Genomic DNA, 72,089 nt, shown 5'->3' with positions numbered 1-72,089 from the left:
GCAAACTAGTGGTAGTGCTGGTGTGAGTGCTTCCAGTGGTGGTGGGAGGCTTCAGGCCGTCTCCTGCAGCCTCGGACAGCTGCCCACTGGGGATGCTGCTGCTGACAGTTGTTGTAGCAGCGGCGGGGCAGGTGGTGGTGGCGGTGCAAGTGGCGGTGCAAGTGGCGGTGCAAGTGGCGGTGCCTGAGGCGGGGATGCTGGCGGTGCTGTCCGTGGTGCGGGTGCTGGTAGTGAGGCGCCAGCCCGTCTCCTGCAGCCTCAGATGGCTGCCCACTGGGGATGCTGCTGCTGACAGTTGTTGTGGCAGGGGCGGGGCAGGTGGCGGTGCTTGTTGTGGCACAGGTGGTGGGGCTGTCTGTTCTGATGGTGGGCATCTGATGGTTCTCCCATGTGAATGCCAAATATCCTGGCTCTGTGCATGACGCCTTTATCTTGAGGAATAGCAGCATCCCATATGTGATGGGCCAACGCCAGAGGCACCGGATGTGGCTAATAGGTGAGCCAAAGGTCCCCACTCAGTATATGTTGATGTCTGGGTATGGGATTGCCCCTAGGGGTTAGTGTGTGTCTAACAGTTGTCACCCTATATTTACAGGTGACTGGTTACCCCCAACCTCTCATGGCTACTGACCCCAGTGAGGAATGCCAGGACAAGGGCAGAGGAACGTTACAATGAGGCACATGGACGTACAAGGAGGATTATAGAAAGAACCTTTGGCCTCCTGAAGGCCAGGTTCCGGTGCCTCCATCTGACAGGTGGCTCCCTGTACTACTCACCCAAGAACGTGTGCTAAATCATCGTTGCATGCTGCATGTTGCACAACCTGGCCTTGAGACACCAGGTGCCTTTTCTGCAGGAGGATGTGCCTGGAGACGGTCGTCTGGCCGCAGTGGAGCCTGTGGACAGTGAGGAAGAGGAGGCAGAGGAAGAAGATGTTGACAACAGAACAAATATAATACAGCAGTACTTTTTAGTGACACACAGGTAAGACACTGTAACTCCACTTAACAGTTAAATAATCTGTTGCACATTGTACAAAGCAGCCTCTTATCCTATGTCTATGGCCACTGACTGTTCCCTTTGGATTCTCTATCTTCAGATCTCTGTGCCCCATTCTGGTTCCTGCTATATGTGCTGCTGCCCACCAAAGGTCATCCTGTAGTATATTTCACTGTACATATATGTTGCAATGATTTTATAATGTTGTACTAATACATTTGTGAATCATTAGACTGACTCCAGGTTGGTATTTGTTTCAAGGGTGATTATTTAGGTGCTAATAAGTATAGGTGTATGTGCAAGGGGCTGGGGTGATGGTGGAGGGAAGTCCAGGGTAGAGTCCAGTCTCTTGGTATCACAGGTGCATTGTCCAAGGGGGCATGGGAAGGGGAACAACAGCAGTTCAAGGTGGACAGGGTAACAGAGTGGGACAGAAGGGTGACTATCAGGAGAGTCCTATTTCCTGGCGGGGTCTTGGCAATGTTCTCTGTCTTCTGCCTGGACCGCAGGGACCATTTGCGGGGTGGTTCTCCTTCTGCAGGGGGTGGGGTGCTGGTGGCCTGTTGGTCCTGTGGTGGGGCCTCCTGTCCACTAGCGCCAGCGGAGGTGGAAGGCTGTTCCTCGGTTTGGCTAGTGTTAGGCGCCCTTTGTTGTGCCACTGCCTCCCACATGGCCTTGCCCATGTCAGCCAGCACCCCTGCAATGGTGACCAGGATGGTGTATATTTCTGTTAGGTCCTCCCTGATCCCCAGGTACTGTCCCTCCTGCAGCCGCTGGGTCTCCTGCAACTTGGCCAGTATGTGGCCCATGGTCTCCTGGGAATGGTGGTATGCTTGCAGGATGTTTGAGAGTGCCTCGTGGAGAGTGGGTTTCCTGGGCCTGTCCTTCCCCTGTCGCTCAGCAGTCCTCCCAGCTTCCCTGTTGTCCTATGCCTCTGTCCCCCTGAACCGTGTGCCCACTGCCACTGACCCCAGGCCCCTGATCGTCCTGTGTTTGTGGGGTTGCCTGGGGTCCCTGTAGTGGTGGACACACTGCTGATTGACGTGTCCTGGGGACAGTGGCATGGGCCCACTGGGTGGGTGCTGTGCTGGTGTTTCCTGAGGGGGAGGCTCTGTGGTGGGTTGGGACTGTGGCAGGGGAACTGACTGTCCAGAGGCCCATGATGGGCCAGGTTGGTCATCCTGATCCAGGGGTGCAGAGCTGCTGTGGTCAATGTGGGCCTCTTCAGGGGGGGGACTGGATGTAGCTGGCACCTCCTCTCCGGTGACATGGAGTAGGGGTCCTGTTGGGATACAAATGCATTGTTCATGTATCTGCGTGGGCCATATTGTGCATGGGTGTGTTTCCATCTATGATTGTGATTTCCCTGTCGGCTTGGCCTTGTGTGAGTGGTGATTTTGTGGGCTAGGTGAGTCTCTCTACTGCGCATGCTGGGGTGATGGGTGTCCATGCAGGTCTGTGATGGGGGTCCATGCATTGGTGTGGCATGCAGGGCTTGGTATTGGGATGGGTGGGTTGTGATAGTGGGGTATATGGGAGGTGTTGGAGTGATGGGGGTGAGGGTAGGGGTAGGAGTTAGTGATGGGATGCAGGTAGGGTGGGGGGGATGAAGTAGTTCAGATTTGACTTACCAGAGTCCAGTCCTCCTGCTACTCCTGCGAGGCCCTCAGGATGCATGATCGCCAAGACTTGCTCCTCCCATGTTGTTAGTTGTGGGGGAGGAGGTGGGTGTCTGCTGCCAGTCCTCTGTACAGCAATCTGGTGTCTTGCTACCACGGAAAGCACCTTCCCCCGTAGGTCGTTCCACCTCTTCCTGATGTCATCCCTGGTTCTTGGGTGCTGTCCCACGGCGTTGACCCTGTCCACTATTCTCCGCTATAGCTCCATCTTCCTTGCAATGGACGTCTGCTGCACCTGTGATCCGAATAGCTGTGGCTCTACCCAGATGATTTCCTCCACCATTACCCCTAGCTCCTCCTCATAAAACCTGGGGTGTCTTTCGGGTGCCATGGATGTGGTGCGAGTGATATGTGTGAGGATGTGTGGGGTGATGTGTGGGGTGATGTGTTGTGGTGTATGCTGTGATGTGCGTGAATGGTGTATGGGTGATGGTGTTCTGTGCCTCTGATTGAGTGGGTGATCCTTGCTTGTCTCTCCCTGTTCGCAATCTTTTTTTCCATGGAAGGGGTTGTGGTTAATGTGGGTGTGTATTTAATAGTGGTGTGAGTGTGTTAGTGTGTGGGTGTGGTGTGTGTATGTGTGTCAGGTGTGTGTAGTTTGAATTGTCCAATGTGGTGTGGTTTTGTAAGTGTGTGTGTATTTTGAGCATGGCGGTATGTACAGCCAACGGTTTACTGCGATTGAAAGACTGCCGCAGTGATTCGTGGGTCGTGATACTGTGGGCGTATTCCTGTTGCCGTAACAATGTGGGTTTTGCTATCGCCAGTTTATCACTGACCTTTGGGCTGGCGGACTTGTGTGGGTGTCTGTATAGTGGCGGATTTCTATGTGTAGGTCATAATACCTGTGGCGGATTACCGCTGAGGTCACGGTATTTTGGCAGCAGTCAGCATTTACCGCCACAGTTGTAATGACAGCCATAGTGCTCTTTGTGTGCAGTCACTGAGCAATAATTTCCATGGTAAGTGAGGAATGTACAGTTACATGAGTTGGCGAACGTCACTGTTGCCAACAGTATTTGTGTCTGCATGTTGGCATGTGTACCTTTCACTTTAGTAGTATCATTTACACTACTGTTTCCCACATGATCAACCTGTCTTCAGGGCATGATCACATCACATATGTGTGCATGCAAGAATTGATTGGAAAATAGTTGTATGTGCGGGGTACACAGTTCATGTGTTACTAAAAACAGATGTGTGTTAACATTGGTTGGCAGGTTACACATACCCTAATCCATTACTCAATATCATTTGTCATGTCCAATTACAGGAGCAATGAAGGATGTGACGTGGACCTACAACACTAATTCACAATGTGCATTTCCATGCCATTGATGTGGAATTACTAAGCTTAGTGATCTGTACATGTTTATTGGTGAAGGATCATTAACTGATTGTTGACATGTATCTGGAAGTGACATGCAGAAATGTGTGAATCATATGTGAGTGTGTACACTCATTAATACACTGGAATTTATGTTTGCATGAAAATTAGGTACAGTGATGTGCCTTCACATTGTGAAACAGATTAAGCCACCTCTTCAGGTGATGTAGTTTCCCTGAGCCTCAAAAACATTCAATTGATAATTAGTTTTTAATTATGCAGTGTTAGAATGGAGTTCACACCAGTATCACTCGCAACTGGTGATTTGCCTAGGCCTAGCTGATTCATTGTGCTTTGGTTATTTGTAGGCAAATCTCCCAGACATTTTGAGAAGAGTGCCTCCAGTGTATTTTTCATTGCAACATGTGTTATGTTGTGCAGCTGCATTAGTACTTCATTCATGACACTATTTTAACAATGGACATATTAGGAAGTTATCATTGGGAATTTTCTACAGTGTGACACAACTTTTCCATGTCACCTTCTTGCAGCTACTGTACATCTTGCTGCAACATAGCTCTATTTGTTAACCATCCTTTCATCATGGTGTGGTATGAGGTATATGAACATTTCAGATTGCAGGGCCTTGTGTGGATTCAGTAGGAATACATTTTCCATTGTCATACTATTTGATGACAACGGGTTACTGAGGTATGCTACAAGACCCAAACTATTTAAGGTGACCAGGTATCCTATTTGATACTTGGGTACTGTGATTGCACAATTTCACTAATCCAATTGGAGTTGTCTGTGATTCTGACTTTACAGTGGGCAACTGTTTACTGTTCATGTGGCATGCATGCATGTGGCCTTGCAAATGCTGAAGCCTCTTTGGTGGACCTTGTAGCTGGGGTCTACTGTACATTTTAGTAAAGTTCTGTGATCCTTACTGTTGGTAAAGTGTGTTCTGGCACATGCAATAAACCTATTTGTATTTGTCATTTCAGAATAATCTCAGGCATGCAGAGGAGACAAGGCCGACATCAGTGGGGAAGCAGCTGGCCACGGTACCTCAAGTCAGGACACCACAGACATGGAGAGACGCAATGGCCCAGGGGGTAAAGGGAGTGCCATGGAGACCAACTCAACATTGTTGTCATCCGACTCTATCTCCGTGGACACTCCCTAGTGGTGGCGGGACATGCAGGATCAGTTCCTGCACCATCCTTGTCCGCCACCCCACTACCATCTTCACCCTCCCTAAGTCCTTGGCCCTGTTCCCCCTGCTGCCCTAAGTGAGGAGGCTCTTAACCTTCTGAGAAATATCTCTGTGGGTCATACGCACTACTGAATGCCATCCATGGGCAGGACAGCTATCTGCAACAGACTGTGGCCTACCGGGAAGTCATCCACAGTTCTATGTATGCCCTATGGAGATCTTTTCAGGCTTTGGCCTCCTCCCTCATGGCATCCTTCCACCCATCCCATACATCTACCCCACCGCCTGCCTCTTCCCCATCCAATTTCCTTATTCCCATACCTGTCCCAAGCACACTCACACATAAGCATGCACACACGTCAACAGCCCCAAGCAGCACATGTAAACAAAACCACCACAAGACACACTAGCACGTAACCACTCAATAGACACTCACCCCACTCACAACCACCACCACCCCACCATACCTCGACACCACAGCCACACCCACAGACCCATCCACCACCCCCACCATTCCCCCAGTCACTACACACACAACAACAGACACATTCACCACTCCCACCATGCCCCCAGACACCACACCAACAGAGCTAGGTACCACTCCTGCCATACCCCCAGACACCACCCCCACACCAACAGATGCACCCCCCACTCCCAGCATGCCCAGCGCAACCACATCACACATCGCAAAGAAATGCTAACGCCCACACTCACCCAAACAAGAGACACCTACAAAACACAAACATCATACATCAGTCGCACAGACATCAGCACCAACAACACACACACCTAAGACTTCAACTTCATCAACCTCCCGACCCCTGATCCCTCCTGAACACCCTACTCATTTCCCTAAAGAACATCTATTGTATGCCCTTGCCCTTACGCCTGTCAACCCCCCTCCCAAAGCGACCTTGTCCATCCCCAACCCATCCCTTCCAAATCCTCCCCTGTGACTCCTGTCCCCCCCACTGAACCCAGCCATTCCCCTAACAAAGTTTTTTAAAAGGACCACACTCCCAAACCTAGGCCCACCCCTCCCAAAACCAAACAAACTTATCCCAAAACCAATCCTCCCCTCCCAAAGGACCTAATTGATGCGCCTGGACTGCGGACTAGGTGCCCTTTCCTGGTGATGTGCCCATGGCAGTGTTCTGAGAGGCAAGTTAAGTAACACAGTATTGTGCTGGACAATTGAAATTGCTGTTGGACTGGCCATTGGCCTTACGTACATTTGTTTATGTGTTAATGATTAAAAAATGGTTGCTACTTTTCTTACACATTAGTCCTTCCATTACTTTTCGACCATTTTGATGTTCATGGATACTTTGGGATATGTGACTACAGTTGTGTTTGTTTCACCCTGACTGATGATCCATTTGATGTGGTTGGTATGATCTGACCTTGGAACCAGTGCTGGAGTCACCCAGGACAAGGGGAAATGTACAATGGATATAATGGATGGATCTGTGGGATGTAATCTTATTGGAGCTTACATTGCACTGGGTAGTATTTCATATGGTAAGTATTTCATCTTGACTTAACGAACGTCAACATCACATGTGTTCCATTTCTCCCCATGATGGAGGTTGGACATTTGTTTAATATGTGCAAGCTAGGGATTTGTTTGTCCATCCATGTAGGGTGTTCAATTGTCATACCTTTGCATACATTGTAATGGACATGTCCATTTTTATGTGTATACCTTACACCTACTTGTCTGAATGTGTAACCCATGCTGTTACTGCTGTATTTGCTTTCATGACTTTCACTTACACATTTCCCACATTTGCATGGCACTTGCTTATCCTATTGGTTGTGCCTGATATATATCAAGCCTCAGTTCCTGTGCAGATAGTGGTTTTGAGGGATGTGCAAAGGGTCCCCCTGGTAGAGGCATTTCCATTCTGCATGGATTCCTTACATTGTGACCTTTGAACGTTTCTCACACTGAGTATTTGTCATCCCATTAACCTTGCAATATCATGAAATGTTGGTGATATGCGGAAGTCCATAACAGAGGCTTAGCAGAGAAGGTGGGATTCAGTTTCATGACACATCCATACAAATGTATTTTTATATCACAACAGGCCATGGCATGTGAACAATGTGAGGGTGTCACTTAGATGTGTAGGTGTGATATTGATGATGAGTTGGTGTTGTGTAACACAATGGTATGCACACATCACTTTCCCAGCTTATTGGTTGTGCACACATTTGAAATTTGAAAGAGTGTACCTGTGCAGTGTCAGTGACTTGGCCAAAGGGGGATCATAGGGCTGTGATTGGGTCACACGTTGTGCAGTCCTCTGAGCAGAGGCACACAAAATATGTTTGGGCCAAAGACCCCATGCCAGGTCCATGGCAGAGCATCAATTTGCTGTGGAGTTGTTGGTAACTGGTAAGTGTTTGGCTTATCGTTGGCTGTGTCCACAGTGTTGTTTATTTTGGTTGTCATCTAGCAAGTGCGTGTATGATCACCTCCATGGCGGCACCAGATGTGAATAGCTGAGTGCAGGTGAAATTTGGCCTTACATGCCTCCCTTTCTGCCAGCTCAGATGTTGTGGTTGGACTGCCACAGTCAAGTCAGAGGAATGCCACATCGTAACTGGACCGACAGTTGCACTGGTTGTCCGCACTCTGACAGACGCATTTGCCTACCTCAATTCAATGCACAAACCCCACATACAGTGGGACCGTGTCGGTCTTTCGTCTATGTAACCACATTCATCATAATATGGTGGACCAACCGCCAACATTGCGGCAGAGTGACAGTCGCCGCCACTATGGCGGTCCCAGGACCGCCACAGTCGAAATCAGGCCCATAGATTAACACAATAATAATTGTGAGAAACTGGAATACTGACTTATTGTGGTGAGAGCCCTGGTCAAGCAGCAACCACAATCCCTTGCAGGGTGAACCACCAAAAGTCACTGAATTAACATGTGCTTAACCCTAGGTAGCTTGGCACACAAAAAAACAGTCAGGCTTAATTAAGAGGCAAAGTGCAAAGTATTTATGCAGTACACAAACAATAATAAAGTGAAAACACAAAACAAAAAAACAAAAAAAACAATTTAGAAAAACAGAGAAAATTGAAATACATTATTTGACGCCAAAAGAACAAAAATCCAATCAGTAGAACTAGATTAATGAATTTTCAAAGTTTAAGGTTCAAAATAGCATTTCAAAGATTAAAGCGCCAACTGTGAACATCTAATCCTGTGAGACTGGGACAAGTCAAAAGTTAAGATTGACCGAGATGAAGTTCAGTTTGGATATAAGACGTGGATTAGGCCCAGTTAGCCCTTGACTTCGGACTTTGAAAAACTTCTGAAGGAAAGTGTCTGAGAAGGTAAAGTTCAGAGGGGCTAGCCTGCACCCTTGTGTCTGTGGAGGGAGCATCATCGTGGGACTGCCTGGGATTCTCAGCTAGGGTGAACAGTTATACGTTCGGACTAAGGACCTCATTACGAGGCTGGTGGTCTTGAGACCACCAGCCTCGCGGTGGTGGTCGGACCGCCACACTCCTGGTGGTCCAACTGCCAGGGGACTGCTGTCCCCGCCTGGAATATGGTTTCTGACAGTGGTTGAATTTGTGGCACCGCTCTGCTGATCACGAGTCCCCTTTCCACCAGCCTTTTTATGGCGGCTTAACTGCCAGGGAAAGGCAAGTATGGCAGAAAGAAACTGCTGGGGCCAAAGGGTGGCCCCTGAACTGCCCACAACCATAATGTGGGCAGTGCAGGGGCCCCCCTGCCCAGCACCCTCGGAATACACACTGTCTGCTTTGAAGAAAGTGCGCATTCTGAGGATGCAGTTGTGCTATGGAGACCAATACTGTACCACTGTTCCTGCCAGGCTGACTGGTGGAAACATGGTAATACGATGTTCCCACTGATCAGCCCAGTGGGAACATCGTAATATGAATGGGGGAGGTTGCCGGGTTGACGGCGGTCTCATCCCTGAACGTTTGGCTGTCGGAACTCGTAATCAGGCCCTTAGTCACCAAAATGGAAGTCGAAAAACTCCAGCAGGACAAGGCAGAAGGATTTATCAAAAGACAGGTCCACTAGGTCAGCTACCCTTTAGACTAAAAGACACTCAAATTGATTTAGTGCTGCAGTGAAGAACCTAGGGGGAGAAACCACAAAGTTAATCTGACCAACAATGCACCTGGGGCCGATAGGTGAGCAGGTTGGTCCCTGTCTCCTCCTAGGCAGGAAAATGCCAACTTTCTAAAAGTAGCATTTTCAAATTTGTGATGAAAAATCGGACCTTACCATTAAAGAGGGTTCATCATTTCAATTTCATAGGTACCGAACATATCTATGTCCTCTCAATTAGGAATTGAATTTACAGGCCATGGTTATATGGTATACCACTCAAAAGGTGATTTACAAGTGAATTAAATATGCCAGTTAGACATATGCAATCAGACCATGTTTAGGGACATGAGCACAAGTACTTTAGCACTGGTAAAGTGCACAGAGTTCCAAAGCCAACAAAAGCAAAAATCCAACAAAACTGGAGGTAAATTGGCAAAACGTTTGGGGGAAGGCCACTCTAAAGCTTAACAGGTTTAAAAATAATGATTTGTAAGTGAACATCTCTGGACTGGGAAAGAAGATGTTGATTAGTCACAAATGCATTTTGAAGTTCATGCAGTAGTACTCCTGCAGTACTCTTTTACGTACTCTTACATACCTTTGTGAATTTGACCTAAAACATCTAACATGGGAATATGTAACATGGAAATGGAGTAATAATCTATCATTAGTAGAACTATAAACAGAAGAGACTCTGCTTTCTTTGCACTTTTAACAACAAATAGTTGGACATTTCAGAACGATTAATAAATTCATTAAAGAGCATGCCAAAGTGTACTCCTCGAACTCATAAGTGCCTTTGTGGATCGGCTCCCAAATCCTTGAATTAAGGGTCTGATTACAAGTCAGGCAGAGAGCTCTCCCCAGCTGGGATACCTCTCAGCAATAACCAGTACTGGCCCAGTGTTCCTTCATCCATTTTCTCCAGGTGTGGGGACACCAGACCCCACTTCACCAGTCATAAATATCACATGAGACTTTGGCTGCAACAGCAGCCAAGCCTAGTCTCCGGCTCCATCCTGGTGTTTTTTCCCTGGCATGGAATGAATATTCGGTGCTCACATTGACAGAACCAATGTTTCCCTTCTGTCCTTTGCCCCTGTCTCCGCCCCGTTCAATACAGAAGTTGCCACACCCATTTACCGTCTGCTCAGTGGTAAAGGTGTGCTATAAATCTCTTGCAGAAAGGTATACTGTGCAGAATTCGGTACAGTAATTATGTGTCAATACAATTATTCCCCGTTCCAAGAGGCTTAATTTATATTTGCAGGGTACTGGTGGGCTGTTACCGCGTGTTTGCCTAATCGCATCATGTAGCAGCACAATTACCGCATTACAAAGTTCAAGGGGAGTTTCCGAGATTTCCCAGTAAAAGCTCTCTTTCGGTTTTAATTTCCTCCAATCCAACGAGCGATAAAACAGACCAGCAAGGCCTCTGGGGTTAAGATATCGTAGCTGACGCTGCAAACCAGACGGTAGAGATTAGGACTTCCGTTGTAACAGTAGTACAAAAAACATTGTTTTTTGTTATTTTAGTAAAAATGCTGTATTCCTTTCGGGAACTGATACAATGTTCGTAGTTAATGCAGTTCCAAACAAGTGACGCGCATGTTTACATAATTTCTGCTTGCCACTTTTCTCTGAATCCAGAAACGTTTTAATAAAATGTAAATCGGAAAAGAGAAAACTGTTTTACGAGAAGGTTGTGGATTTCTGAAAGAGCACCCAGGCACGAACAGCACGCTCAGTTATTCATAGTTAGCCTGCTGGTGAATTCTGGCTATTCCTTCTCTCTTCCAAACTGAAATTTCCAATTTTTTATAAAGTAATTAGTTGTTGTATTAGCAGGTGCGTGGTCGCCAGCTGTTGTTGCCCAATGTTGCTATTGAAGAGATGATGTCATAAGTCTCGTTATATACTGATAGCTGTAAACAGCGATATCGCCTTGGCAACAATGCGCGAGATCTCCCCTGGCTCTCACCTTGCTTACCTTCCCCGCAGCTCAGTCTCCCCGCGCACTATCTCCATGGCGCCTGCTCGCGCGCTCAGCTTGCCTTGGAGCGGAATGTGGGAGGTAGATGAGATGAACGAGGTCAAGAGGGTACCGGTAGATGAGGTTATGTGCCTCTTGGCCGAGCTGTGTTTTATTATAGGCATGGTAATGCGTCAGGGGCACAAAGGCCCCTGTAGCCGGTGGGGGTGGGGGCGAGCTCCAAGGGCCCCCGAGGGGGCCCCATCGTGTTCTGTGCAGGGGGGCGGGTCTCCCTCTACTTTCCTTACGCCAACGTAAAGCTTGATGTTTGCACAATACATTGTTAGGGTTCACTTCTGCAGCGGGTATTTGCAATTGGTAGGATGGACAGTGAGAGTTTTCACCTGGGAGAATTCCACCAGCCGTGTGTTTGTGGGTTTAGGAGCGTAACACAAGTACCTATAGCCCCTGCGGCGCAGTAGGGCCCCAAACACTTCAGAACCCCCCTCAACCTTTCAGGGGGCCTCCATTCAGCCCAATGCCAGTTTTAATATGCGAGGAGAGACCTGGTAGACTCAGGGGCCAATTAATACGTTCTGCAGAAGGGTTTTGTGGGGGCAGCAATTTGCTTATGCCACTGTACACGACGTTCGTGTAATCCGGATAGAGGAGGTTGAGGGTGGGAATGTCCATTTTTAGGTCTCGCCTATGGACAGCTTTAGCAGTTGCTGTTGGATAACTATTGTGGATAATACCAGTGCTTCAGTGGCTCTTTGAATTTGTGGTCAAACTAATTTGCTTGCATCTAGCTTGATTACTTTACTTCCTCTTCTTGTGTTTTTTCCCTCCCGTGGAGCATAACATTTTTACCATCTTTTTGAATGGCTGACTTGTATCTTTTTTTTTGTCACTTCATGGGAGTTCATGTGTTTTGTTGCTCTCTTCTCTGACTGTAGATTTCCGTTATATCACCCCCCCCCTTCATGCTCTCTATTACTCCCCCACCAAACCCGTCCATGACTTCCCTCACCTGGTATTATTTATTTTTTACCCTTCCCCACCCACAAGTTCCTCCTTTGCTCCCTTGTCCCCGTACTCCACATTACTCCTGCCATGGTGTTGACTTGAAACCACCACCTGCTCCTCCGTTGCTGATCAGCCCATTCTCATCACATTCCTATTTTTTTTATGATTTCTTTACTGTTTTCTGAAGGGCCCGCTCCTTTGTCTTTGACGCGTTTTCACATATCAAAGATACATGATAAAGTTTACCACCCAAGAATGGCGTTTGCGAGCAGTAATGCATGAGCGCAAATATGTCATCATGCTGCAGCAGCTCGTTTTGCTGTTTTTGCCAATGCTGGTATGCACTAGCAAACAAACATGTTTTCTTTTTGCTGATCCGGAACAACTTCAGCAAAACACATTGGCATAGTCAGAACGTCAAGCATAGTAGGAAGTTGGCTGCAGTTTGGCCCTTATTGTGGTGTCTGGTGAGAACATGAAGTTCCTAGAAGTGCTGGAAAAGTAATGAAGTAATCCAATCTCTATAACACACAGAAGACATTTATAAAAACACATACATCACTCCTAGTAAGTCTATTTGTAAAATCACTACTCAACTGCAGTAAGATTACACTACTACTCGTATGTAATAATTTATTGCTGTTCTGTTTCTGCAGTGACGAGGCCTGCTACCAAAGTAAGCACAACTTTGGGAGTAACTCTATGAGCATTGTCTCCTCATTTTTCCCTTTCTCGTCCCCATCCTTACAAGTGAGGAAGCCCAGCATCACTGCAAACAACCATATAGCTATTCCTAAAAATGAGAAGAGCCTACTCTCATTTTACCCCACAAAAGGAGTCCTTAACCATCAATCATCCTAGTAATTTTATCTGTCTAGCGGGCCCTTATATTTAAGGCCCTGAATGAGGAAGGTAAATGAAGAGGTAATGTTTAGAGTACTTGTTGATAATCACATTACTCTGACTTAGAGCCTGATTTATAACTCAGCTAACGTGTTACTCCATCACAATGGTGGTGGATATCCCATCCGCTGAAATCTAAATTTCCATAGGACATAATGGGGTTTAGATTGCGGTAGACGGGATATCCGTCACCCTTGTGATGGAGTAACCTGTCCGCCGAATTCTAAATCTGGCCCTTAGTTCCTCGTCCAAGGGCTCTCTTGCTCCCTTTCTCCCTTCAGTACATGGCTTCAGCCTTGGGCTAGATTAGCTCTATCAGGAAGGTTCTCTGGTACGGAGCCTTTCATAGGGTATTGTGAAAGGAGTGGGCTCTTTTTTTTTTTTTTAAGGAATCACTGTAAGGGTGTCTGCATGGAGACATACATCCTCACATGTAAGACCTGGAATAAGAAAGGAAAAATAAGAGCAGAGTGATTGCCATCGAGTAATCCAAACATGATTGCAGCTGCTAATTCAGCTAACTAGATGACTGGTTACACCGCTCTCAATTCTCAAAGGCAGGATTTTACACATCACATATGTAATTCAGTAGTTTAACTCCTACTCGTTGAGTGGATTACAGACTTGAATTTAATTCACAAAAACCCTAGCTCTTTTTTCAGTAGTGACAGGTGAAAATTAACCCATGCAGCTTTGACTACGGGAAAAATTCACGTGAGCAAACATCATACAATTATGCATTTGCGCAATCATTTTTCTAATTTGGGAGAAAACCTGTGTACCCACAGTCACAGTAAATAGGAGTGTGTTCTCTCGCCCTTGCCAGGGTGGTCCACTTTGAGAAATCACATGCCCTGCCCTTAAATCAAAATTTATGAAGGCTGAAAATCGACCATGTTTATTAGTCACTTCATTATTTTTATAATTATAACTGTAATGGCCCTTATTCACACGTTGGCGGATGTATTAAAGTCAGTCAGGGTGGGGTCCATTACCTTGCCTTTACTGCGCCCTGTGGTGAACTCTATGATTTGTATGAAAGTCCATCACTGCAATTTATACAAAGCCACTTAAAGGTTTGCTGTGTTTTCATCATTAGTGACAGACACTTACATCAACATTTTTAAATGTTTTTACTTTTCCAAAAACAAACTCCCAAAGGGGGAGTTTGTTCTTGTAAAAGCAAAAACTAATGACCCCCAAAAAATGTTCCCATAGAGTGCAGTCCAGCTGAACCACTAGGACACACTCCTCTGATTGGGAAAAAATAACTTTATACTGGTTTTAGCCTTGTAAGGCCTCATCAGTGAGATGCAGCTGGAGTTCAATGACACAGCAAGCTGGGGACATACGTTTGTGGATACCTCTCTCACTGAGGGGGACTCAGATAGTAGAAAAAATGATAAAATACGTATTTCTGCACAGGTAATTACTTGGGCCACGTTTAATTCCATTGTTTTTTTCTTGTGTGTGTCATTATAAATAGGTATCAAACATGTGCAAATAATTATTGACCCTGTTCAAAAAGTAGTCTAGCAAGAACTACAAACCCATGTCCACTATGAATGTGCACACAGGCATCCTTGGACTTGTGATGTCCTTTTCGTGCCTCATCATTGAGGTGCAGTTTGAACCATATTACACAGTGAACTCATCACCCATGTTACAGCACGCTCCTCCCTCTTAAAGAGCAGTATGACTGTATGAAAACATCTGGTCACCTTTGCTCTATCGTGGAACTGGTTGAAAAGAAGCTAGTTTTGAGGTCAAATATGTGAAGTGTGATTATCCTTTATCCTGAGAGTACCAATTATTTTGTTTGTGGCAGTTTGATTTATGAGTGACCTGTCTCTGGACTGAAGACATAACTTTAATGAATGCCTTAAAGTGAAGAGAAAGAACCAGTGGTCAGCACAAAAAGCAGACACTCGCTTTTCTGATCTTTCTGACGTAGAGTACACATAATCACACCCTGTACAACAACCCTCCCTGGCCCCATTACAGCTACAATGTCTGTGACTTTACCATAGCGCCTCAGACACCATCCTATAAAGATCCACAACCCCTAATGAATCATGCCCCACCACCACTGAACATACACAACCTACAATCAATTTTTACCCCTCTGCTTTTTTAACATACCTCACATTTATGCCCTCCCTGCTCCCTAGCTGCAGCCTCCACCTTGCGTTTCTTAAAACTGTGTGTTGGCTTGGGGGAATAAAAGCTAAAAAACAATTTTATTTAATTGCTTTAAACAAGACTAGGGGATAGCCCGCTGATGAAGTATTTGTCCAAACTGGGAGTACCAGTTAACCACTTAGAACAGTGGTTCCCAACCTTTGAGTTCTGTGGACCCCCAATTTATCATTACTGGAACCTTGGGACCCCCACTAAATCATTATTGGAATCTGGGTACCTCCAACTGAGTCATTACTGAAAGCTGGGGACCTAATTTGTCAATATTATTTAACTTTCTAAGCAGTCACGGACCCCCTGAAGAGGCTTCAAGGCCCTCCAGGGGTCCCCGGACCACAGGTTGGGAACTATAATTATGCAGCAGTAGAGGACCAAATTGTGTGGCAGGGTTGACTAAATTATGCAGCAACAAAAAGCAAATTATGCACCACTGCTACACATTTTGTCATAGTATTACTTCATTATTTTGTAATTTGTACAAATGGTAACACTTTCTGGGCAAAGATTGCACCATGTTAGTACTCGTTTAACAGTCAAATACAGGAATAAGCAAGTGACCAGCCAACCTTTAAAAAGGACCTTCCACTACGTGGGAATATATGTTGCCATAATTCAGTAACTTTTGATCCGTTTAATGAAGAAGCAACATTTTATTGTTAGAATATGCAACAGACGATGGATTATGTGGAAAATCCAGAATTATGATGAAAACCCAACGGCTGCAGAATTGCACACTTCCAGTGCCCCTGCAAATAAGCGATTTGAAATACTGCTCTGCTGTGATTACTCCCTTATTCAATTATTTCCATTGTCACAAGCATGAATGTTACAGAGCAGACACCCTTTTCCTGGGTCATGTAATCTGAGGAGTATCTTAATAGAAAAATGACTTCTCTTAATTCCAGACACAACTTAACCACATGTGTGACTTCAGTACCTTTTGTGCTACAGATAGGTATATCACATCTGAATCCGGATTTATCCTACAGGTCTCCCTGGGTGCTCTGTGCAGTAAACTGGGTTCTGGTTGTAGTACCCCCCCCCCACACACACACACTTTTCTGCCCTATGTCAATATGTTTTGGACTGTAATGCACTGAGATCCTGCTAACCAGGACCACAGTGCCAGTGCTCTCACCCATAAATTTGGTTTCTGGTGAACTGGTAAATTGGTGAACTTTACACCCTACAATTGGCATACTGGTGCACCTATGTAAGTCCCTAGTATATGGTACTTAAGGTACCGAGGGCATTGGGACGCCAGGGGTCCCCCATGGGCTGCAGCATGTATTGTGCCACCCATTGTGTCCCATGCAAACTGTGTCTTCAGGTCTGCCATTGCAGCCTGGGTGAAATAATGCATGCACCCTTTCACCACAGATATAAGGCTCATGTCACTGTATTTAGACACTGTAAGTCACCCTCTGGTGGGCCCTTCAGTCCAAGGGCAGGGTGTATGTCCTTAAGTGTGAGAGCCCCTTCAGATCCATGGCTCAATTTCATGGACTCTGTAAGTGCGGGGAAGCCATCTTAAGGTAAGTAGCGGTCAACACAAGTGATCCAATTACATAATGTCTTCTCTGAACCTAAACATGTTTGGTATCAAACATGTTGGAATCATGCAACTACACCGATTCCAATGTTAGTTGCATGATACCATGTACTATGGGGGTTCCTTAGAGGATCCCCCATTTCTGCCTGTGCATCCTTACGGAGGCTATCTGCCATCCCACGCTGCTGCTGACCTCCAACCGTGTTTCCTGCAAGAGAGAGGTGTGACCACCTTCCCCTGTGTATTAAGTGTCTAAGGGCTGGGGTGGGGTGGGGTGGCCTCTGAGCACCACCAGACTCCTTTAAAGGGCACATTTGGTGCCCTCCTTACATAATTCAGTTTGCACCAGTTCAGGAACCCCTGGTTCCCACACTGGCGCGAAATGGCACAAAGGACAGGAGAGTGACCACCCCCTGTCCAGCTCCTTCCCTAGGGAGGTGCACAGAGCCCTGCCAGATAGCCACTTGATTCTGTCATCTTGGACACAAGACAGGCAGAGGCCCCTAAGATCATCTGACTGGTTAGGCCAGGTAGATGATGCTCCTGACCCCCTCTGATAATTGAGTCACTTCAGTGGGAGACCAACCCCCTTTTAGGGTTTCTTAAGGGCTCCCCCATGGGTGGGCCCTCAGATTCGTCCATAAAGACTCTACAAGGAACTCTCTGCAAGACATCTTCTGCTCCTTTGGAACCACTGCTAGCCTGCTTTGGAACTGAAACATGTCTGCGTCTAGTGGGAAGGTTCCCACTGCAACATTGTTTCTCTGGATCCTGCTAGAATTCTGTAACATCCAAGGCTGTCATCCTCCAGGGTAACAAGGACTCTGTTTGCACTTGGAAGCACAAAGGTATCATCCTTGGAGTGAAAGAGCCACCCCCTGCATCCGCAGGCACCTTAAGACAACATTGACTGGCTGGTAGGTTCTGCTGTCCCACGGACGTCGAAAGGTTCTGCTTCACAGGTGGTGGATCTGTGGCTTCTTCTGGGTCCTGCTTCCCTTCTGACCAACTTGGGAGACTGTGGCCCCCTGCTCCTGTTACTGGACTGGAACTCCTGTGCACTGTGACATTTGCTCTTGCCATGGCTTGTTGACTGTTCCTCCAGGAGATCTTCAGGTGCCAAGAAGCCCCGGTATCCAGCACTCTGCAACTTGAAGATCAGCCCCTGCCCTGCCACTCTTGCAACTTGAGACTTCTGTTTTGTTGTGCTGCTGAGGCCTCCTCATGACTGTCTGTGTCCATCACCTGTGAGTGACTCGTGGGGGCTCCAATGACTTCTGCTGGCCTTCCTGTGTGTTGAGGGCCAGACCCGACTCCCCCTAAAGGGTAGAGTCTCCTGGACCTTGCTGGTCCCCAAAACTCTGCAAGTACCTCTTCAGCTTCTGCTTGCATTTGCCAGTGCTTGTTGGTGAATTTGCTGGTCACTGACCCAGCTGTAATATAACGGCCATTGAGGGACAGCTCGTAGGTGACTCCTTGGATTTTCTGCAGCTCCTGGACCCCTCAGCTGGGCTTCTTCCACCGACATGCAGGAACTTCACCTATAGAAGGATGGGCATTGCCACCTTCACCACCTGGGCACCTCAAAGGGTGCTGGACTCAGTCCCCTTCCTTCTCAGATCCTCCACATCCAGAATCCACCCATGGGTTCCACCGTCCTGGTCCACTGGTTGCGATAGCTGCTGGACAATCCAAAGCTTCCACTTCTTCAGAGATAGTCCCTTCTCCCCTTTGTATCTGGGTCCCCTGGTGTACGTACTCTTGTCTTTTGGGTATCCTCGGGTGGGGGTACTCTTCAGCGTTCCTCTTGTCTGTTGGTTTCCTCGGGGTCCACTGGGAAGGGTCCTGAATCACACAAACTCCAACCACTACTCACTCTGTTAGACTATGGGACGACTGGGTAAGTAACTACCTTGCACTGGTCGCTGGGGATACTTACCGTACTTACCTCTGGTGTTTCATCTACCCCTGCCCCAAGCTATCTAACCACACTTGCCTTGGTTGGCTTCACTATTTCACATTCCACTTTCATAGTATGTGATTTGGACCCCCCATAGGGCCCTGTGCATTTTATGCTATTTCTGTTGGTTATTTTGTGTATATGTTGTGTGTCAATATCTCCTAAGGGCGATATACTAATTCTCGTCTAGTAGTAGTGCTGTAAAAAGAAAGCCTTTGTTTTTGCAACACTTGTGTGGTCCTTTCATGTGAGTGAGTGACTGTCTGACTACTGTGGTATTGCAAGTGCTTTACATTCCTCCTGGATAAGTTTCAGCTGCTCGCCTCAGATACCCCCAGAGACCTTTTGCTATCTGGACACCTATTTACTATCACTAAGGGTTGCCTGGACTCAGTACAGGGTGCCATACCATAAACTGAGCCAGCCTCCTACACTATGTATGCAAGTTGTACATTCATGGACATCAGTAATTTAAATAGTGTATTTTGAGACTCTTCCTTAATGTTCAAGGATATACTCCCTCAAAGCATCCTACCCAATTTCCTCACCCAGCAATGTTAGCTAGTATTCCTTTGAAGTGTGGGCACTTTAACAGCTCCCCCAAATTGACCAAGTGAAGCGAGCAAGCCTGACTTCCTCCAAAGAAATCCAGGGCCTACTTTTCCCACAAAATATTTTTAGGGGGGGGGGTGGAGTTCATGGAGTTGTGCTATGCGGAATTCAATGGAGTGCTAAAAAAACTCTGCGAACTCCGCCTCACTCTGCACGAACAGACGGAGTTGTGTCCGACTGCACGTTCGCACTAATTGGTGCAAGTAGCGCGTTCCTCATTGCAATGCAAGTGCGGACAGCACCACACAGTTGCCCATGCGCGCAGCCATCTTGTTTTCCCTTTTCTGTGTATGGTTTTGGGCATACATTTCAATTTATACTATATCTTTGCCATCCTTACTTTATCCTACTTATCCTCCCTTGTTTTCCATTTATTTCCTTAGTGTATGTATTTGTGTTGGTGTATTTTACATTTTTGCCTTTTTTTATTTTCTTTGACTTTTTGTCAATTTTTTTGTTTTCCCCATCTTCCTAATTTCTTCCTCTCTGTTCTTCTCTCTTCTCCAGTTTTTTTTTATTCCCACCCAGCACCTTGGCAGAGTGTGGGAGAGATGGCCCTAGTACAGGGGGGTGCAGTGAACCACACACCTTGCAGGTGCTTCCATGAGGTGCCACCTTTCACCATTTTTAACGAGGAGGAGGTGGCCGCACTTGAATTTTTGGGAAGCGCTACCTCCCCTCCATGCTGGCAGCAGATGGCAAGCCCAGGAGTGGGTACAGCACGCGGGAGCATCAGCTGTTGTGGAGGAGGGTGCGCCTTTGTGTACGCCGACATACTGGGGTTCAGCACACCCAGCAGCAGCTGATGCACCACTGGACCTGTACGACCTGCTGGGCTTCCAGGTTGCAGTAGTAGTACTAGCCTAGTAATTTTTGCTAATTTTGTTGTGTTCTTCAATACTATTTTTTTTCAAATAGCATACTGCTCACACTCAGAGTTAAGTTAATTTCACGTAATGTTACAAATATTATGTGATCCATTTTGAGCAAGCCAGGACCTCAGTGCTACCTAGTGCTGCTTGATGCTCTAGGCGCTCGCTTGGGCTAATTATTTAAGAAGTTATGTAGACTCCTCTGTCTTCCTGTCACCAAGATCTTAGTACAGTGGTAGTAGTAGTAATATAATATCAGTGAGTTAGCGTTCTCTGTATCTTTCTTTTTATGTAGTTCGTACACTCCCAAGCAATCTCTCAGTGATTTGTAGTATGCATCCATGGATTGAAAAAGGAAACTGACTGAGTTGGCCCATTGAAGGGGGTGGCGATTTGCTAAGCAAAGATCATTCATTACAATGCATTAGTATTTCCAAATGTAGTTTAGGAAATTTTGAAGAGGGCCTAGTTAAGGTTTCGGAAATTAGGAATAGGACAATTCAATAATATAGGCAATCTAATTCAGAAAAGTACAGTCTGAATATATTACTGCATTTGTCTGTCAAAATATTTTCCACTAATCTATTTTTGTTATCTTGTTTATTTCTTACATCAGCACCCATGGGCAAGAAGAGGGCATCAGAGGGTCAGGCAGAGGAGGGTGCCACCGCCAATACCTCAGCAGGTGGAAGTTCCACTGCAACCACCAGCGCCACAGCTGAATAGTCTGATGGCCCAGTAAGTTGTCATTAATATTATTAATTTCTCTAACTTTTACCTCTCCCCATTAGAATAATTCTACCTCCTTTCTCTTACACTGTGACTTTTTGTTTTAAATCCTCTTTGTTCTATTTAATGATTATTAATCCTATGCCCCATTGAACAATGCACCTGTGATACCAAGAGAATGGACTCTATCCTGGACTTTCCTCCACCATCACCCCAGCCCTTTGCACATCCCCGTATACTTATGAGCACTTAGATAAACACCCTTGGAACAAATACAAATCTCTGTCCAATGATTCAAATATGTATTAGTTCAACATTATCAAAGCATTGCAAGTCATATGTACAGTAAAATATACTTTGGAATGACCTTTGGTGGGCAGCAGTACACATAGCAGGAGGCAGAGTGGGACACAGATATCTGAAAATAGAGATGCCAAAGGGTACAGTAAGTGGCCATAGACATAGGGAAATCAGGCTGCCATGTACAATGTCCAACATAAAACTGGAAAGTAAATTGAATCCACCGCTGCCAAAAGACCATCTCCAGGCTCATCTTCGTGTAGAAAAGGCACCTGACGTCTCAAGGCCAGGTTGTGCAACATGCAACATGCAACACTGATCTGGCACACCGTCTTGGGTGAGTAGTACAGGGATCCACCTGTCAGATGGAGGCACCGGAACCTGGCCTTCAGGAGGCCGAAGGTCCTTTCAATAATCCTCCTTGTATGCCCATGTGCCTCATTGTAACGTTCCTCTGCCCTTGTCCTGGCATTCCTCACTGGGGTCAGAAGCCATGAGAGGTTGGGGTAATCAGAGTTACCTGCAAATATAGAGGGACCACTGTTAGACACACACTAACCCTTAGGGACAACCCCGTACCCAGACACCTACTTATACTGGGTGGGGACCTTGGGCTCACCTATTAGCCACACCCAGTGCCTCTGGAGTTGGCCCATCACATATGGGATGCTGCTATTCCTCAATCTAAATACGTCATGCACAGAGCCAGGATATTTGGCATTCACATGGGAGATGTACTGGTCCGCCAAACACACCATCTGCACATTCATAGGGTGATAGCTTTTTCTATTCCTGAAAACTTATTCATTTCGCCGGGGGGAGAAAAATGCCACATGTGTACCATCAATGGCACCAATGATGTTGGGGATATGCCCCAGGGCATAAAAGTCAGCTTTCACTGTGGCCAAATGCGCCACCTGGGGGAATGAGATGTAGCTGCGCATGTGTTTCAGCAGGGCTGACAACACTCTGGTCAACACATTGGAGAACATAGGCTGATACATCCCTAATGCCATGGCCACTGTTGTTTGAAAGGAACCACTTGCCAGGAAATGGAGCACTGACAGGACCTGCACTAGAGGGGAGATACCTGTGGGCTGGCGGATAGCTGACATCAGGTTTGGCTCCAATTGGGCACACAGTTCTTGGATTGTGGCCCGATCAAGTCTGTAGGTTATGATAATGTGTCTGTCCTCCATTGTCGCAAGGTCCACCAGAGGTCTGTACACCGGAGGATGTCGGCATCTCATATTCAGCCTCAGCGGTTGAAGCCTATGGAAGAAAACGGTGAGCGGAGGGTCATATTCACACATCTATTGCACTAATGATGATTTTGTTCCTTTACAGAACCAGTATGTGAATCTGACAGTCAGTTGCTGTGCCAGTGTCTGCTGTGACGCAGTTAGGTGCCATGCCTCGTGTCCCCCTGAAATGGCGGCTGCCTGACCTGTCAGGAGGTAAAAACGGAAATGAGGTAATTCTGCTGGCGTTGTGCACCATCGCGGTAGACGATCGAAGACCGCCGCGCAACTTCGCAATGGTTATCATTGGGCCCTATGGGTTCCAGGAGTCAATGGCGATGTACGTCGGCGATGACGGTACGCACCACTGTGGACATGACCGCCATTTTCTATCTGTTCACTCACTTGCTACTACACTGCAAGTGCTGTTGTGACCTGTGTCTGGAAGCGACAATGGCTCATGTGTCTGGGAAAAGGGACCCTTCCTTCACTGCGGAAGAGATGGAGAAACTGGTGGATGGGGTCCTACCCCAGTACACGTTACTCTACGGTCCTCCAGACAAACAGGTGAGTACACTGTTAGCATGATGCGTGGGCCATGAATGTATGGAGTGCTGTGTGTGTAAGCCACATGTAGGGGGGGGCAGAGGGGTCCTGGCCAGAGTTCTGCATGTATGGTGGTCAATGTATGTGCGTAAGGGGATGGGAGGAGGTATATGGTGGGCCATGAGTATGACAGTCCGGATGGTATGACTAATCCTTTATCTGCTGTCTTTTTCCTTCAGGTCAACGCTCACCAGAAAAAGGGTATTTGGCGTGCCATCGCCAAGGAGGTGCGGACCCTGGGGGTCTTTGACAGGCGGAGCACCCACTGACGCAAAAGGTGGGAGGACCTGCGCCGCTGGGCAAAGAAGATTGCGGAGGCCCAGCTGGGACTGGCCTCCCAACGAGGAAGGGGTACCTGTCGCATCATGATCCCCTTGATGTTCTGCATCCTGGTGGTGGCCTATCCGGAGTTGGATGGGCGCTTGAAGGCATCACTGCAGCCTCAGGCCAGGGTGTCCAGAACCCAGGCTAGCACCTCAGCCACCAAGTCGACGTCTGCTGTTGTATCTGCAACTCACAGAGGCTCAGAGGGGGCACCCGTCAGCCCAGCCAGTGTACCATCAACCCCTGCAAAGGACAAAACCATACCGCCACCTGCCAAGGTGAAGAGGGGGACAGCATGCAACAAGGCAAAGGAACACGAACCACCCAGAAAGGCCTCCTCAAAAACTCCAGCTGCCAGAGCCAAGGTCACACCACCATCTGCCAAGGTGAGGAAGGGGCAGAAAACACCAGGCAAGGCACTTCAGCCATTGGAGCCTGCAGGTGAAGGCCTGGTGGCTACCAGCACAACCGCAAGCCCCGCCAGCAGCCCCGCCGCTAGCACCGCCGCCTGCACCGCCACCTGCACTGCTGCTAGCACCACTACTGTCAGCAGCAGCCCCAGTAGGCAGCCGGCCGAGGCTGCAGGAGAAGGGCTGGAGCCTCCCTCCACCACTGGCAGCACCGCCACCTGCACCGCCGCTAGCATTGCCGCAGGCCCCACCGTAAGTACAGCCACCTGCACCGCTGACAGTAGGACCACTACCAGCAGCAGCAACCCCAGTGGGCAGCCGTCCGAGGCTGCAGAAGAAGGGCTGGAGCCTCCCACCACCACTGGCAGCACCGGCACTACCAACAGTTTGCAGCCTTACCTTCCGCAGAATGGAGTCTAGCCCTGCCTCCATGGACTATCATACAACCTGTTCCCTGCAAATCTCGTGCCTCAGACACCAAGGTGAGGGACTGTGAACTGCCACACCCCAAGTGTTGCATCACTGGGCGCAAGGCCCCCTCCTGAACCAGTGGAGAAAGGAGTCCACTCACCTTATCATTGGCAGGATGAAGCACACTGGGCACAAGGCCCCCTCCAGAACCAGTGGAGATATGCATCCACTCACCCTATCCTTGGCAGGATGAAGCGAACTGGGCACAAGCACCCCTCCAGAACCAGTGGAGGTATGCATCCACTTACCCTATCCTTGGCAGGATAAAGCACGCTGGGCACAAGGCCCCCTCCAGAACCAGTGGAGAAAGGCATCCACTCACCCTATGCTTGGCAGGATGAAGCACAATGTGCACAAGGCCCCCTCCAGGACCAGTGGAAGAACCCATTCACTTGAGAGACTGTGGCTTTGCACTCCCCAGGAGCAAGCAATGGGCAAACCACCCACATGGGAGACTTGTGAGACTGTGGCTTCGCACTCCCGAGGACCAATCCGTAGGCAAACCACCCACTTGAGAGACTTGTGAGACTGTGGCTTTGCACTCCCCAGGATAAAGCAGGGGGCAAACCACCCACTTGAGACACGTGAGACTGTGGCTTTGCACTCCCCAGGACCAAGCAGTGGGCAAACCACCCACTTAAGAGACTTGTGAGACTGTGGCCTTGCACTCTCCAGGACCAAGCAGTGGGCATGGAGCCCCCTCGAGGAGCAGTGGTGTTATTCCATCTTCTGGCTGAGGTGCCCACCCTTCCCCATCCCCCTGAGGTGCCTGTGTGTTTTTGACCTGATGCCCCTGGAGTGTTCTCTCCGTATTGAGGCAGGAGCCAAGTATGGGCTTGGCCCATGATTTTTGGCCCACGGACATTTTGAATGGACAATGTACCGTCTTATGTACACATTGTATATTTTTGTAAATACTGTTTTTCTATTTATTACGTATATCTACCTATTTCTAAAATATCACTGTTTATCTCAATTCCTTTTGTCCTTGCGTTCTTCCAGGGGGTTACGGGGTGTTCATGTAATGTTGCTGCATGTGTTTGTGTGTATGGTGTTGTGGATGAGGGTGGGGGTGTTGCCTGTGTGTGTCACTCTCTTCCCCCCCGCCCCTGTGTACTAGGTGCAGTACTCACCGTGGTCGTCGCTGCTGCCTTTCGTATTCCTGGTAGATGGGGAGGTAGACCAGCATGGGCAGGACCTGCAGCTCAGGCTCCATGGCGCCCTGGTTCTTCGTTGAGTGTCGAGAGGTGAGTGGTTCCCCTTCTGTGTCCTGTTTCCGCCATGCTATCGGTGGCATTGGTACCGCCCCGGAAAAGCTGGTGGATTGGCGGGTTGTGATGTGGTGGGCGGTACATTGTCTTTCGCCTGTCTGTTGGCGGTTACCGCCGCAGTGTTTGTTGCTACCGCTATGGCGGTCGGAGTGTTAAAGTGGCTATCTGTGTTGGTGTTTTCCGCCGCGGTCGTGATTCCATTTTTTACCGACGGCCTGTTGGCGGTATTACCGCCGCTTTAACACTGACCGCAAGGCTTGTAATGAGGGCCTAAGTGTTAGAAATATGGTTCTGGTTGGTTAGGGTAGGCGCCTCAGCCAGGCAGAAACCACCACTCTAGTTAGGGCAAGTCAGTTACACACCAAAGATAACTCATGCTCACCCCTGGCAGGCACAGAGCAGCCAGGCTTATCCCCAGATGTCATGTGTAAAGCATTTGCGCCACCCATTGACACCAGTGGCATAAGATAATACACCACAAAGGAGACTCCACACATGATTATATAAAAATAGGCTATATATTGTACACTTCACAGATCCAAGACATCATAGTTCACAATTACTGTGCATATGGTGCAATCACAGAGATAGTACGCATTATCCTGCTAATGAAGGATCAAAATGACAAACAGTATAATATTAGTGAAGGCTTATGGCATGGAATGCAGCAAACAATAAATGAGAATGCATAAGTCATGACAGGTCATCTTAGGCTTCGTAAACACACAAAGTCAGCATAGATTCATCAGCAACAATGGACCCAGATATCAAAAAGACAGTGCACCTGAAACAGTCACTGCCATGGTGCTCAGGATCCTGGACACACATGAATTGGCTGTGGACCTAAAAGGTTGATAGTTATGCTCTCATAGGCCGCTGGGGCCCCTACGCACCTCCTATGTGAGGCATGGCACTCGGAGCGCGGTCGCTATCCCAATCCCCCACCCCCGTGTATGAGGTATCCCCATGCAGCTACGCACAGGCATGTAGGACAACTGCTAAGCTTACAGGGGTTGCGGGCAGAGTGAAGCTTCAGAGACCTCCTCTGGTCTCGCCTGGTGGCTCATGTCAACCCGCTACTGCTGCCAAAGGGGCGCACAGTACCTGAGTTTGGAGAAGGTCCCTAGCGACCCTCGGGAGTCTATTGAGAAGAAAGAGAGGCTCACTGCAGTGCAAGTCCTTAAGCTGTACTTCTCCTGGTGACGGACCTGGGTTAGGAGCTCTCCTCAATGTCAGGCAGCCGGTGGAACAGGCACCGCTATTTCAGAGTCACGTTGGATTACAGTCCCGGGCCAGTGTAGTCCGGTCGATGTTGGTTCCTCCTGCACCGTCCCTGTAGTCGCCCTGAGGGGGTTTCCAACAGGTGGCAAGAGGCATCACGCTCAACACAACGAGCCAGTGTGGCTGAGTGCAGGAGGGTGGGGCTACCCTGAGGGGGATTCTGACAGGCAGCAAAAGGCCCGCGGTCACCATGAAGAGCCAGTGCTGCCAAGCTGCAGGAGCTGGGTGGCCAGCAGCTAATAACAACGCCCTCCCCACGTGCTAGTAGAATAAGTTAATGAAGGAAGGGTGATCTGGTTAGGCCACGCTCAGTGTCTCATGGTCATCTCCAAGAGAACACTTGCAGTTAGGACAAAACAGGTAGGCCAGCACACTATACAGTTCCTCCTGGCAGTCCTCCAAAAATCAGGGAACAGCTGGCAGCAGGGCAACAAGCAGAAAATCAATCCTGATGAGTCCTTTGTGCCACCCAGCAGACACCAGGCAGCAGAGCAACACACAGAAGAACAGTCCAGATGAGTCCTTTAAGCAGTCCAGAAGACCTTCCATCAGAGGCTCAGTCCCAGTTCCAAAAGTGCTCTAAAAACCAGGGGGCTACAGTCTTTCTTCTTAAACTCATAAATGCCTTTGTTCAGGGTGAACTCAAAAGAGCCCTCCTTTCAAGTGAAGCACAACGCCCTTTCAACCCAGCCCTGTCTCCAGACATCAGTAGGAGGTAATCAGTCCATTTTGTGAGAGCAGGGCACAGCCTATTTACATGTAAGTTGTGAAGAACCCTCCTTCTCCCTAGCCCAGGAAGACTATCAGTATGCAGCTGCCTCTTCTTTCACACCCAGCCCCTCCTGTGTGATGGCTGTCTGGAAAGTATGCACCAAGTGGAGCAGTTACTCTGCCCCTGACGTGGATTGGACTCAGGTTGCAAAGCACCAGAGTTATAAGCACAGAGGAATGCTTACTTTCTAAAAGTGGCATTACTACAATGGGAATAAAAAATCTACCTACACCAATAAGCAGTATTTCTCACTACGATTCCAGACATACCACACATGCCCATGCTACTCCTCATAGATCAGAAGATATCACTTAGACATATGTTAGAGTATTTCCAATGTAAACCTATGAGAGGAGCAGCACTCACAGTAGTGAAGAACTAAATAGGCTGTTTGTTACTACTAGGACATGTAACACATAAAGATGTATGTCCTACCTTTTACATACACAGCACCCTGCCCATAGGGCTCTCTAGGGCCTACCTTAGGGGTGACTTAGGTATAGTGAAAAGGGAGTTTAGGCCTTGGCAAGTGGTTTGGCTTGTCAAGGCAGTGTAGTAGTAAAGTGCACACGCAGGCCCTACAGTGGCAGGCTTGAGACAAGTCTGAAAGGCTTCTTCTGTGGTGGCACAATCAACACTGCAGGCCCACTAATAGCATTTAATGTACAGGCCCTGGGTGTATTGTATACCATCTACAAGGGACTTGCAGGTAAATTAGATAAGCCAAACAGGTGTAAGCCAATTATACCAAGTTTTAGGGGTGAGAGCACATGCTCTTTAGCACTGATTAGCACTGGTAAAGTGCCCAGAGTCCTGAAGTCAACAAAAAGAGGGTCAGGTAAATAGGAAGAGAAAGGTAAAAAGTTTGGGGATAACTGCAGAAAGGGCCAATTCTAACACTAAAACAATAGATTAGGTAGTCTACTATGAAGGTTGCAGAGTTTGCAGACCCAAGCAAGCTCTTCTGCGCTTGTTTGTTGAGAAGGCTTTCTATTTCTTGCTCATGCTCAAATGTTGAGAGAGTAGCCGTGGTTATGGTGACCACCCCAGTGCTGTGCTGTATGTATTATTTTTATTCAGTATCCCAGCAGTTTTGATGACAGTGCAGCATGATCGGAAAGCAGTATGAGGACGGCCTCATTGCATTTGCCAACCAAAACCATATATCCCTCATTGACCAATTCATTCTACCCCTTCATTGCACTTCAGATGACTTACAGTCATCATCATATCTATGCCGATCCATTACAGTTGGCTTGACTTCTGGTTTTTCTAACATTGTCAACCAACAAAATGTCCAATTATATTTTAGGGGGGAGAGAAGATACTGCAAACTGAACTGAAGCCATGTATTGTGTTTGTATTTTGTTAAAAAAAAGGGGGAGGCTTATCTGGCATCTACAATGTGTAATGTTTTTTCTAGTTGTATAGACCACCAGTGCCGGGGCCAGCACCAGTGTGCCAGATGATGCAGCAGCTGAAGAAGGAATCTCTGTGGCAGAAGGTATGGGTGATGGTAAGTCACATTGCTTGGTTATTGACAATTACTAATATCCTCACTGTATTTGTTCAATGAGGCAGAACCCACCCAACATCATCCATGACCTCCCTGCCCATGGCACTTTGCGACCCATTGGTCATGATCCTGCCTAACTGCAGCGTGGTTCAGTCTGGCACTGCAGTGTTGGTTGTGCAGTGTGCGTCTGCTTCTGTTAATGTGACATTTACAAAGCTTTCAATGGATTGCAAACCGAAACAAAAACAAGATGCCTTTCCCTTCCCTCCCAGTGCTCACCCAGTCACCTCCTAGTACAGCACTCCTTTAGTCATTCCTATGTTCTGTCCCACACTACCAAAAACATTTAAAAAAAAACATTTTTGGCATGTGCCACATGTTACAGAAAAGCATAAGTTTGAAAAAAAATGTGTTTTTTTTTCTTGTAAAGGGTTTCCTAAGAAATTAAACCACACAGTCACTTTCTGTGGAAAAAAACAAAAATATCTCTGATTAATGATTAAGGCGTCATCCACTATGGAGTACAAGTATTTTATTCTTGTTGTGGTAATGACTGGAAGTGTGCTAGTTGCCGCATTGGGTACAAATTTGCTACTCTTTGCAGTCTGCAGCTGGGGCAGCTGCAATGGACATAAAATTAACTTTGATTCCAATGGCCCTGCTCTTCTCCAAATGCCTTTCAATTCTACCCTGACTCCAAAGAGACAGATGATTAATATGTCACACACATCAGGCATAACATGCGGACAATAGATATTCTGTCTGCCATAAGTAGATGGTGCGAAAACAGATCCACTGCAGTACAGGAAAAGGAACAGGATATATAGATTTTATTGAGCACGTTCATCACAGAGTATCCCATCTGCAAAACACAAAATCACAGACACTTACTACCACTTTACTTCCTGGCCTCACCCTCAAACACAAATTGTTTCAATCAAGCACATTTGCTTGGCAGTAAGGGATGTAAACTTGACTTAGGGCCTGATTTAGAGTTTGGTGGACAGGTTAGTCCGTCATAAACGTAACAGATATCCCATTCACAGTATTATGATCTCAATAGGCTATAAAGGAATCATAATATGGAGGATGGGATATCTGACTTCTTTGTGACGGACTAACCCTCTCCGCCAAACTCCAAACCAGGCCCTGAGTCTGCTGTAGTAGGGTAAAGTACAGGGAAAGGCCAGTAGGTACAGTAGATGTTTTTCTATAGATTAGTTGGGGAGGGGTCACTGATGATGTGGCTAAGCTTAGGCTTAGGGAAACATTTGAACAGGCATAAATACATTATAGAAGCCATGTGAACCAGCTGCCCACTTCCAGCCAGTCACCACTTTTATGTGAGGCATGTTTCGGCAAAATCATTTCCCCGTGACTTTCCTAATCACATAAAAAAATCCGATGGCCCTAGGGGACCAGCAATGTACTTATACTGTATAATTGTTTAAAAACACAAGTGTTTGCATTGTTGCACAGAGCATTCTTTACATCTTTACATTTTTTCCTTTCTTGATATAACTATTCCTGCTGGTCCATCACCACCACCGACCCTGCTCAGGGGTCCAGTTCCACCAGCCCACTGCCTGCGGTTCAGCCTTCAGGCCACGTCAGCGCAGCTGGCAGCTTGGAGATACCTTCCCCAACACCGTACTACCATTGTCATCCCCTTTCAGACCGGCTCGCCATCACCGGGTGCTGCGCGAGCTGGCACATTTGGTCCATAGGATTGTTCACCTTGAGGCCCAGTTTCAGCACATGAAGACCCTCATCAAGAATGCTCTCTACTAGCCCTTTTTTACACTTGTTTTGATGGAAGAGAGTTTTGTTGTGGGTGGAGAGGATGGGAATTTGTGCAAGGGATTTTTCATTATGGACATTTGGGCATTTATCTTTATTTTGGACATTGGTTGGGGACGGGCAAGAGATGTGGGAGAGGGGTGGGCCTGTTGAGGGTGGAGCGACCGGGTTTATTTTATGTTAGTGAAGGGAAAATCTTTCTAATACACTTCATGTCTGAAGATTTATTTGTGAGTTTTATTTAACTTTGCACAGATGCCTTTTGACGCAGCCTGTCTTTTCAGTCGACTTCTCAAAGTATATTCCAGTTAGGAGGGTATGCTGCCATTCCCTATTTTGCCCACAGAAACCTAGATAAACAATTACATATCTCATCTGTAATAGAAGTTAGTTACGTACTAACTAAAGTAATTCACTTCACCCCATACTTCTCTTACTAGGATAGATGAAGTGATGGCTGGTGGCTGTTCCCTCTGTCAATGCTACAACACCTTGCTGGTGGGATTCCCAAGGTGCCTTCTTTATGGTATTGGTAGGGCAGGGAAGGCATCAGAACAAGTGAGGTCCCACTCCCACATAAGAGATCTCCAACTGTAGGATTAATAAAAAGGGTCAGAGGCAACTAAATTGGAAGAAAAACTGAGTTAGTAGGTTATATATATACATTTATTTTATAGCTTTAGAAAGACCGAAGACATACTCCTACCACCATGACCAATCAAACAATACCACATATAATTACAAAAACTAGCTATAGTAAATTATTCTGAACAATGTTAAGCATGGAATTTGAAAACAAAAGTTATGAAATACTCAAGTCCGAAAAAATGTACTCAAAGTTTGTACTCTGTAGTCGTCAAGGTTAAGTATTTATTTATGCATAACAAAGGCCTGAGGGAAGATTTTGACATTGAGGAATGACATTCTTACTTTTGCGTGGTTGGGTAAGTGGGGCTGGTGTGAACTGTTACTCAGGTAATAAAAGATCCTGCAGTGAGTTGGTGTTGCATTTAACCACATGTGCCCCACCAAGATTGTGATCAATTCAGTGTAAATTAAGCCACAGCTCAGTAAATCGCACAGCCCAGGGGAAGAGGGTTTGAGCTTTGATGAATGAATGGAAAACGGGGTTTAGGGAAAGGTGTGGCAAAGACAAGCACAACACATGTACAATATTCATCAGGGTGATGAGCAGCACATCATCATCAATCTGTTGTGGAAGGAAACAAAGTAATGAGTATGACACAGTTTAGTTAAATGCATTGCAAACACTGCTTCTGCCCCAGAGACCCAAGTTATTTTCTGTCCTCTAGGTTTGAAAAAATCAAATTATGGAGGAGTGAACTAAACCTGCCCAGTTTTTAAACATATGATTGCTAAAAGGAAAATGATACTGTATTGCCAAATTGGGTGGTGCATCTGCATTCTCCTCAGGAGTGTCAGTTACTCTTAGGTGCCTGTCTGAACTGGTCCGGTAGGTAAGCAGGAGTGTTGAGCTCAGCTTTGACTTTTTATTCGTGCAGGAGAGGAGAAGGCCTGCTGATTGTAAAAGAGAAACTATATTGTAGAGTCAAGGAGAAGGAAAGAAGGAAGGTAAGCTTCATGAGGAGTGTATTAAGAAGACTCAGAGTGAAACCAAGTGGACTCAGAGTTTCACATTTACCACCACTGCAACACACACTCAGTAGCATTTCCCAAATACACACACCTCTCTCCATGGCCTCAGAGCCATGGTTTCCCTTTGAAGTTGATAGCTTTCTTCTTCTAGCTTTTAAAAACGTCCCAACCTGAGTCCTTCCATCCTTTTCCTGACATCCCAGTCCCATCCCGAGCGATATAGACCTGTAGTGCACTGCTGTTAAAAAACAAGTAGAGAAACAGAATTGCAGTATTTTGTATAAATTTGTGTTTGTTAACTAAATTAACTGGTCTAGTCTCTGAAGAACCAGAAAACAGGAGTCAACCCTACAGGTACATTTGCACTAAGTAAGTTTGTAAAGGCCAATCACTTTCAGGGAAAATGATCACCTATCAGACACCAAACATTGCAATTAATCAAAATCAAGTTTAGTATTAATTGAACACCTTCCCTCACTGTCTGTCACCACATAAATCATCAATCATCACTCAAAATCACTCACTCATTGGTGGAATAATTGTAGTTACCTTTCCAATCCAAGCACTTGTAGGTTAAGTACACAATTGTATCTTTGACACACGTAACACATTAGAATTTGATAATGACACTCTTGTAAATCAGTTATATTCTGGGCAGCCCTGTTAAGTGATGCAAAAAAAGGATAGGCATGTGAGGAAGGTAGGCATTGTCTCCAATGTCATGAAGGAATTGTTGAGGTGTCTTTACTTCACACTGGTCCAACTCCAATCTGGTCATATATGTGAATACAAATGGTGGGGCAGCATACATCTGACACAAACATAATGTTCCACTAGTTACCTTTTTTGCAAAGAAAAAATGTCAACAAGATTTAATTAAAAAGTTCTATGGTGGCACTGGCATAGTCAGTCTGGGAAGTAGAGTTTGTCGTCAAACTCAGGTGGTTAACCAAAAAGTTGTTCAGCTAACACACTTGATTCTGACCAATCATCCTTCTCCTATGCTGTTTCAGGAATGATGTAATTGCATGGTATGAAATGGTGGTTCCAATTTTCCAATTTATTTTTTATTATCATGATTTGGAACTCCAAAGAGACCCACATGTATAATAATACAAAACAATAAAATATATAATAAATTAATACATTTTCTAAAAGTAAACGAGTTCTTTCCAAAATACTTTACACATTTCAAGAACTAGCTATAATTAGCAATATTTAATCTTGAGATGACATGGATTTACCCTCCTTCTACAAACTCAAATTTAAAAAATCCCCGCTCAGTGAAATTAAGGGTCGCGCACCTCCCTCCCGTTTTCCAGGAAATCTCTCTTTATAAACAGGACAACATAAAATTTCATGGGCAGTCGAGAGGCCCCTCCTCCCTCAAAGTCCCTGAAAAATATTTTAAAAGCCACTGCAATCCCTATGGTATTTGATTAAATGGTGGTTCATTTCGATCATGGTCAATCTCTTCATGTTCTGAGGCAAGAGACTGGTCCTTCTCATGGTAACAATTGCACCAGCTGCACTGAACGAATGCACAGGAGACACTCTGGCTACAGGACAAGCCAGATACTTAATTACCAGCCTGCAGAGCTCTGGCCATTGGTGCATCTTCCCATACCAATACACCAATGAGTTTTGATCCACATACACCTATTTCGTGTCATCCAGAGACTCCTACAACATCCTGTAAAGGGTCATTGGTGCTGCCACTTGCTCAACCTCTTTTGCCTTTGCCTCTGCACTGGACGTAAGACCTGCCACTTGAAATTAAGCCAATGCAGAGATTGGGTCTGATTCTTCTGTTGCTGTTGTTGCCGGTGTTCTTGTTGCTAGTGGTAGGTGCTGTGAGACAAGACTGCCCTCTCTTGAAGTTGAAAGCGGCACCCCAGATCTGTGAGTTGGACTCTGAGTTCCAGCTGTTCTTCTTCCAGGTGTCCGACTTGCTCAACAATCCACCTCTTATATTTTGAAACATCCCCTTCAGAAAAAGGAATGAAAGTGGGTAGAATTGTTTGCTCCATGGATCAAGTAGTGTTACAAAGATATACTCTTTCGATGAGATTATGTAATTTTGCAGCCTTGAATTACAACCCAAGCGAAAGATTAAGCTTTCAACCAAGGCATGCCCTTTGGGTTTTCATTCACACCTGTGACTGCGAACCTTTCAGACACCTTCTTTAGCTAGTCCTGTAAGCTGGACCTTTCGTACTGTCCTCCTTGCTAACTTCCTGTGTGAAAACTTCAAAAGGGAATAGCATCTGTGTAAGGCATTTGACTAGGCCCCATTTGTCCGCATCCATGGTTATAGCTTTCCCAATTGCACCCCCTCCTCTTTGAATTACATAGTCATTGATCTGTCTGTACTACTCAAACAGCCATATCGACCAGTTGTCAGGCAACTGTTTACATTTGCATCATATGGCTGTCATCCTTTGGGCCATCTTAAAGCTCTCAGTTGGTAGTGGCACTAAACTGCACAAGCGGAAGAGATTGGAGGACTGATGTCACTGTACAGGCCTTCTGTTTGGCAGTACTGCCTGTGATGTCTCTTCTCTTGTGCACCTAAAAGCAAACAAGCAAGAAAAACATTTAGTGAAACATGGCATTGTTGCAGTTTGAATTAGTACAGACAAAGGCAATATTATTGTGGATGGGTACTTAGGTAATCAACCACTTTAAAGTCAAGCCACATCAATATACCATAAAATGTCATTTCCAATCAGGTTACCACACCATACAGATATAGCTCTTTGCTTTATGTCCATCTATGCTAACGGAGACACCTGTGACATCAAGGAGGTGCATAGGTAAATGGAATTTAAAAAAAAAGAATTAAGGTTAGTGTGCACCAATAGCAGGCAAGGTGGTCCGGGGGAAATGGAATAATCATTAAATAATCCATGCAAGCCTATGGCAAAGGCACACTAGCTGGATGTACAAAATGGCCACAAGCCACATGATCAAACAACAACACAGAGAGCAAGGAGGCATGGGGAACAAAGAACACATGCAAGCCTATGGCAAAGGCACACTGGCTGGATGCACAAAATGGCTGCCAGCCACATGGTCAAACAACAATAGTAAGCAAAGAGGCATGGGGAACAAAGAACACAAGCCTAACGGAAAAACACACTGGCTGGATGCACAAAACAACCTGTCATTCTCTTTGAATGACATAGTCATTGATCTGTCTGTACTGCTCAAACAGATGTTGCAATATATAATATGTTGAGTTCCAATGTGTTGGCACCTCCTGTCTCAAGGCTTTGACTATTACTCTATTAGCACACTGACTAATCCACAAATGCTTCCAGGCTTTACACGAATGGCTGAAAGGAGTGCAGATTCTTCTGCAGGTGGTCAGTATGTTGTTATGTCTTCTTTTTTTAGAAAGTCCTGCACATCTAAGTTGATGGAATGCGCCAAACATGGTAACCTGAAATAGCCACCATCTGCTATTGCCTTGACTATGTTACTGCTATTTACTGTGGCAACAAATGCAATTCTGAGACCGCTGGGACTTAACCACTGAGACACCTTGTAAGTTTTCCATGGCGAACGTGGCTACTGTTGCATGCCGCAGAATGCTCCTAAAACTTTCTTTAGGGCCAATACCTGTATACTGCTTTTGCTTTACTCCTGCAAAAGAGATCCAGTGTGCACTGATGCAAATGTAATCAGTTGCCTGACAAGTGGTCCATACAGCTGTCATCAGGTGGATAGTGTGAACAGCACTTTGCTGCAAAGCTTGTACAACCAATTGCAGCACATTATGGTGCAAAGCTGGAACAGCAATCTGGCAAAACAGGTCCAACTTGAAACCTTCCATTTTGGACAGAGGGCTGCCACAAATTCTAAGGGCCATATTTATACTTTTTGATGCAAAACTGCGCTAACGCAGTTTTGCGTCAAAAAAATTAGCGCCGGCTAACGCCATTCTGAAGTGACATGCGGGCGCCGTATTTAATCAATGACGTTAGCCGGAGTTAGCCGCCGGCGCTGCCTGGTGTGCGTGGAAAAAAATGACGTACACCAGGCAGCGTCGGCGTAGGGGGATATGGAGCTTGGGCGTCAAAAAATGGGGCAAGTCAGGCTGAGGCAAATTTTTCGCCTCAACCAGATTTGCGCCATTTTTTTCGACTCCCAACCCCTATAGAAATGACTCCTGCCTTAGCAAAGACAGGAGTCATGCCCCCTTGCCCAATGGCCATGCCCAGGGGACTTCTGTCCCCTGGGCATGGTCATTGGGCATAGTGGCATGTAGGGGGGCACAAATCAGGCCCCCCTATGCCACAAAAAAAAAAAAATGACTTACCTGAACTTACCTTAATGTCCCTGGGATGGGTCCCTCCAGCCTTGGGTGTCCTCCTGGGGTGGGCAAGGGTGACAGGGGGAGTCCCTGGGGGCATGGGAGGGCACCTCTGGGTTCCTTCAGAGCCCACAGGTCCCTTAACGCCTGCCTTTTCCAGGCACTAAAAAACAGCGCAAAAGCGGCCGTACGTCATTTTTTTTGACCCGCCCACTCCCGGGCGTGCATTTTGCCCGGGAGTGTAAATACGGCGCACATGCCTCGGAGTCAATTTTTTAGACAGGAACGCCTACCTTGCATCTCATTAACGCAAAGTAGGTGTCCACGCTAAAAAATGACGCAAACTCCATGGACTTTGGCGCTAGACGCGTCTAACGCCAAAGTATAAATATGGAGTTAGTTTTGCGTCGGAATTGCGTCAAAAAAAACGACGCAATTCCGGCGCAAACGGAGTATAAATATGCCCCTAAGAATCTCACTCCTTCTACAAAAGAAAAAGGGAGGCAGCCCAGCACTAATATTTTTGCCAGCTTCTGATTGTACAAACATGCTGTTGGGTGGTTGCAGTCATAGGGCTCCTCCTTCCTAAACATGCCTGTAATAGTAGCCTGGATTTTCTTCTTTTCTGGGGCCACTGACTTAGGTGACCTTTGAGAAGTAGGTGGTGGTAGACTCAATGTGCATCCTTGGGCAATCACTGTATGCCGTTATGTCTCCATTTGATTCTGAGTCTTCTTGTGCCATTGTGAGGTCACTGAGACAGGAGATTCTGGTGCATTGTTGTGGACAGGGCTGCTTTGTATATGGATGTCATCCTCTTCTTCCTCATCATCACCTTCCACCATGATTGGACTTGTAGCTAAAGTTTTCCGGCTCTCCTCACCTTCACCACCAAGACCATACTGCCAATACCTGAAAAAGAACTGGAGGTGGGGTGAAGGGTGTTGTTGATTGCCTCTTTTCAGTACATACTTCTACTAAGGTAGGGGTTGGTGCTGGTCTCAGGCTTAGGCCTTACAAATATGGGAGCAGGTTGTGCTACCTGTGCCACATACCTCGGAGCACGTTGAATAAGAGGAGTAATGTTGGATTCCTCCGTGCCAGCTTCCACAATGACTAGCTAGTCATCATCATCATCCTCCTCATCATCATTTCCCTCCATAATTCTAAGGCTTTCAGGAACTTTATTTTTCCCCTGCCTCGCCTGGTGTCTCCCGGACTCTGCTGGGGTCCACTCCATGCCCCATCATCACCATCAGAAGTAGTGCTTGAAAAAGATAGTTGAGTGTCCTTCCTTTTCCTTGCTAGCTATCTGGGAGCCAGTGATTCTAAAAGAGGAGGTTCTTGCTCGACAGGAAGCTTGACGACCTGTTCTACTCTAACTTCAGGAAAATCTAGTATTGCTGGCTTTGGCTGCTGTCCACTTTGCTCTGTTTCCTGAAATGACTAGGTACTACTTTGTGAATGGACAAATCCAATTCAACATCACTGCTTGTCGGCATTGCCATGATGGCAGTGGCTGCCTCACTGACAGACATGGTCTTGGGCTTAGGTTGGGGTGGTGCTGTTCATGCAGGAGTGCTGCTCCCAGCTTCCGCCCTGGAGGCCCTGTGCATGTCTCCCAAAAAAAGGTTGTGGTTAACACTGATTACTTTCCTGGGAGCAACTTTCTTTGGGGCCATCTTAAAGCTCTCAGTTGGCAGTGGCACTAAACTGCACAAGTGGAAGAGATTGGAGGACTGATGTCACTGTACAGGCCTGTTTGGCAATACTGCCTGTGATGTCTCTTCTTCTCTTGTGCACCTAAAAGCAAACAAGCAAGAAAAACATTTAGTGAAACGTGGAATTGTTGCAGTTTGAATTAGTACAGACAAAGGAAATATTAGTTTGATTGGTTACTTAGGTAATAATAAATCAACCACTTTAAAGTCAAGCCACATCACCATGCCATAAAATTTCAATTTCCAATCAGGATACCAGATCATACAGATATAGCTCTTTGCTTTATGTCCATCTATGCTAAAGGAGACACCTGTGGCACCAGGGAAGTGCATAGGGAAAAGGAATATTTTTTTTTGTTAATGAAGGTTAGTGTGCACGTATAGCAGGCAAGGTGGTCCAGGGGAAATGGAATAATCATTAAAGAATACATGCAAGCCTATGGCAAAGGCACACTGGCTAGATGCACAAAATGGCCACAAGCCACATGGTCAAACAACAACACCAGAGAACAAGGACACAATGAGAACAAAGAACACTTGCAAGCCTATGACAAAGGCGCCACAAAATGGCTGCCAGCCACAACATCAAACAACAACAGTGAGCAAAGAGGCATGGGGAACAAAGAACACATGCAAGCCTATGGCAAAACACATTGGCTGGATGTGCAAAACAGCCACGAGCCACATGACCAAACAACAACAGTGAGCAAAGATGCATGGGGAATAAAGAACACATGCAAGCCTATAGCAAAGGCACACTGGCTGGGTGTAAAAAACGGCCACGGGCCACATGGTCAAACAACAATGGGGAGCAAGAAGGCATGGGAAAGAAAAAGCACATGCAAGTTTATAGCAAAGGCACACTGGCTGAATGCATAAAATGGCCACAGGCCACATGGTCAGACAGCAACAGCTAGCAAGGAGGCATGGGGAACAAAGAACACATGCAAGCCTGTGGCAAAGACACACTGGCTGGATGTACAAAATGGTTACCAGCCACACAGTCAAACAACAACACCAGTTAGCATGGAGGCCTGGGGAACAAAGAACACATGCAAGCCTACGTCAAAGACACACTGGCTGGATGCACAAAATGGCCACCAGCCACATGATGAAAAAACAACAGCGAGCATGGAGGCTCGGGAACAAAGAACACATGCAAATATATGGCAAACAGCACACCGGTTGGCTGCACAAAATGCCCACCAGCCACATGGTCAAACAACAACAACGAGCAAGGAGGCATGGAGAACAAAGAACACATTCAGGCCTATGGACACAGACTACACAAAATGATCCCTGGCCACATGGTATGGAGAACAAAGACAAATGGCGGCTGATGACAAACACTCACACACACATGGGCTAGAAAAAGGAAGCACGGTGGTAACTCTGAAGAAAACGCTACAATTAATTTAGCAATGCAAAACACAAAAATGTACTGAGCTATAAAAAGTTTACAACAACACATATTTACCCACATGTACACCTTTGCATAAAAAACATGAAATACAAGCAATAGCTAACATTTTTAATTTTATCCAATGCCATCCCCGCCCTAACTGAAGCTTTGAAAACATATACCACAGAAACATTTCTTTCATGCACTGATGACTAGCCTACTGGGTGGATGGCCCATTGGAGGGCTAAGCCACATAGTAAAACAAATGAATATTGCAAATGTAACATGCATGGAGAAAGGCACTGAACTGTGCAACATTTTCCCTTCTGCAAAAGATAAAAAATTAAATGCAAAACAAATAACTAGGCCTTTACTTAAACTTCAGGTCACCAACCAAAATGAAATATAATAATCAAATAAAAGTACAAAGAATTACTGGTGCATGCCCTATCAAACAAACACCAGCCTTATACAATTATTTTTTAACATACTTGTGTGATATCACCAAAACAAAGTACTTAAATCCAAAGGTATATATATCCAGCAGACAAAGAGAGTGATCCTTCTGCCTCAAAATCCAAGTGAAAAGTGGCCAGGAGATTGACAAAGCACTGAGAGGAGCCTGCTGGACATGAACAGGAAGTTGGAGTCTTTAGGGTGCTTCTGTCCTGTTGGAAATAAAAGTAAAAAAAAAAGAAGAGGGTTCTCACACTAAAAACAACTTGAATGGTCCGTTTGAGAAGAAAATCCACTCCAAAACGTCTTTTTGAGTAGATTTAGCTGCTTCTCAAGTAGAAAATGTCTTCGAGGTGCGTTTGTGAGTGGCACCATTCTGGCGCCGTGGTGGCTGGAAGCCGTGTGAGTTGACACATAAACTTGCGTGTACTCGCTAGTAGCCTGAGAGTATCATGACGCTCACAACCGAGCACCAAAAACAAATCTTGGATTCCTGAATGTAAACGAAAACTCTGCTTCATGCCAGAAGGTGGAATTTAGGAACTCCACTTTTCTTTGCGTAGCCGAGAGTTCCTGAATCACGAAAATCCAGTGAGTGGAGTTTTCTGCCCGGAGCTAGATATTTTGAGACTAAAATAGTGCTTTTATTGCACAGTTTTCACCTGTTTGTCAAAGAGCATGGCTTTTAAAGAGACACTCATGAAATATCTTAATATTTGTGGCAGAGGTGCAACTAATCCCAAACCTTGAGTAGGTGGGGCGGTCTATAATTTGAACAGTGAGGACAAAGCCATCTTTGGAGCCCAAATCAAAATTACTCAAGGCAGCTCCCTTCACTGTTTAGTGCTATAATGATACAAATCGGACAGTAGACCTGTTAGGATGTGGAAATTCATGTGCCAATTTCTAGGACAGTCAGTTGTAACCGTGGTGTATTCTACAGCACATTAAGGATTAAAATAATTTACAAGTATTTGGGCAACTGCTCCAACCATGCTTCAGAACATTGGTGTCTAAAGGTGCAGTTTAAGGGAATTTGTTTAGTTATTGTTCTTTTCACACTGCATTTAACCCAGCATTCACAACCTTTACAATATCTACAGGATAGAATGTTACTACACAAGACACCTCTCTTGCCACCATGGGGAGGATGCCTTGTGCCAAGATACTATAATGCACAGGATGCTATATATGCACTCCCTGGTAATATATGCTAATATTGAGTTCTAGCTCCCATTACATTTTCTTGGCATTGATAGGCTTGGGCGTCCCACTTTTGGTAAGAAATTTGCTGTAAAAGAGCACAAAGCACAGAAACCAAGAACAAAGTGAGGTATCTGTGCTGCAGCCACAGCAATGAATAGGTGTACCAATTTCTAACATACCCATAAACTCTGATAGTAGTAGACTATAAATATTAAGTAAAACAGAAAACCACAGCACATCTCAAGGTCACAGTAAAAGCCATTTATTCCTTGGTGATTGTAGCAAGAGAATTGGTGAAAGAAAACAGCCGACACGTGTTTCGTCACACTGGACTTTTTCAAGGCTGTAAACATATACAAATATGATGTGTGAGTAACAAAAATTGTCTATGGATTGTTGGCAAAACAAATAGTGATGCCAGTCATAGAACAGAACAAATATTAATGGGTCTAAGAGAGACACCACGTGCTAGAGATACGTGATTGTGAAAAAACATAAGCTATACTAAAAACGAAGGGAGATATCTCCTTCTATTTCCCATATGTGTGGTAAGACACCTGAAAACAAACACCTATGCCGTGCGCTAGTCCAAGCAGTGATCGTCAGAACAGGAATGAGCAAGAATGTCCCAAAGAACAGTAAATAACATACGTCCAAAAAGAGGGTGTCATACATCAAGTGAGTGAGAAATGTTAATTGCTCTGTGAATGAAGGAAATCACCCATGTGGTATACAAGAAATCGACTCGTCTACATATAAAACCATGCACAAAGAAGAAAGAACAAGAAAGAAAGAGAAACGAGCATACCTTTCGTAGATTAGAGGTATTGGTAATGTATATTATACTCCAGTGGTCATGAATATAGACCAGATATGTGTGGTATGCGTTAAAAGGGGGAGTCCATAGACCATGATACGTCTGAGAAAAAAGGAAAAGGAAATATTCTCTCTCTGGTGAATACTGCATTATGCGTTCGGCTCACTCTCCGTTAGACGCACCGTTAACTCCCCGAAAGACGCGCCACCACTATATTAGTATGCCTTGACGGCTTTCTTCACCGGTGCTAGTTATGTTAATACCGGTAGATCAACTAGTAATCTATGACCAATTTCCATTCAAATGGTACTGAGACCCGGCCATGTAGCTTACAATATCTGCGAAATACTAACACATGGGCACAACTCGTTATGACTTGTTAGCTGAATATTGGCATTCACCATATAGTACATAACCATAAATCTGTGCAACTATAAAGTTATCTGCATTCATTAATCAGCTTTCGATACACAAGATGCAACTTAATCCTAGCATCACTGCTTATTGCTGCTTACATGGCTCGTCGATCGTTTTGTAGATGTTCCTTTTCTCTAAAAAGAGAGAAAATATTTCCTTTTCCTTTTTTCTCAGACGTATCATGGTCTACGGACTCCCCCTTTTAACGCATACCACACATATCTGGTCTATATTCATGACCACTGGAGTATAATATACATTACCAATACCTCTAATCTACGAAAGGTATGCTCGTTTCTCTTTCTTTCTTGTTCTTTCTTCTTTGTGCATGGTTTTATATGTAGACGAGTCGATTTCTTGTATACCACATGGGTGATTTCCTTCATTCACAGAGCAATTAACATTTCTCACTCACTTGATGTATGACACCCTCTTTTTGGACGTATGTTATTTACTGTTCTGTGGGACATTCTTGCTCATTCCTGTTCTGACGATCACTGCTTGGACTAGTGCATGGCATAGGTGTTTGTTTTCAGGTGTCTTACCACACATATGGGAAATAGAAGGAGATATCTCCCTTCGTTTTTAGTATAGCTTATGTTTTTTCACAATCACGTATCTCTGGCACGTGGTCTCTCTCTTAGACCCATTAATATTTGTTCTGTTCTATGACTGGCATCACTATTTGTTTTGCCAACAATCCATAGACAATTTTTGTTACTCACACATCATATTTGTATATGTTTACAGCCTTGAAAAAGTCCAGTGTGACGAAACACGTGTCAGCTGTTTTCTTTCACCAATTCTCTTGCTACAATCACCAAGGAATAAATGGCTTTTACTGTGACCTTGAGATGTGCCGTGGTTTTCTGTTTTACTTAAATGGACTGTGACCTACGTAGGTTACGACCCTCACACCTTGTGGCTGGGTGTGGTACCACTGGAGCACTCTTCCTCACGAATAATGACTCAATCAGCATAAACTTCAACCATCCATTGTGGCAGACATATTGGAAGTGCGCACCATTCTTACACAGCCACATCTGTTGATCTTTCTGTTGTTGACAGACTATAAATATTAACACCCTTTGTGAACATATCTTCCAGCAGCGTGTGAAGAAAATCTGAGCTATAACTTAGGCCAGTGGAATCTCTGCATATTTATTCACAGAAGGTATTGTGAGCATATTTCAGTAGAATTCCTGTGCAAATTGAAGAGTTCCTCACAAAGCCTTATTGGGAAATACTCAGTAGTGCATGATAAAGTTCTTGGAGAATAAAACTGTAACTGCATAAAAATGCCTTCTAGCATGAGCGGTGTGACTTAATAAGAAAGCTAATTGAAAAGGTTTTGCATAAGCAGGAGTAATCATTGTGAGAAATATACTGAGTAACAGACGCATTAGGGTCTCATTTGTTGCAGTATGCAGGTAAAGGGGCACAATAGCTAAGGCCAGCCATCCGAAGCTTAACCTGATTTTTTTTTCAGGGCAAAGACTGTCTTTCCTTAACTGGAAATACGGGCAATTAGTATTTTCTTTTTCAAGCACTTCACTTCTGCTGTCCCCACGTTTCCAATACTACCTTTAGCCACAGTTAATGACCTAGTAACTCTAAATCAGATGACCCCTTACCTCCCAGTATCCAAATTCTTCCTCCCACCCTACCCTCTTCAGCTGTGGGTACAAAGAGAGAATCATGCGATCACTGTGGAGACTGTGGAGCAGGAGGACAGTCTCCTCCTTCTAAGGTGCTCTCTCTCTGCCTACCTTAGTATTCCTTGAACAATGCACCCATTCCTCTGTGTCCAATCCCACACATCTACCTCTTTCCCTCTGCTGCCTCCTCTTGCCCTCTCCTGCTCCTCATTATTGCTCCTTTTCCTCCCTTCCATACCTGTTGGCCAGGCACCCTCAGCCCTTTCTCTGTCCTCATCCATCTCTAGTCAACAATTTCCGTCCCCATTTTCCTCTCCGAAGTTGCTCCAGTGTGCTCCACTAAAGGGAGAGTGAAAAACCACAATTTCTACTCAGATAGGTGGTGTTTTTCTGTCCCTCAGTGCAGATGCACTTTAGGCTACCACTCACCAATGCACACACCCATGAATCATAGTGAAAATCTGTTTGTGTGTTCTGCCAAGCATAGGTTTGGTACTGGAAGAGAGCCTTCCAGTACAAAGTCTATGCTTTAATACAGGGCCGGCCTTAGCGTTAGTGGTGCCCGGGGCAACAATCATTTTTGGTGCCCCCCACCAATGGCCGCCTTCTCCATGGATTCCCTCACTACCACACTGCAACAGTGGCCCATATCTCCACATAGCCCCTTCTCACATACATTTACATTTTTTATAATGCTACTCATACCAGTGTGGGATGTCAGAGCACTTTGCATTACACACACATTATACAGAGTCAGTTAATCACACATGTTTAATCAGCCTAAATGAATTATTACATAACACAATGAAGATTACAAGGTGTTGGAATAGCAAGTCATCCATACTAGTAGGCAGAACATTTAGGGTCTGATTAATGAAAAGTTAGCGGCAACTTACAAAATCAGCGCAAACTTACAAAATATAATTATATTTTCCAAGTTTGCACTTCTTTTCCATCAAAAAATGACGTAAAGGTGGCGCTAACTTTTTATTAATCAGGCCCTTAGTGTATGGTCTGGAGAACCGCAAACTCAGGATTTAAAATGTACCACAGTGGTTAGGGTTGGTTTTGCTAAAAAAAATGCATATTTACCCAAATTAACTCTTTTAGCAAAATTAGGATAATGAAAGACTGGGGAAAAAGCAAGTAACAAACGAATCTCTCTATGACAAAAGCAGTAACCTAGTGAGCTATTCACATACAATTCGGTTATGTGATCTGCATGGTTCACATTCTTCGCAGCAGGCAAAGTAACCCTCTGTACTACATTATGATGAATCAACATTGCCACTAGATAAAACTTTGACGTCTCCCCAACAGGAACATTAATCACCAGAGGTATCTTGGCATTTTTATTGTTGCCTGAAAGCAACAGATGAGGTGAAACCCATATTATTTTTTAACACAGCACCCCGCACCCCCCACCCCCAACCGGTTGCACCACCCAAGAGCTGGCCCAGCTTTAATACTTCTCCCACTTTGTATGTGTGCTGTACAATGCAGCACATATGCAAAGTGGTGTAAGATTTGGGTGCAAATCACTGTCTACAATTGTTACTAGATACGGATTTGCATCAAAACCCATGGGTGTCTACATGGTAACGCACATGTACCACCCATGGAACCCCTTTAACAAAAAGTAGAAAGGGACATAGCGCTGCGTTACGTTTGCCAGGATTACGACTAAATTCTGATTTGTGTTGCAAAGTAAACACCACCAAAACGTTTTGGGCTGGGTTTCTATAATGCAAATCCGCACTAAGTGTTAGTAAATATGGGCCTAATTTTCAGCAGCAAGGACAACTTGCACTAATGTCTTGATTTGTTTGGCATGGCCCATTAAGGACGCAGATTAGTGAGATTTCAAGTTGGTACTGTGCAATTTCATTGTGGTGGAGGTAGGGCCGTGAGGGCTGATTGATGACCCCCACATGTCAACACCTGCAAATATCAAGCTCTCAAACAACACAACTTGAGAAGGAAGTGCGAGTTGAGGGACAGAACTCCCTAGGGCGTCTTACCTGAATCTTCGATGGGACATTCCTGAATCTTCAGCACTATTTAGTTCATGGGGCTCTGTACGTTACGAGACACCTTATCTGTGACAACATCTCATCAGCATGCGGTCCTCAATGTCTCATCAATGTCTCATCTATCATGAGTGTGCAGGTGAGTGAAGGTGCTCCAAAACTCTTCACCTTTGGTTTTACAGGTCTGCCGCATTTCAACCCAGATCACCAATCTGTTCTCACTTTATCGCCGAAGAAAACCTGGTGAACTGACTGATTCATAGGTGGATATTTAGTTTTCGTATGTCCTCTGATTATATTTATGAGAATGATTGAGGGAAATTTAATAAATTATATTTGGAAATGTAGATGTTGCATGCCATGATTTTTCTTTTTCAGGTCTTGTATCGCAAATACCTTTAGCTGTCTTGCAGTACATGTTTTTCCCAAAACAAAACATACAAAATATTCTTACATAAAGGAGAATCTGTTTAATGGGCTTCATCACTGTTCCCTTAAATGGTCAGTCATAATTTTGCTTCCACCCACCAAAGCATACTGCATTGGGCAGTGGGCTTGCCCACTTTACTTACTTATTTCGAGTGATTGCACAAAGCCTATGCACATTGTTCGCATCAACTTAAAAACATGTCCTTCTCTTAAGTTGCAAAACTAGATCAAAGTGTGCCTTTTTATTTAATTCATTTGTTATATTAATTTAAATTCCTGCTTTTCTATTTTAGCATTTCCTACTTTTTAATGTTTGTGCTATAAAGTGCTCAATTGGCAATGTAACACTGTGGGTGCTTGTCGTTTCAGTGTTGAATTAGGTGGGGATGTACTCCTATCTCCTTCACAAATAATATTGTGAATAAAATACACAGAACCTGTTTAAAAACGTTCCAAGTAAACCAGTGAACCTTTTTAAAATTTAAAATGTATTAATGTTTGTGGATTTTGCTGGCAATACAAAATATCTATTGCTCCAACTTACCTAGTTCAGCTTTATTAGCTTTGCCACTGCTTGTTTAAAAAAAATATTGGTTGCATACTCTGTATTTACTAGCAGCAGCATTTGAAACAAAGTATGTTTTCTAAACATGGGGCAGATGTATCCTGGACCCAGACTGCAGTGTCATTTTATTGCAGAACTGTATTGGGCTGTGACCAGTTCATTAATATGATGTTAGCAGTGACCCACACACAAGGATTACTTAGGGCAATGGTTCCCAACCTTTTGACTTCTGTGGACCCCCACTTTATCAGTACTGGAACCCGGGGACCCCCACTGAATCATTATTGTAATAGTAATTGTAATTTTATTTATATAGCGCTTACTACCCCTGACGAGGCATTGAATCGCTACTCAAGAACCCAAGAGGAATTAATGGTGGATTAGTATAGGGAAATATGAGTACAGGATTAGTATCATTATGAGTTAATTTGAGCAGAGGATATGTGAGTTTGTTAGTTGGATTGACTAGAGTAATGAAGGGATAGAGGAGAGAAGAATCCAGAAGTGTTAGTTGGGAGTTAATATTAATAGGATGAGGCTTGGGATGCGTAAAGAAGAGATGGAGGAGGAAAGAGTCTGTGTAAAGGGTTAGAGAGATCATAGTAGCAGGAGGCGGTTTGGATGAGTCAAAGGTGAGATTAATGAGGGCGAATTTAGTAGGGGTGTTTGGGAGATCATGGTAGTAAACTGAGGTTTGGGGTGAGCTAGATGTGGTAGAGGGAGGAAGAGCTTAGGTAGGTTTATTTTGGAGATGAAAGTAGTTGAATGGGTTTTGGATGAGTCAGAGTGGGGATGGAGGGATGGAAGATAGATTGATAGAGACATAGGGTGATGGGGAGACAGTAAAGCTTACAAGAGTGTACATTTATATTATGATGTATTATATATATATATATATATATATATATATATATACATACACATACATATTGTAATTAATTTATGTTTTTATTTAATTATTTATCATTTGAATTTTATTTATAGATTTTATTTTATGTATTTTTTATTTATTTTTCTCTAGTACAGTAGGACTAGAGTAATAAAAAAAAGATATGTAAATACATAGTAAGGGAATATATGTGCAAGGAATCTAATAATGGGTATAATAATATGAGAAGAAAAGTAGTATTGTATAAACACAGACTTTCAAAATTTGTAATATTTGAAGTTAATTTATAAGTGTACTTTTCTAACATTCATTTATCTTTCCTCAGTTTTTGAATAGCGGAACGCTTGCTGTTAAATAGATAATAAAACATTTGACCATTGTGGTATAAAAACAAAAGCAGGAATTTATAAGTATCTAATATAACACCTTATCTAGGAGCTATGCAATGACCTATGAACATGTTAAGCATAGAATAATATACACATATAAATGTATACACACACACACATATATACATACACACATGAACACACACACACATATAAATATATTTAACCGTGAGTAAATATACATTTGTTAAACAGGCTTGAAGAGTTTGTGTATAATTTAGTAGTATGAAATAGAAATGATATATATTTCTTAAAGAACTATACATAATATAGAATACACACATAATCACATTATAACTATTTATCAACACAGGCATATGCAGTCCATTGCTGTTTGAATATGGTGGTTATGAAAGAAAGAGACAACTATTGAAAAGTCTTCTGAAGGTAAGATGGTTATCAGTGGATCTTACATTTGGGGGTAATGATTTCCATAGTTTGGATGCTTGAATGGAGAAGGTTGTATAACCTATTGCCTTTTTCTTGTATGATGGTGTTGTAACGCGGGATGCCAGTCTTGAGCAGAGGTTTCTTTGTTGAATGTATTTGGTTATTTTGTTTCTGATGCAAAGCGGTCCTGTTCCATATATAGCTTTGTGGGTGATACAAAGCAGCTTAAAGGTGAATCTTCTGGCAATGGGTAACCAGTGTAGTGCTCTCAAGGCAGGGGAGATGTGGCTTGTGGCTTCACATGTAATATTAGCCTGGCAGCTGAGTTCTGAATATGATGTAGTTTTTTCACTATGGATAGAGATGATCCATTATAGAGGCCATTGGCTTAATCCAGTTTGGATAGTACAAGAGAGATAGTAGCCTGCATCTTGTGTGGAATTCCGAGGTGGGGAGGATGGGTTGCAGAGTTTTCAAGGTGATGAAGCTTGATCGTGCTAATTTGTCCACTTGGGCATTCATTGTTAACTTGAAGTCCATGGTAATTCCAAGGTTTGTAACTTCCTTGGAAACTTGAGGAGGTGGTCCTAGATCCCAGGCCAGGTGCACAGTGGGTCATAATTTTTCCAGTAACCACATGTGAGTATTTCCATTTTGGAAGCATTCAGTTTGAGATGGCTCCAAGTCATCCACTGATCAACGGCTCTGGGGCTACTGAAGATTTGTGAGTTTTCAATGTCTTTGGGGCATTCCAATTTAAGTAGCATTTGTGTGTCATCTGCATAGTTGTAGCATGTGATTTCAAAATCACTGACCAGTTCTGGTAATGACATCATGTAGATGTTGAAAAGCAGAAGTGAGATGATTGATCCTTGTGGGACCCCTGCTTTTGTGAGGTACGGTTTGGACGAGAAGGGGGGGGAATAGATAGTATTAGTTCTGTTTTGAAGGTAGGATGTGATCCAGTCGAGAGCAGTCCCTTCTATGCTGGCTTTGTGGAGTCTTTGAATTAGGGTGTCATGGTCAACAGTATCAAAGGCAGGTGAGAGGCCCAAGAGAAGTAGTGCAACAACCTCATTGCAGTCGACTGTGTTTTGAAGATCATCCCAGATTGCTATGAGTGCTGATTCAGTGCCTCTTCCTGGGTAGAATCCAGTTTGGTAGTCTGAAAGTATGGAATTCTCTTCAATAAATTGTGACATCTGGGCGAATGCTGTTCTTTCTATCAGTTTGCCCAGGAAAGGTCCATTTGTGATTGGTCTGTAGTTGTTCAGGTCCTGTGGGTCTAGGTTTGTTTTCTTTAATAATGTATGTAAAGAGTATCATGGGTCAAATGCTACTCCTCAGAGGAAGATGGATGTGACTTTGAGAAATCAAGCCTGAGAGCAATAGCTATGTGTTTCAAGCTAGGTTAGGTGATTTTGCATCAGGGCGATGCCTATGAGAGACTGGTAGAGTTGGGACAGTGTCAGGCACGTGCAATGCAAAGCCTCGGGCAAAGCAACAGGCATGGGTCTGTTGGGAAATCTCTGTCTTTGCAGGTTGCCGGAAGACTGTGAGGAGATTGGCAATCCCAGACTGAATTGGAGTTAAAACAAAGGTCTTATAATTGTTCCCTTAGGAGGATTGTGGGTTGCATGATAAGATTCATCCCTAGGCTATATTGCTGCCCACGTGAAGCAGCCTTTCACTGTCATGGGCACTCCTGGAAGTGACACAGCTTGCTTCACAGAGCCTGAATCACTGGTGAGGAAATTGTCCTTGTGATGTTATCTGGTTTAAAGGACTGAGATGAAAACTGACAGCTCGTGGATTGAAAACAAATAGTAGTGAATCAGTATCCAGCCTGCATTCGGCCTCACAAGCACCAGTGTCAGGTGTGTCTGTGGTATTGGTATCCAGGGACCCCCAATGAAGCTGGCGACCTAATCTAATAATATTATTACATTTCCTTAGCAGTCACATGTAGTGTTGCGGTTTGTGAGTGCTAGGACCTCGAGGACAATAAAAATGTCCTGCGAGGGCCGAGTGCCAGAAACGGAAGAGGAGGAACTAGGGTACATGGGGTGGATGCATGCCGTGGGGAGCTGAACTAAAGATAATCCTACCTTGTGCATGCATGGGTTTATTTGCCAACCTGACAACTGGCGAGGAAGGGAAAAACCTGCAAACATACGCAACGGCGGGAGCACACCCCGGATACATCTACACGCTGCGTGGTCCACAGCGTGTTGCCTTGGCTTCGGTAATGCGAAATTGGGAGCCCACCCCGATCACGCTGAGGACCCTTCATCCTACAGGAGGAGTTACTGGGAGCCCACCCCAGCTACCTCCATTCGTCGCATTGCAGCCCGGCAGCAGCGCCCAACAAGTGGTAAGAGGCCCGATTTCACTGCCTCTGCTGAATTCGATGCAAATCTCACAGCAAATCTCGCAAGATTAACCTCTTCCTGGTGGCCATTTTGAAGTTAGGCATCTCAGCCAATGAGCTGCAAGAAGAAGGGGACAGCCATTTTGAAGTCAGGCGCCCATACATATTCACAGGAGACCCACTGTAAAGCCATATAAGCTTACAGGATGGAGCGGAAGGGGCAGACAAACGGGCAGACGCACCACAACACTGCCAGGGAACCACTAAGATCTTCATACTGCTCACTGCTACCCGCAAGTCACCTCCCTCGCGACACGACTGGCTGACAGTATCGATGACGAACAAGAAATGTCCACGTCATCAGACTCAACACAACACACAGGCCAGAACACAGATGGGACTACATCTGTGGCGCTCAACAAGTGCAGACCCGCCATATTGGGAGTTTCATTCCTGTGCCCGCCGGAACCGCTCGTCCTTGTGTCAGGAGGAGGCATGGGCCTCCACTGGCAGGACTGGCTAAAAGACTTCATAAAAGGGTCACAAGTGACTGACCCTGTGCAACAGCTCAATGCGCTACACAACCTCATTGGACAATAGGTGGGGCAAATCATCAATGAATTGCTAGCAGACAAGGCATCATTATATCAAGGGGTCCGCAAGGCGCTTAACAGGAAATTCCTTCACAAAAGGAACATTGACTACGAATGCTACAGTTTCATTCTAGCGTCTCAGGAGAAGAATGAATCCATGGGGGAGTTCATCTCATGACTAAAACGCCTAACCCGATACTGCACTTTTGAGCGGTTACCAACGGAAGATGCTCTTTGCCTGCGGGTCATTGAAGGATGCCAATCCGAGTCCCTGTGCAGACGTCTCTTAAAGAAACGATACTCGCTGGATGAAATAGAAGAAATGACAGGGTCAACAATCAAGCTGAGGAACATGCAAAGAAAATGGAAGCAGGAAAGATAGAGAAACGAGAACAGGCATTCAGGCTTCAAAGTCTTCAGAAGGAATGTCAGTACCCACAACAACGAAGAATTCCGAAATCCACAAAATGTCCCCGACAAACAGGACGTTGCCAGAGCCCCGATAAATAGGGCTAAAGGGAGCCCCAGCTGAAATGCTATTGCTGCGGTCAAGACTTCCCACACACTAGTCAGTGCCCCGCGAATGGTCAACAGTGCCACTGCTGTGGCAAAGACAACCACTTTGAAAAGGTGTGCCAAGCCTCACACAAGAGCATACAGCGACAATCCCGGGAGCCCAGGTCGCGTCACCATGCGATGGCTGTGCATGACGGACGAGATTGCTCCACCAGCTCATCCAGGGCAAGCTGTCACTAGCACGACACCTACGAATCAAGACGCTTTGACTACCACGATTCACGATCTCTCACACCAATCTCACAAGACAGTGAGGAGTACATTTTCATGGTTGCCGACCAAGACAGAAAAAAGAAGTACCTGAGGCTGCCTCTCCGAACGTGAACACACTCCACTACATTTGTGCTGGACAGTGGTCATCCCTCAATGACATCAGTGTCACAGAGTACATTAGGATGAACCCGAAGCCAAAACTACACAAAGCAGCTGTGCAGGTCTACACGTCGATGTCCAAAGACCCTCTGCCATGTCTAGAACAATTTCAACGCTGCTCACTTACAAAGATAGGACCATACAAGCATATTTTCATGTGATTGAAGGCCCAGAAGCCGATTGCCTCCTCAGTTTGCCCACGTCCGAACTGCTGAGGCTGGTGGAGATACTATATCAAGTGGAGGATGAATCAGACATTGTACGCAGGTTTCCGAAGCTATTCAGGGGACTAGGAAAGTTGACTCACTTCCAAGTCTGCCTGTACATAAATGAACAAATAACACAAGTGGCTCAGCATCAAAGAAAGGTACCCTTTCACCTGCAACAAGCAGTTGAGGACGAATTGAGAGACCTCCTCAGGGCTGACATCATAGAAAGAACTGCAGGATCCATCCCGTGGGTGTCCCCGGTGGTGGTGGTGCCTAAAAGAGGATCCGGCAGCAAAGTGCGCCTAAGTGTGGACATGAGAGCTCCGAACCCGGCCATTGAACTGGAAAGACATCCAGGACCGCACATCAGCGACATGATCATGTTACTCAATGGAGCGAAGGTATTCTCCAAGCCTGATCTAAACAAGGGCTGTCATCAGTTTGAGCTCTGCAACAGTTCATGCTACATCACCACATTTTCAATGCATCAAGGGCTATTTTGGTACAAATGGCTTCGCTTCGGCATATCATCGACAGCTGAGATATTTCAAGAAGCGTTCAGGAGAGTAATTCGACACATTTCCAATGCCCTTAACTATAGTGATGACATCCTTGTATTTTGAGTAACGAGTAAAGAACATGATAAAGCTCTGGATCAGGCATGTCTGGCTTTTCAGTAGGCCAACCTAACCCTTAATAAGGACAAGTGTGAGTTTTGCAAGTCCACGCTCAAATTCTATGGACACATATTCTCAGGTGATGGGATGAGGCCAGACCCCAAGAGTCAAGGCTCTCATCGATACCCCTACCCCCAGGTTGCAGGAGATGTTCGATCATTTCTGGGAATGGCCAGCTACTGTGCCCGATACATCAAGGACTACGCTACCATCAGCTATCCTCTCAGAGAGCTAACCAAAAAAGGTCACCCTTTCAGGTGGTCGGCGAGATGTGTTCAATCATTTAACGCAATCAAGGACACTGTTGAGGCGGCCAGCAACCTGGCATACTTCAACCCTCAAAAGAAGACTGAGATCACCGTAGATGCAAATCCGGTGGGACCTGTGGCCATCTTAGGTCAGTATGACAAAGACAGCGATCAAAGACACATAGGGGGTCATTCTGACCCTGGCGGTCATGGACCGCCAGGGCCAACGACCGCGGGAGCACCGCCAACAGGCTGGCGGTGCTCCCATGGGCATTCTGACCGCCGCGGTCAGAGACGGGAAACCGGCGGTGTCCCGCCGGTTTCCCGCTGCCCAAGGGAATCCTCCATGGCGGCGCTGCAGGCAGCGCCGCCATGGGGATTCCGACCCCCTTACCGCCAGCCTGGCTCTGGCGGTTTTGACCGCCAGAACCTGGCTGGCAGTAACGGGTGTCGCGGGGCCCCTGGGGGCCCCTGCAGTGTCCATGCCAATGGCATGGGCACTGCAGGGGCCCCCTAACAGGGCCCCACCAAGATTTTCAGTGTCTGCCAAGCAGACACTGAAAATCGCGACAGGTGCAACTGCGCCCGTCGCACCCCTTCCACTCCGCCGGCTCCATTCGGAGCCGGCATCCTCATGGAAGGGGGTTTCCCACTGGGCTGGCTGGCGGCCTTCTGGCGGTCGCCCGCCAGCCCAGCTGGAAACTCAGAATGACCGCCGCGGTCTTTCGACCGCGGTACGGTCTTCCGACCGCGGTACGGTCTTCTGGCGGTTCCCGCCAGGCGGGCGGCTTCCGCCGCCCGCGGATGTCAGAATGACCCCCATAGTAGCATATGCCAGCTGCAGCTTGACTGATGCTGAGGGAGCATACTCTCAGCCAGAAAAGGAGAGTCTGGCTGTTGTCTGGGCTTGCAAGCATTTTCACATATTGATATATGGGAAACACTTCACTCTCATCACGTACCATCAAGCATTGATAACCATATTCGGAAATCTCCGAGCCAAAATGCCCCCCAGGATCGAGCGATGGGGCATTCGGCTGCAAGAATACATTTACTCCATCATACACAAGCCTGGAAAAGCAGCGAATCCAGCAGATTACATGTAACAACACCCCAGAGCATCTTCGGCAACGAAACCATCACTAGCAGAGGAATACATTCACTTCGTCATTGCTCAAGCTAGACCACTGGCAGTCCCCCTTGAAGCCTTAATTGAGACAACCGCAGCGGATAACACACTACAAGAAGTAACGCAGTGCATAAGAACGATTTCGTGGGGCCACATGGAGGAATCCACAACCAATCAGCTAAACTCCTTTCAACACGTAAAGGATGAACTGGCTGTTGCAGAGGATGGGCTACCACTCAGAAGAGAAAAAAGAATCATCATTCCAAAGAGTCTACACCAAGGGGTGGTTAACCTGGCTCAAGAGGGACATCAAGGCATAGTAGCCACAAAAAGGGCCCTACAGGAGCGTTTCTGGTTCCCTTCCCTGGATGTGATGGTTGAAGCCACACTAAAGGACTGTCCACAGGGCCAGATGGTCAGCCGAGAAGAACCTCCGGTGCCGCTACATAAGTCCGAACCACCAGACAGAGTCTGGCAACAAGTGGCAGCAGACTTCTTTGGCCCATTACAGTCAGGTAAATACATTCTTATCATAATGGATGAATATTCCCGATTCCCAATTGCACAACAGCCAATGATTATGATGAGCTAGCCACGATGGATAGAACTAAGAAAGCACAAATGAAGGACTATGCAGACAAGCGGCGGCAGGCTTAACCGTCAACTATCCACAAAGGAGAATGGGTACTCGTCAGACGAGAACAAAGGAGAAAATCGGACAGTTGGTATCACAAGCACCCACTGCAAGTAATAAGCCGAAAAAGCACAATGGTAACTGCTGCTTCAGAAGATAAGAGGGTGCCGCGGAACGTCGCCCACTTCAAGAAATGCAATGCACCACCCAAAGAAGTAACGTTAGGAGGGGACAGTGATGACACCAAGGATGCGACCATGCCAGCCTCAGGACCAGGTCTTGCCTTCTCTTTGGCTGCTGGGGAAACTACACCACACACCTTAGCAAGTCGACCACAGCAGGTTCATGGCAGGCCTGTGTGGCTCATAGAAGAAATCTAATAGATGAGTTCCTGAGATAAACTCATCTGTGCAAGCGGGGAGGAATATGCAGTGTTGCGGTTTGTGAGCGCTAGGAGCTTGAGGACAATAAAAATGTGCTGCGAGGGCCGAGTGCTGGAAACGGAAGGGGAGGAACTAAGGGCTAGGGTACACGGGAAGATGCATGCCATGGGAGAGCAGAAATAAAGAAAGATAATCCTACCTTGTGCACGCGTGGGTTTATTTGCCAACCTGACATCACAGACCCCCTGAAGTGGCTTTGGGGACCCTTAGGGGTCCCCGGACCACAGGTTGGGAACCACAGACATTAGGGGACATTCACCTTCACGCTTGTACCCTGACACTCATCGGTAAGAACATATTGTATATTACACCCAGGCAGAGCAGTCCTTAAAACTGTGGATGGGTGATCGAGGACGACAACGTCAACGATTATGCGGGATGGCTGCCTACAATTTTAGATCACATTATGCAGTTTAGTTTCCTGGATACTGCTACCTGTCTATAGCTGTAGGATCATGTCCTGTGCTGCATCTTAAGTGTGCCAGTAGCCAAACAGTTACAGAGAGCTAGAGACAGAAATGTTTTAAGGCATAGTCAAAGTCGGCTCAGATCCGGGCCCCAGCCTTTTTGGGGGGGGCTGATAGAGCCAGCTCTGGTCTGCAGAGAGTCTTTTCCTGATGACCTTGAATAATTCTGAAACAGATTGTTTTAAATTCCATTGTCTTCTAATCTATTTTCAATGTGGGTAATGTGTGAGTATGCAGTACAGACATTTTGACAGAGAAATGTTGTGTTTATGTTTCATGCAACATCCATAAAAAAGCTTTTTTAGATCAAAACAGGGCCAAACAGGACATCGTATATGAGAAAAGGAAGGGTGTCACAGAGACTTTTTGAAATAATATTAGTGAGCTGCTGCTGTGTTAAAATGTTGAAAAGACAATCACTACCTCTGAATATTAGATGTAAACATATTTAGAATTTGGAAGTGTGTGTCTGTGCATTGTCTGTGACCTGGCCAAAGAGGGCATAGAAGAGCTGAAATTGGATCATTAAATCAAAGCTGTTCTAAAAAGGGGCGCCCCAAAATATGCTTCACCCAGGGCCCCTAAAATTCCTTAAGATGTCCCTTGTCAGAGCTACAGTTTTTGGTTGATTCATCTTCATTTACCATCCGCCCACCGCCTGATAACTAACCTGAAGTGTTTAATTTGAGCCCACAGTTGCTGGTTTTGGGAACCAGATCCTATTTTTCATCATCAGACTTTGTACCTGAGCAAGAGAGAGAAAAGGAAGAAAAAGCAGAAAAAACTAAGAAGATAAATATAAGAAAACAGTGACGAAGGGAGAAAGCGGGGTTGAAAAAACATGCAAGAGTGGGTTAAAAAGACAGGAAGTGTAGGATGGTAGAATACAGAGGGATGATATGGAATAGAGACTAGCCATCCTTGATGTTCTGCAACTTCAGCATTCGGCAGTACCAGTGATGGTGTGCTATGAAAAACTGTGGAGGCCTTCACTGATATTTTTTACAAGTTCAGCACCGATGCCATGGCTTTTCACATGTCCTCATGAAGTTTGTGGACAATGCTTGATAAGCTTTGTCTCTAGGAATTTGCCACCTTAATATGGAAGTTTTAATATCTCCCTGCCAAAATGTCGTGGCAAAACTTTTGACTACCAGAATACTGCGCCAATAAGTAACACAGGTAACTATAGGTTTACTAAAAGTAACTCCGCATTTATGTACCTTGACAATACATATATCTTCAATGTACTAGATGTGCAGTTGTGAATTGTAAAATTATATTTATCTATAATTATTACATTAATGATGTTCTGGAGCTCAATAATTTTGCCACAATATTTTTGTTGGTTGATATTTTTGTCCTTTTTATTTCCTACGCAGCGTGATCTTGCTGCACATTTCCTGATACTTTGACTGCGAGTGAACTTCTGTTTCATTTTGTGTGCTCCTTCATGCTCTTGGTGTGGCACTTTAAATTGGCTTGCTTATGTAAAACTTATTATTTTTCAATTTCATTTTATGTGGCAATAAAAGTCCGGTTAGGACTTTACAACTCTAATAGCTCTAAGTCGAGCAAATGCGAGACCCATTGCATTGCAAATGCTTGTTTTAAATGAGGTCTCTTTGGCTGGGTGGTAGTGTCAGACTCTCCCTGCTATTTAAAATTGAAGGCCACATACCAGCCTTACTATGAGGTTATGCAGAATTGACCTTTGTCTAAGATCTTGCTTGGGAGGATAAAATCTATGGAACTGAATTGACTGAGATGAGAAAGCACTCAAGCCCATGCAACTGGCAAGACATTTCAGAGGAGGTTAAGTTGCAGGTAACCCGAAGTCCATACCTTTTGTACTTGGGTGTTGAGTGCAAGATCAAGGTCGACTGAGACTTAGGTTTTTAACAGAACCTGATGATTGGCAGAGGCTTTAGATGCTCTGACCAGCAAGTGACCACCCGCCACTAAAACATCTTTTTTCTCCTCATTGATTTTCAGGACATTTCCCATCATCCAAATCAGAATTGTAGAAAGACAGTTCTCAAGCCTGACAATGCAGTTGGATGTGACTGGATGCATCCCAATGGCTACTGCCTGTCACCTGTGTATGGGATTTTCAAAGCATCAACTCCACCAATGGCTATACATACAGATTAAACTAAACGAGTGAGAGAACATATCCCTGGATAACCCTACATTTCTGATGGGTGATAGCTGATAAGAAGGGGCAGGTGTGCGCCAGCGCTAAATTGAGCTGCCTCCTTGGCAATGCAAATGTACAATAAATGCCTTTGTGGGTAAAAGATCCAATCATAAGGTATCCCTAGTGATGTACAACTAGTAAAGAAAATCCCATTTTCAAGAATCTGCTTGTATATAGTGCAGTTGAAATAGAATGCTTTCCACAGCAACAACATAGTGTGAGCAGTTTTTGCTATCAGCCATCAGAATATTGGTATAAAGTTCTGTCCATCCCATCTGCACAGTATACTAGGTGCTGAAAAGACACAGTGAAGGCACTATGTTTAGAAGTAGACTTATTGAGAAGTAGTTATTAACCTTGTGATTATTTCACATTAGAACACAAATGGAAACTTTGGCCGTCATTATGACTTTGGCAGTCTTTTCTTAAGACCGCTGAATCCACAGGCGCCAGCAGAACGCTAGTGTTGGCGGTCTTCCGCCCGCCATATAACGGGTACTGCTGTATTTCTGCCACACTGTGGGTGGAAATCCAGCAGTATCCATGCTGGCGGTCGGAGGCACCTGGGTGGTGCTACCACCTGCACTGCCAGAAGGATGTCGCCAGCCGTATTAAGACCATTAATATGGCATGACGGTGTCCTGCTGGTTGGGCCCTGCCGGCGGTAGTAGCGCCCCTTCTTGTTCCCTGCTGAACAACCCCCTCAACAGACACACTAATTCACTGTCAAGCCCAGTGCGTGCTGTGTTTTTACTTAAAGTATTCTAAAACATCAAACCAAAATTCTACACAGTAATGGGATTTCAGTTGCAGGGCACAACTAAGGGGTCCTGGCCCGGCTCTATAGTTCTCACACTCACTATTACTACAGAGATCTAGCAATGAAAAGATCATAGGAATGAATGTGGCATGGCAGGGAGCTGACAATTGGGCTTGGGTGAGCAGTGATTCTGCTCTGTAACCTGTAGGTCAGTTTGTTATTTATCTTGAGCAAAAAAAGAGTTCATACTAGCAGTCCATCTCCTAATACGCAGGATTATTTTTTGGAGTCTAAGATAGTATCTCACTTCAAGCCTTTTGTTACCTGCTCACTAAGATGTTGTTTGGCGCAGAGATAGATGTTGCACTTTACTCACATAGGGGGTCATTCTGACCCTGGCGGTAATTACCGCCATGGCGGAGGTTGGCGGTAGCACCGCCAACAGGCTGGCGGTGCTCCGCCGGGCATTCTGACCGCGGCGGTACAGCCGCGGGCAGAAGCGGAAAGCCGGCGGTGTACCGCCGACTTTCCGCTGCCCATGGGAATCCGCTGTGGCGGCGCAGCTTGCTGCGCCGCCATGGGGATTCTGACAGCCCATACCGCTATCCTGTTCCTGGCGATTCACCCGCCAGGAACAGGATGGCGGTATGGGGTGTCGTGGGGCCCCTGGGGGCCCCTGCAGTGCCCATGCCAGTGGCATGGGCACTGCAGGGGCCCCCGTAAGAGGGCCCCACAAAGAATTTCAGTGTCTGCTTTGCAGACACTGAAATTCGCGACAGGTGCAACTGCACCCGTCGCACCTTCCCACTTCGCCGGCTCCATTCTGAGCCGGCTTCCTCGTGGGAAGGGTGTTTCCCGCTGGGCTGGCGGGCGGACTTTTCGGCGGTCGCCCGCCAGCCCAGTGGGAAAGCCAGAATGACCGCCGCAGTCTTTCGGCGGGAACCGCTTGGCGGGCGGCGACTGCCGTCCGCCGCGGTCAGAATCACCCCCATAGTGAGCACCTCAGCCTGTGGGTGTGAGCTCGCGGGAAGCTGCTCTGCCTCTTGGATCTTGCCACTAGGGAAGAAGAGCACACAACCCTCTGCAGTGGTCACACGTCTTCAGCAGTTGCAGCCTCCATGCTGGTGGGTGGGGGTGATGGGGTCCTTCAGCTGGATTAGAGTTAGTGAATAACTACACAATGGAAGGAATCTAAAATTGTGTGCAGGTAATCTTTATTCTGCACCTCTTTTCCTCAAAATAAAAGCAAAGGGACATTGGAGACATGTAAATCAAAATGATGTAGTGTAGTGTAATTTAGGTAGTGGGGATGAATGAGATATGTGAAGGTAGATAGATAATGGAGACGGGGCTCATGTCAGAATGCTTTACTTTTTTATACTTCTCATTTTCTGAACCATCTTGACCCCTCAGACAATTGATCGGAATACTTGGGTTTCCCTAGAGTGAAGTGGTATCAGTAAAAGCAGTATTCTTTGTTTTTGCATTCTACATTACAATGAGCAGGACCATTGTATGGCTTTGAGAAGCTGGCACTGAGAAGGATGACCCTACCTTCTGGGTGTGCACCGACCCTAAAAAGCCTTCCTTTCTCAGAGGTGGGACTGACTGACTGACTCACTCGCTCACACAAAGCCACTAGTTCAAGTTTTAAGCCCTTTGGATATACATCAGCCACTATTTGTTGACACGGTATGATCATTGCGTGGTGCGGATTGCCCCCCCTACCACAGCTGATCTAGGTTCCCGGTGTCACCGAAAATATAGAAATTAGTAAGACCGAGTGCCTTCGTAGTGACAGCTAGAAACTGCATTTGAATCTTAGAGGGTGTGAGATTCATCAGGGAAGTGCGCCACAGATGAAGGAGGATCTTTTCCAGTCAAATGCACGTCTACCTTCTGAGCCAAACATAGATGCCAAACATAATACTGTTGTGCCTAGCAGCTCTTACTCGTGCAGCACACTCGGTATCATATATACCAAAGCCCATGCATTTGGCCATTAAACTGCACTGAGTTATGGGCAAGGAAGAGGGTAGGACTGGGACACAAATGAGGCCTTGCCACTGAAATAAAGTAAAATAAAAGTGGGGCCTATTGGGAAATCTGATAGCTAAATAAAAGTGGCTCACATTTGCAAATAAGGGAAGTTTTGAGGTTGTAAACACACACTGTGTAGGTTTTCTTTTGCAAGGTGTGGAAACCGCATGCACTACAGCTTCCTGCAGGCAATGTTTTTAGGAATGTCAAGGAAAGCCACAGGAAAAAAAATGAAAAGTAAAACAGTTGAAGCGAGCCGATTCAAAGCGCCATGGCCACCATGAGCACGCAAGAGAGACACAAAAGGAAAAAGAAGTTTGCTTGCAGTCAAACATATTGGCAATCTTGCAATTATCCATGTAACAGGGTCGATGTCCAAGGCGGTAGCAAAACTGTCCCAAGGAGGGACAAACATAAAGCATTTCCCAATGATAAGAAACGATTTTTGAAAGGCATGTCCACGAACGAGTGATAGTGATACCAACACGCCAGAAAAGCAGCACGTGCGCGCTGCTATGCTCGACTTAAAAAGGATAATAGTAAAGATAACATCTTTTCCACCGTATTGGGCTGGCTCTTTGGCATTGGCACTGCTAGATGGCCAGTTTGAAAGGACCAGGGTGTGGGCTGTTCTTCTTAGTCCTGTCACAGCCCAAAGGACCAAAAAAAAGTCTCCGCACACTACGCCACCTGGCAGTGCCAGCCTTGAAGACTGCCCAAAATGCCAGTCTAAACACTGCTTCTCCAGAGAGCCTATCATGAAACCAGGCCCCCCTTTGTGTCAGAACTGAAAACTCCTTATCGCCGTGTGAGGACCCTTCGATCAAGTGCTGCTTTACTGGCTAACGTACCCTCTGGGTAGGAAAGTACGAGCTGGGGGCAGATCCCTTTGAGAAGCAGGCACCAGAATCTGGAAGGAACTCTCTCTACACATCCAAGTGTGTTATAATTTTAGCAGATTTAAGAAGCCAGTCCTTGCTTGCTCCAGTATGACTGAGATACTATTGTCCTGTTTTCTTACCTGCTACATTTTCTGTTGGTTATTTATTTATTGGTTAAGTATGGCTTTATTTTGAACTACCTTTTATCTGCCTTGGGGATGTGTACATTTTATTCAGGAATCGAGTATTAATACTACTAACGCACAGGGAGTTGTCACTTATTTTAACATCAGAACTAGTAGGACCAGTTGCTTCAAAAAGATGAGCCTCTGAGATTTCATGCAAGCAGGCCAGTAGTGACCAAGAGAGATCCACTGTACATAGAGAGAACTGATCTGTGCGGAATAATATGGCACAGGAGCATCTATGTCTGTATGGCTGTGTGGCAAGAAGGATTTGATCAGCTGACCTCAGACTCCTGAAACGTTATTAAGGCTGGAAGACCTTAGCGAGGTACCCAAGTGTGCGACTAAGCAACACCTTGAAGGTGTGACAGCTGAAACCATCAGCAATCCTAGACACAAATTAGAACACTCACCCCACTTAGTACTTATTGTCCCATTTTTCTCTTTTCTACCCCCTTCCAAACACCTGTTGATTTTCTCTTCTCGTTCCTTCCTCACTCTGTTTTCAGATCATTTCCAAACCATGCCCTGTCCACCCAATCACTATCCTTACTTTTATACTTTTCCTGCGTGCTTTTTCATTTTTCAGATGTTGTCTTATGTTCCATTGTCTGTCTCTCTTTCTAATTTCTGTCAGGGCCCTGGTAGAGATAGAAAGCAGACTATTCCGAATTGTGCATGCGTTTTTTTAAGATCATCCAAAACCTTTCCTTTCCCTTAAAAAAAACCTCAGTCTCTTACAATTCTTGTCTTTTAGGAATTGTCAGTAGAGTTATTTTTTCCAGGTTTGGGATTTGATCGTGGATCAAGTGCACTTTTTTATAACAGAAAGAGATTAGGAATTTCATGAAAAAATGTTTTTCTCGTTTTATGAATGCAGCAAAATGGAGATTCACTAGTTCTCCATTTAGTTTTTTCTCTAAAATGAAATAGAGCCAATGAAGAGCTGGCAATTTTTGCTCAGCCTTGTTTTTATTACCAAAGCCTTTTATTCTGCATGTGTCACAAGAGAAGATTATCAACAACACGCATTTCAAACACAGCTGTAATAAACAACTATATCTAGAGGCCTTCATTATTAACGCTGCACTATACTTTTTACCTTTTACAAGAAAAAGACAAGAATATTGTTAGTAATAACCAACCATGTTGTGGCACATAAGTAAGAAAAAACTACAGACATCAAGAAGTCACCAATCCGGATGTTTCTCAGGGAAGAGTTCTGAGTGACATCATGGGCTCATCTTTGATGCCACTTAGATCCCTCAGTAGAAAAACATCTCTACTGTTGACAAATATCCATCTGAAATTCTATGGTTACATATGGTGCCCCTGTTCATAAAAAAATGGCGGCTTTGTGAATGGTGCCATTATGACTAATAATAGTCATGGGATTTTAGTGATTGTTAAATTCTTTGTGCACTTTAGGGGCAGCCTTGACCTGAACACCAATTTCACCAAATTTCATGTATTGGTGATTGGCCCTAGGTTTACTAAATCGAGAGGTGGGGGGAACTTGCGAAGTTTCACTCTGTGGAATTCTGCACAGTGACATGAAAACTTTGTGAGATTACGCTGCATTCTGCGAGTGAGCGGAAATCAGCGCATCACGCTGCCTATTCGGATATTTTAGCGACGGAAGCTTGTTCTGCACTGAAGAAATCTGAGCAAACGGCACCACGTGGCATGCCAGAGGGCACTGCTCGAGTTGGTTTTGATGTTGCTCTAGTAGATGTTCTACTCGAGCAGCAGCTTTCTCAACACGAATGGTCGCGACCGCCCGTGACTGCCTGGGTTGGGAAAATCTCACCTGGCTCTCTCCTAACACCTGAAAATGGCACTAAAGGATGCCAATTCATGTTCGGTTTCACCAACCATAGGCTAACCGCTCATGAGAAAAAACTCCATCATGTGGCAGTCAGCAGAATTTGGCCAGAACTCCGCATTACATGCATAATGCAGAGTGGCCAAAACTCTGCCAACTCTGCCGGTGGAGCGGAATTTATCGCTATCGCCCACTCCTAACTAAAACCAGAATCTTTTAGGTTAAAAACAATTTTATCAGTCATGTGGCCATGTTTCCCTGCTTAGGAGTATTGTTTGACTCATCTATTACCTGGTCCCCCTTGGTTGCTCCCAGATGTAAAATGCTTGCCAAGGGCATAGACTCTGTTTTGAAATTTTCTTCTAGGCTAAGGCATAAATCTATTAGGGTCATGTTGGATATCTACAAAGCCAAATGAGTTGCTATTGCTGCTTTCAGCAGCAATATCTGAGCCTTTGCCAATCTTTCAGCTTTGTCTGTTACTGAGAACAAATTCTTAAGAAGACTTCTTTGTGTCCCGCTAAGTTCCTCTTCTTATATAGGTTTATGTGGAACTTGGGCTAGAGTTTTTGTCTGATATTCTGCAGATGAGACCTTTGCTACTCTGGCTATCTGTATGGTTGCGATCTGAAAAAAGTATTGATCACCTTATGCTGAAGAACTGTCTGTCCTTTGACCGAGTGTCTAGTATTGCCTGGTTGAACTATGTTTAACTGTGTTTTAGCAAACTGTATTGGACTGAAATTGTAATTGTAATTGTAATTGTAATCGTATTTATATAGCGCTTACTACCCCTGACGAGGCGTCGAAGCGCTTTTCGATGAGTAGCACGCTACTCCGGTACCCAACAAGAATTAGTGATGGATTAGTATAATTTAAATAAGGAGTACAGTTTTAGTATTATTATGAGTTAATTTGAGTTGCGGATATGAGAGTTTGTTAGTTAGATTGACTGGAGTAATGGAGGGGTGGAGGAGGAAAGAAATCCAGAAGTGTTAGTTGGGAGTTTATCCTTCATTTACTCAATCCAAAGGCTTGAGATGAATAAAAGGGGAGCGGAGGAGAAAGAGGATGTGGAAGGGTTAGGGAGAGCATAGTAGCAGGGTGAGATGAATGCAGGAGAATTTAGTAGGGTTGTGTGGGAGGTCACAGAGGTAGAGTGAGGTTTGGTGAGTTAGATGTGGAGGTGGAGGGAAGAGCTTAGGCAGAGATATTTAGGAGATTAAAGTGGTCGAAGGGATTTGGGATGAGTCCGAGTGAGAATGGAGGATAGTTTGATAGAGACATGACATAAGAGTGATGAGTAGATAAGTGTGATAAAAAGAGAGCAGAAATTCATAGATATCTAGTATAACAACCCATGCAATGATACACAAACATGCCAGACACAGAAACAACATATACACATACATACACATATATATATATATTTATACACACACACACATGAATACACACACATATGCACATACAATACATAATTAGAATCATGGGTAAAAAATACTTAGTCAGACATGTTTAAAAGAGTGTGTGTGTATTTTATTGTTATTGGTTTAGTTTCTGTAAAATGAGCATCGTGGCCTACCCAACCGGAGTATTTTCTACGAGTATGTCAGTAAGCGTTACCTAGCATGTTTTATATGCCCCGTTTATATTGTACACTAAGGGTACGTGATGGGCCACAGGGTAAGCGTCTCCAGCAACCTTGTGTGCCTTTGGCAATGTGATTGTTACTAGTGCGTCTTTGTGGAGATGTCCTTGTGCTTCTGAGCATCAACAACGCACCACCGGAATCGGCGGTAAACGCATTGGGGTCGTTTTGGAAAGCTGTCCATCATCCTGGTAAAAGGCGGCAATTCCTTTACCTACTTCGAGGGTGGACGGGGCGTGGCTCAGCGGGCGGAGCTTACAGGTGCTTTATAAAGGGAGAACCTTCTACTCTGTTTCTCCAGCAGAGGAAGATAGAACCCGAGCGTCACAGTCAGATACAGATTACGCTCCAGTACATCATCAGTTCACCTCCAGGAAGGATTCTAGATCTTTTCTGCTATGGGATCTCTGAGCGTACAGCCTTGCTTTATCTTTGCCAAGCCCAAGAGTTAGGGTGGCTTGTCCTTTCCAGAGGCTGATCTTCAACTGCGGCACCTGCTACGTTTATATTTCTAAGTGCTTCCTGTTGCGGTTTAGTTTCTGTAAAATGAGCATCGTGGTCTACCCAACCGGAGTATTTTCTACGAGTATGTCAGTAATCGTTACCTATCATGTTTTATACGCCCTGTTTATATTGTACACTAGGGGTACGTGATGGGCCATGGGGTAAACGTCTCCAGCAACCTTGTGTGCCTTTGGCAATGTTATTGTTACTAGTGCGTCTTTGTGGAGATGTCCTCGTGCTTCTGAGCATCAACAACGCACCACCGGAGTCGGCGGTAAACGCATTGGGGTCGTTTTGGAAAGCTGTCCATCATCCTGGTAAAAGGCGGGAATTCCTTTACCTACTTCGAGGGTGGACGGGGCGTGGCTCAGCGGGCGGAGCTTACAGGTGCTTTATAAAGGGAGAACCTTCTACTCTGTGTCTCCAGCAGAGGAAGATAGAACCCGCGCGTCACAGTCAGATACAGATTACGCTCCAGTACATCATCAGTTCACCTCCAGGATGGATTCTAGATCTTTTCTGCTATGGGATCTCTGAGCGCACAGCCTTGCTTTATCTTTGCCAAGCCCAAGAGTTAGGGTGGCTTGTCCTTTCCAGAAGCTGTTGGCACTGCAAAGTGATGTTGGCGGGGTAAGCTGGAGTCCCCAAACTGCAGTGTGCTACCATGCAATATCTGGGGGTCAAATGGATGACTTGCATCAGTCAGTACAGGGGTGTTGTACAAATTGCATCAAAATAATTTCTGACCACTGTAGGTACACAGTGCTTGCGGTCTCATTTCTGAAGCATCTTTTTTGCGGTTTATCAGAGAACACAATAGGCGTCAAGTTAATGCCGCACTGTCAAACCTTGAGTAAGAAAGATTCTACACCAAGAACACAAAAACTGAACGTTACAAGATATTCATATAAATTCCCCAAGGAAACACTAATGCATGGGCTTACTAGGCAATACTGATGAATCGGTTACGCCTTGGTTCCAGGTTTTACGACTACAGAATGGCAAGACTAGAGGCTAAAGGAATGATGTCAGTTGACATTTCATGAAAAGAACTACAAAATCATGCCCTTTAAATTACAAAGAGAGTAACTACTGTGTTTAGAAATCAGTATAATGCAACCTACAGGAGACTTAAGTGCTCAGGCATAATTTCCTGTCCTTACATCTCTGCATCTCCATGCACACTGGCTTTAGTTCAGCAGTAGCAGTCTGCGCCGTAATGGATGGGCATCTCAACAATTATTTGGAAGCAGCTGGAACAAGCAGAGAGAAGAACTTCTCCAAGGCTCTGTGTTGGCAAGTGCTATACAGAGCAGCTGAATATCCCTTCCAACAGCAACATATTTTATCAAAGAGAGAAACCAGTCCAATACTATCACAGGCTAAATATAAAAACACTACTACTCTACACACCAAAACTGTGTACAATAAGATACACAAACTGCCAGCACAATATACATGCAGCTCATTAGTTCTTCTATACTCCATATCAACCTTGGATAATGTATGATAGAAGTGCAGCTGAATGCTACTGACAACTGGGAAAGTTGGTCATTTCTGTCCCCTGCGATCACTGCTTGGGCCAAAATCCTAAACTGGTGAAAAGAAATCTCAATCTTTTCTGGTACAGAGGCAAACAGGTTTCGCACAGCACTGTAAATGCAGTATAGGTTTTAGGAAAAACCTTAACCCCCCAGCACAGATCTAGGTCACATGTTTATAATATTTAGTGTCAAGGACTGACAGACTTCTGAAGCAAGGCTGTTTTGAATATCACACCATTGTTAGAAGGAGACTGTATGAAGTACACCTAATGCACTACTGCAGATCTCACTTCTATTAGAGATTAGCATCTTAATGTTCACCTCAAAGGTAGTAGTACCTCAGACAAGAAAAGGAGGTAACTGTGCCTCAGTAGAGTTGAGCAAACATCCTTGTTTCCTACAACGAAATCTGTGGTGTTCTCGTGTACATGCGTCTCGTATGTCACAAGATAGATGGAGCTGGGGTATTCTGGAATGTGGGAAACCGTGAGAGACAGTTGAGAAAGGCGGAACGAGTGAAGCAAGGCGGTCATGGTGGGGGTGTATATCAAATAAACAGGACATCCCGAAATACCTACTTGCTCCTGTGAGTTATCCAACGTCACATTTGGGGAAGAGCGAATCTATAACCCACTCACCTCAACATCTGCTACTGTTTAACAAGGAAGAAACTTACTTTGTGGCGGTGCAGTAGCAGCTTCATCTGGTCACGAGGAGAAGTAAGTGAAATGACGGCTGCATAGTATTTAACCCCAGGCCACGTACGAAAAGTTTATTCCGAATCCATTGTTATTGGTGACGTTGCCTGAACGAAAGTAGCATGAAAGGCCTGGAATGTATTTTATTTACTGTTAATGTCTTTTATGGTTTGAATTTGTCAAAACCAAAAAAAGATTATATGATGATGATGGTGGTGATGACTAATAATACAATAATAGAAGTTCTAGACATGTGACACAGCAGTGCAATCTATGAACTATGGCTTAGGAGTTTTCTGGGTTATATATAGGCTGAAACATTTTTAGAAATTGAGTAGCACATAATTCTAGAAATCTGGATCTCAAGGGAGGAATACATTTACTCTTTTAGCTTTTTTAAGTTAAGTCACTGGCATAAACAATTACTCCGTTCCCTTGAACTGTGCTGCAAAGCATTACTAAGATATGCTGTAAAGAGTTTCCTGTGGGTTGACTGAACAAATGCCAGAAAGCCTGGTGGTGTTTCTCCATGGACCAAGGGTGAATGATGACAAGGCAGCAGAAAAAAAAAAAAGCTTGAATTGGCAAAACCAATAGGTCTGGCATTGGCTGTGTGATTGTTGGTGTTGTCATTGCTTGCTTTGTAAGAGTTTCTATAAAACTTTAATGTTAGGGGAGCTGAGGTACTCTTGTCAATATAAAAGACAGGGCCCCCCAAAAAAAGTTTTGGGGGTTTAAAAAACCACACATTGCCACAGTAATCCCTGGCACTGAAGGGACTACTTTGTGTGTGGATGCGCTCCTGTGAAATGACAGAATGCTGTCATTCACAGTGAAATTAGCCAGTGGCCAAAGTGGACCATTGCCCAATGCTGTAAAAGAAAGAAGCACAAAGTGAAGGACACAATAACAGACCAATGGATGAAGAAGACTGGCTTAGAGCCCCTGTATGTAAGTATATTATATATGTCATTTTACTAAAAGCAAAAGGTCTTGGCTAATGCCAGACCTAATTAGTGGGGCACAAAAACCAGTGTGTTTTGCACACAGGGACTGGCAAATTACAATTTAAACAGAAAACAAGAACCTAACCCACCCATGGTTTGTCAGTGTTACTCTACATATTGTTTTCAATGTCATTTATGGTCAGTCGGAAGTAGCAGCTGCTACCGCTTGATTGCCCTTTGGTATTCCCTAAATCACCTCGGCTAACTCTTATCTCCATGGCCATGAAGCTATTGCCAGGAAGCAAACAGTGCTCTGAACTCTGTTTGTTTGTGGTTTCAGCTCCTTAGCTTTTCCATAGCCCTTCAAATGTAGTGTATTATAGCATTCATATAGTACTTGCTGCTGCTATTTTAGGGCGCCGAAGGCTTACCTGACTGGTAGCATGTTACAAAGTGCGGGTGTGTGATCGGAAGAGTTTTGTCTTTACTGTGAGCCTGTGTGTGAAGAGTTTTTCTGTTGAATGTGATTGACCACAAATGTACTCATATCTTCACTTGAGAGTGGTGGACAAAGGGTTAAGCGACAGATGCACACATTAAAATTGTGTCAACTGGTGGCCATGCGAATACTTTGAATCTTTGCCATTCCATCTGGTCCTTTTGTACACAGGTTTTACTTACCTAAACTCTTAGTAAAAGATGATGGAGAAATGGTACTCCCTGTGAAGCCGGTGGTGAGTAATTCCTGGGAGTGATTGTTCATGAAGACCAGGAATGGCTGTACCCACCCACATCAGCTGGTGTTGAGAAGTGCCAGTGAAGCTGGTGGTGGAAAGCCTGGGAGCTGTAGCTCCTGAAGTCCACGGTTGTCTGTAGCTACCCTATGATGCTGATAGTGAGTTTACCCCAGACTGGGGGTGCCAAAAACCTGTAGATATTTTGGGCACATATCGGTGTAGCATGTGGCCAACAAAGCGATATCGTTGGGGATCATAAGCCTCGTAATATTCCCTCCACTACTGCTGGCATTTAAGTGAATTAACATCCATGCACATTGCAGCTAAAACAAAAAGCATGGCGTCTTGTTCATATGTGCCACAGGTGGTCCGGGATGGCCTTTGACCCTGGTTAGGCCTTTCACACATCATCAACTTTGCAGCAGTATTGGTAAACAGGTGTGTAATTACGAGGTTCAACTCTGGGTTAGTGTAAACGCCTGAGGGTGAGGAGGACGAGTGGGGTTAGAGATAAGACCCTCACCTTTAACCTATAGGACCAGATATCCACTCCAATTACAGAACTTAATGAAAATACAATGTGCCACAAATAAGTAGGCACGCTGCTTTGTACATAGCAAATAGCATCTCCTGATTTAGAAATAAAGACTGAAACCCCGGTTCCAAAGAAGATGGCTTGCGACACCGGGACTCGGGTCACTGTTTTTATTACAGTATTTAAAGAAGACTTCATGGTCCTAGGATGCGCGTCACCTGGTGATTCTGTTATAACCAGAGTTTTTTGTTGTGGCTTTTTAATTAACTGTGGGCCATATGTATCATGCATTTTGGGGCCGTTTGCAGCTGCAAAAATGCATTTTGATATGTATGATTTCCAATATGCGATTCGGTAAAATGTTACCGAATCGCAATCTGGCATCACTCATACATACTGATTCGGT

Source organism: Pleurodeles waltl, chromosome 8 (assembly GCF_031143425.1).
Source record: "Pleurodeles waltl isolate 20211129_DDA chromosome 8, aPleWal1.hap1.20221129, whole genome shotgun sequence".
In the NCBI taxonomy this organism is placed as follows: Eukaryota; Metazoa; Chordata; class Amphibia; order Caudata; family Salamandridae; genus Pleurodeles; species Pleurodeles waltl.
The sequence above is the reverse complement of the archived record's forward strand: the minus strand, read 5'-3'. Positions refer to the sequence as shown.